Here is a 72,089-nt window from a genome sequence, read left to right as displayed (position 1 = left end):
CAGATTGTAAATTTGTAAATTCTCTCTTGTAAATTTGCAATTTTACCATTTTGGTAGCGATATTTATTGCCTGTGGATGTGCTGGAGAATTTAAATTGATTTCAATTAGAAGTTCTCAGTGCACGTGGCGAATTTCTTCGCATTATGTTAAAGAGCTGTTTTATATCTATCAACTGAGATATATCTGCCGACAGAAATTTATTATAGGATAAGACTAGCGTCTCAATCTCCCAAACGTATTTTAATTTTGAGCACGTGCTCTGGAGAACTTAAGTTTCGTAACCGTGTTTAATTAATTATGGATCCATATCATCCAAAGATTTCCCTAACTTAAATTCTGGCTGTAAATATATTCGCACGTTTATAGCCCTATGAAGGAAAACACGGCTTTCAATCATTCAATTTGAGTTTTCCTTTTTCCAAAAGATTGATTACCTTATTACGTAATAATGCAGATCGAATTGGAGCTACCGACTGTGATCCATTTAAGGGCACGTGTAACACGAGGAAAAAACAAGAGAAATCTGCGGCCGCTGGGCCGCTGTCATGAGTCCAGTAATGGTCTCGTGGCGAGTAGGACTTCGTTGATCACTTTGCGTGTCCATAAGAGGGGAGAGAGACGAGAAGAAATTGGACAAAGAGGAGTGAGAAGGAAGGACGAAGACACAGGGGAACAGAATTTGGGACGGCGGTATCCTCTTGACTCTTATTTAAGAATGGAGGTAGGTCATATTAACTATTGGATGTTTGTTCACCTCGTGCCAGCCTCGGTGGCAGTGGGTTAAAACCCTTGCCTGCTAAATCAGGGTTCGCGGCTTCGAATCCCGCCTGGGTGTATTTACACTTTCCGGGGAATGGATATATGGCTGTGTTCATTAACTTAATTGTAAAGTCCTAGATTTCGGGGGATAAATAAAGACGAAATTACTATCAATATTAATAATCCTAGCCATGCTCAGAGATTATTAAGCATATCCAATGATTAGAAAATATAAAACTACATATATGTGGAAAAATTGAGGAATATTTGAGATGGAGGCATCCAAAATGCACCACAATAGTTCATCATTCGCTAATAGCATGCATGTCACGTTACACAATACCACGCTACCATTGAGACGCTCGCGGCACGAGGGGACGGCTGCACGGATTGATGACAAAGTTTGTATAACATACATAGGTGCATCTCATGCACCCGAAACCCTAGTACTACTTACTTCTGGTTGCGTCCAATGCGTCCTTCGAGTCGTTTTCTCATTTCCATTTGTTACGCGACATCATACAACCTCTGCGACTGGACATCCTCCCCAGTAAGCACACCACTTGACCCGCTATAAGGGAAAACAGAACTCAAACTATACTAGACTCGCCTGTTAATCTTCAAATTGCAAACCTTTTTGCTGGGGTAAGCGTTCACTCAACTTTTTGGTTAACGAACGTACGCACAAATAACGATCAATGTTGTAGAGTGGGGTACAAGCTGATCCCGTGCGTGGTACATGGAAATCGTTTTATCCATTGTTTAATGTTCAGTGTCTTCCGCTCACCGTCTTACGTTAATTTTGAATCAATCGTGGGATACCTTGGGGGGGTCTAAGTTTCCTACTTCTATGGGTAACATCCTTCTCGAACATCGGCGGGTGGCCTGCTCGTTTATCAATGAATATCAATTACAGATGTTATGATATTTTCTTTTTTTCATTGAAATTAATTTTGGATTTTTGTCTCTTTTTTTAGAATACACTCAGGCACTCACTTCTAACGTTAAAGACACCAAAATTGTCTGTAAATGGCAGAAAATGATTCCTTCTCTGAATATGTTTCTTCCTCAATGTCACGTTTCCGCGCCGTAAATCGTCACGCTACAGATCAGACTTTTCACGAGCCTACCACTTATACTTTTATGCAACGATCCAGTTAACAGCTCTTCCCTTATTTAGAAACGCTTCGGGTGATATCACAGTTATTTTTTCTGAATACAGATGATGACGGAATAAGCGATGGAAACAGGGACGGTGGGAATGACCGTGCGATTCAGGCTTTATATTTACGGTGCACATGACCAGTGACGGATACAGAAAAAACTCAAAGGGTATTTTGAGCTACCTATACTTTTATCTTAATAAAAAATAATCAAGTTACATGCAAAGTTTAAGATAGTTTTATTTAAACTGATTCAACGAATATGAAAGACAATGCTATCTTACGATATAAAAAAGTTACAATTGTGGTTCTGCAATGTTCGGCAATGCGGGCAGCCCCGAAAGGAGGGGGGGGGGGCGCCCCCCATATGATTCCACCTTTCGGCGGAGACCGAACATGACGAGAAGCCACTGGCCCACTCAATTTGCAATCATCCGGCATTTGAGCGAATTCAACGAACTTACCTTTGAGAGAAAAGAAAAATCCTTAGCTCATCCATGAATGTTTTCCATCCGCCCTCACTTAGTTGGCATCTGTGAATGTCCTGGTGGCAAACGATGTAGAATATGGTGGCTATACCATCAAGAGGAGGAGGGGAATAGAAAACGGGATATTATTAGCAAAAAATAACACGTGAAGATGTCTTTTTCAACAACATTTTCAGCCACTTACAGACACTTTTGGTGTTTGTCACGTTTAGAGTGAGTGCCTGAGCGCCATAGCATTGTAAAAAGTGGGACAAAAATCCAACAGTTTTTTCAGTGAGTGAAGGAAATATATCATATCTTATGTAATTGGTATCGTTGCATATGTAGGTTGCCGACTTTCCATTAGGTTACTTATCCAAAGTCCTCAGGTCTGAAAAACTGAAGACATAAAATTATAAAAATATCTGTAAAATATATTATCACCCATGTAAATTTGTGGAAGCTAGATTGCGATAAAATTGCTACAAGTACAAATCTTTCTAAAACCCACAAAAACCGTGAGCTAATAATTTTTTTGCAGAAGTTACAGCTTTTAATTCAGTTTGATTCTGTTATAAGTTATGAGAACTATGGCTATCGTGCACTACAATGCCTTATAAGAATGAAAGCTAGAGTATATTTCTCCATTTACAGAAGTAACCTTGAATAAATAACTAAACTACGATAATTTAGATTCCTGGATTGAGTACCAGAGAATGATCTTGGAAGACTTGTGGGAGATCTCAGCTGACCACAAACACACGTTGACGAAAAGAGTGGTCCAGAATACTGAAGTGCACGGTAACTTATGGGAACCGAAGTAAATTATTTATAGCTTTTCGAGGTGGTCGATTTGGAATTCTACCTTGTAACTTTAAACAAGTCAATATTTTCAGGAACACTAAAATTGTATAATTGAATTTTTATGTTCTTGAAATCTTCATTTTTGTGCGAAATGTCTAAGTTACTGATGTCTAAATTGTCTAAGTTACTAAAAATAATAATATATGTACGCATGATGCAGCTTAAGCAGGTGTTCGGTTTGAAGTTAACGTCTTATTTCGAACTTAACTTTCGCAGCTGCCAACTTCTGCTCGGTATCAAACATGCATTTGAAAGCTTAAGCGTAAGAAAATAGTGTATTACAGCTGTATTTGCGAAGCAATACGCCATTAAAATCGTGGGGCACTATTTTATAACTACCTACGTTTCACTTTCGGGTATGAAACTTTCTCTTTTTCATTAAAAAAATTAATTAATATGCGTCAGAAATGTGTTGGTGATAGTGCTGATGATATAGTCTCTTGAGGAGGAGGTTCTTTTCGTTGTTCTGTCACCCTGTCTGCTATCTGTTATGCGCTCACTTTCAGAGTGACGCGTACAAAATTTTTGTATTCCCACGCACCTGTGACTGTTACAATCAACCTTAATGGGGAATTTGCCAGAGTCTGTTCCTAGTTAAATTTTTGTGAACGGAATAGCCCGGTCAAATTAGCCCAAAAAAAGGGGGTACCCTTGCATAAATTGCCAACAAGCTGAAAATTTCCAGGAGCGTTAGGAATACCACTCTAATGAAATCCTGAAAAGTCCCCATCGATCCCGTGTGTGCAAAAATGTTTATTCAAGGTCAAAGGTCACAAAAATGGGTTTTTAGGATTTTTCGGCCAAACGGTTAGTTTTACTATAAAAATTGCTCTGTTCAAAATTGTAGAGCAGTTAATTTTCTACAAAATTGTCACCATACTTTTTTCTCTAAGATTTATAATTTCTGAGATAGAGCCATTCGAAATTACCCGTAACTGTATTCTCAGTAATATGCATAACTATATCATTGCGCTCTCTGAAGATTATTCGACACGTAACACGCGCATTGATCGAATGGCTTTATCTCAGAAATGATAAATCTTAGAGAAAAAAGTATGATGACAATTTTGTAGAAAATTGACTGCTCTACAATTTTGAACTGAGCAAATTTTATCGTAAAACCAACTGTTTGGCCGAAAAATCCAAAAAACCCATTTTTGTGACCTTTGACCTTGAATAAAACTTTTTGCACACACGGGATCGATGGGGACTTTTCAGGATTTCATTAGAGTGATATCCCTAACGCTCCTGGAAATTTTCAGCTGGTTGGCAATTTATGCAAGGGTCAATGTCTATTTTGACCGGGCTAGAAGTCAATGTTGGATCGATGCCTTATATTCGTGTTCCCTGTACCACAGTGAAACGTTCAAACGTGAATGATTTTCAATTATTTGGTGATGCGAACTTGCTATGTGTGGAGAGATTGTGCGAGAACATTGTGTGTGTCGATTGTCGAGCGGGAAGTTTGGGTTTTTGTCGGCGGAATGGAAATGGAAGTGAAGGTAATTGAGCGTGATTGCGAATGGGCCGCAGACGAGGAAGAGCGAATGGTGCGGTGTGTGTGTAATGCTTCTGTCGTGTACATTACATGACCGTGTGTGCGGCTCTTCATTACGCTTCCTTCATGTCAGGTTTTTTACCGGAACCACGAGGTCTTCTTTTGACTTTGATTTGCTCGAATTATATTTACCCGGCTATCGGATTATTGATGCTAATTAATAATTCCCGGTTTTGTTACGCAGTCAGTACTTTATCCCAATGCGGGGCTAAGTGTATGCGTTTGCAGGAATTTGAATTATTACACGGTACATGTATCAGTGGGAGCTTAATATTCTAATGGCTAGAGAGCTTGGAGCTGACAGTGGTCTTTGGAGGAGGCGACCGACAGCTGAGGTCAATAGGGTGGTTTCCTATTATTTTTTTATTGCTTGAATCGTAAGATTATTACTCCTGGAATACGTATTTCACGCTTTTAGATTTTTAAATGACGAAACCTATGTTTCGCGATTAAATAAAAAGTGAAAATTTTCAAGCACGCGAAAACGCGACGGCTAAGTATGAATGCCGGGAAAACTCCGTGTGACGTCGTTCTGGTCCTCGCTGCCGCAAGTGAGGTGACCTCGGGGCGAGGCTTTGAGCGCTGATACGACGCAGGATGCTAGCAGGTAGCAGAGTACCCTGCTAGCTGGTAGCGCTTGGCTTAAATAAGGATTATTAATACCTTATCAAACGAAGGAAACTTTCCAACCATAGGCAGTTTTAATAGGTGAATGTTAAAACATGTTTCCCTGAGCTCTTTGCGTCAAGCATGCATTGGTAATCTCAGACGATGTAAAACTCCTATCCAATCGTACAGAAACGAGGTCCCTGTGACGTTACGTGGAGTGGCATCGCATGGGCGCCAAACTGGCCTTTTTCAAATGCGGTTAAAATTGACCATTGCCATTCGTCTAAACTGGGATTTTTAAAACCAAATAATTTGTATATTATGAATACACTAATGGTGGGTAACGAATCGCAATCAATGTATTTCGTTTTCTTTGATGAAGGAAACCAGCCTATTGAGCAATGAGCGAATAGTATGGAAAGAAGGGTATAGAGAAACCCAGCGTCGGCATTAGCCTGCTGTAAACGAAAGGCGCAAAGGGGACCCCGGCTTAACGCTCAATCCTACGGACGACGTGTTGCGCTGGAAATGTCCTCCGCACAACATTAAAGCAGTGATATCTGAAAATTCTCAGCCACCACCGGGATTTGAGATCATAGCATCAGACCAGAGGGTCCCAATTTCCAATCCTGAGTGAAGTCTTTTCTCAAGTCCACATAAAAGCCTTCGATGTGCGAGGTGACGCAGCGAAAGAACTGGACCCCTTACCCTAAATGTTTGAAAAATCCTTCGCTTAGAGCGTTTGAGATGAACTCCCATCTAATTTATTCTAAAATAATTCCTTGTTGAATCCCTGAATGAGTGACATGTATCTAAAATACCTTAAATTGCGACCCGATATGTTTTTCTACCCAATATGTACTCTTACGATAGTTTTGTGATTCAATACATTCATGGGCAATTACTAAAATAAATGGCAGACATATTATAATCTAAAACTCTAATCTCGTTGTCACTGTATTTTAAATCTCGGGTTCACTTCATTTCCGGTAAAAATATTTATTTAAGGATTCATCCAAGTCCAACTATTTACTTCCTACAGTCTCCGATAAATGTTTCTGCGTCATTTAAAGTTGGAAGTCAACTTCCTCAGAATGAGGTGTTTTATTTATTTTTTCATTATGAGTATTGAAACTGATAGGCACTCTGAGCGCGCCTAATCACTCTCGATCGCATGTCACAGCATTTTTAGATTTAATCACCTTAATTATCTTATTTAGAAATGATTTATTTTATTTGTTACTATATTTATTATTTTTTAATTATTATTATGTATTTTTTTTAGCATCCAGATTTTATTTTCAGAAATTATTTAATTAATTTAATTTCCACCCACACGCAGAAATATGTGTTTTTTTACATTTGTGCCATTCCATGGAACAGAACAGTCGGTTTACATGTATTAATATTGGGTTTTTAATGGGTTAACGGAAAACGATTGCCGATTTATCATTAAATGTTTAGTTCTCGTATTTTATTGTTAAAGTCGGTCTGTGAATTTTAATATCATGTTAAGTGCAGTGAGAAGTGACGGGAGAAGGAAAGAACGAAAAGCTAATTCCAACCTTGACAGAAGTTAAAGGAGATATAAATAATGAGAAAATATGTGTATTGTTTTTCATACTATGGTGCATTACTTATAGTTTGAAAAACTTAAAGTACACGGACTCTGCGCAGAATTATACTATTAGGTACTTTGAGATTACTTAAATTACAGTATAATTTATGTCATGTTCCTATCTTGTCCGTATAAAAATATGACTATGTCCTATACTTATCTGCGTTTCTCTCTTATTTATCGTATCTTTCATGCTCGGAAATCAAAATTTCCCCTTTAAAATTCCTCGTTCCGAATAATATTTTTATTTCCTTCTGGTCCTAGATTGATCTGCGACCTGATATGAGGATTCCTTGCGTCCAGGAATGTCGCTGCCTGCTTTGAAGAAAATTTATTATTTGCTGGCGCTGTTGTGTTTTTCTCATCAGTGACTCATATCATTCCCTTGGGTGATTGTTATTGCTCAATTGCATTTATTTTAAAGAAATTACTGCAACGAGTTTGTTTTTGAAAGTGAGAGAAGTTTCCAGTACAATTTAAAATCTCCCGGTTGTGTACTTCCCGGTGATTCTTAAGGCGTGAATCTTTTTGCTCTCACATTTATTTTCGTATCACGGAACTCCTCACGGTTGTGAATGCATTTTTCTAGTATAATTCTGGAATAATTTGCACCAGAATTTATGTCTGTGGGAAAGTTTGTTGCGCAATAGCTCCACCTATAGGGGATTTTTAAATTTTCACCATTGATCGTAAAATGGTGGCTCTACCCATTAGGATGGCAGTTTCGACTAGTTTGATTCCATTGTTAACGTTGAGCCGGTTTTCAATAAAATTGAAGGTACCAATAGATCAAAGACATCCGGATGAAATTAGCTTACAATAGAAGTGCATGAATTGAATGGGAATATTTATACTTGAGTACCCTCGGCAGTACTGGAAAATTACTGTCTAATTATTCATTTCTGTAGCTCAAATTAAATGGTACTTGGTATAAGATTATATAGGCCCCAATACCTATATAAAATTACTGTGGACTTAGTTGAACAATTGAAAAGAGGGCTATTCATGTTTTGACTCACTGCATTTGAGCCGGGGTTGGAGCTACAACGCAAAGGTTGTTACATTAATATTGGAGGATTACTTTGGCCACATTTAGATAAATTTTTGCAAAAAAAATTATGATTATTTTTCATCGAATAAGGGGAAGGGTGAGACAAATTTGAGTCTGAATGGGCTCTGAATTGAGCACTATTTTTAGTGTTTTCCTGTCTTGCAGGTGGGGAATCGACCACCGTTGGACTGCGTCCGACGCCAGTTGACAACTTGGGAGACGCAGCCGCAGAAAAGGTAGGGAGGCGACGAACCCAACGCTGTCAACCACGAAGTCCATTGGAAAATTATCCCCCCTCACTTTATTACGGCCGAATTCAAACGCCCTCGCACCTGAATTCTTCCTAAATCTCCCCAAGTCAAGGCATTTTGACCTCAATCCTTGCATTTTTAAATTTATTCGTTGTTGACCTGCGGTTTTTTTTTACATATAAGGCCCAATTATTTTCCTTCAGGTTCACCGTAGTGTCTATCCTTTAAGCGTGAGCACACATCATTCGTTCGGCAGGCGTGCATAAGGTGGTAGGGGCGCGAATTAAGGGTTACAACTTTGCGACGCAATGGCCTGCCAACGCCGCGACTTATTGTTAGTCATTTGCTGACGATCTTTATGGTTATTTTTTTTCTCTCCACAGGTGCACTTAGAGGAAAAATGCCTAAGACTTGTTCAAGGGCATTGTGACCCGCGATTAATGACCCCAAACAAATCCTGACCTTCACATATTATCGTAGAGCTAAGGGTTACAATTACTTTATAATATTATCTTTAATATGAGGTTTATGTAATCTTTATTTGCATAACTCTGCAGCCACCATTGTGAGCTGCCTTCCCTCTCAGATCACTTCCAGATATCACGAGTTTTGGAGCATGAGTATTTTCCTTCTGTTTTGACTCCCGCATAGGCTTATTGAGAACCACAGAGGTGTACGCTTCCTGCTGACAGCCATTTTGCCAGGTAAGATCAACAGTCTCTCGTTAACGACTTCTTGGGTATACACCAAATAATGAGTTTGTTCATTTTGTGAGTGAATTAAAATTAGTATGACATAAAAGTAACAGTCAATGTTAAGTTATGATAATGTCTCCATGTTCCTGGGCTTCACCGCGTGGATTTTTCTTTATGACGACAGTTTCTCCGGTATTCCAACCGGCGTCTTCAGGTCGATGTCGGGATTCAATTTCTGCTGACTTATATAGTTCATTTTTGGCGCCAATTTTTCATGCTGGATGCTGATTGGTCCACCTTCTTTTCTCTCGTATGACCCTCTTCCACGAACTGTGGAGAGGGTAGCCGTCTTCTCTATTCATGTTTTCCGGTGTCTTGAATATTTCGATAGCCTCCTTTATTAGCCTGGGATAATATTTATTTTCTTTTGCAACAACTGTTGCTTCGTCAAACAGTATCTGGTGTCCGGGTTCGCTCCATGCATGCTCCGCAATGGCAGAGAGCTGAAATTGCTTATTTTTTGTGGCCCTTCTGTGTTCCTGGATGCGCACTTTCATTGATCTACACGTCTCTCCTATGAAGTCTTTGCCGCATGAACATGGCACCTTATAGACACCTTCTTGAATGTCGTGCGGCAAAACGTCTTTTGGACCCGGTAGCACATCGCCAGTCTTGGTGACACAAGTGAATCTTGTTACGACGTTGTGCTGTCGTAGAATCCTAGAAATCTTCTCTGAGGTGCCAGATACAAACGGAATTACTGCGTGTGTCAGACGGAAGCAAATTGAATCCCGACATCGACCTGAAGACGCCGGTTGGAATACCGGAGAAACTGTCGTCATAAAGAAAAATCCACGCGGTGAAGCCCAGGAACATGGAGACATCATCTAGACAACGCCGCGGAAAACTACGCATCAACTAAGTTATGATAAGGTGAATCTTTAGGTTTAATGATTGGTAGCCAATTTTCCGTTCTGCTGCATTCCACGTTTCAAAATCAGACTATTTCGATTGTATTTTAGCTCACCCTCTATTTAGGTGAGAAGCTTATAAAATTAATCAGTAATTTATTTTTTCATTCGAAGTAGTCCCTTAGCGATTTCTCAGTGGTATTGTTTTAATTGTTCGCTGCGATCTACTCAGTGGTCTCCTTACATTTTTAACTTACATGTGGAAGAAAAAAGATATACCTGGTGCTATTTAGGTTCTAATACTCAGTGAAAAAGGGAGAAAAACTTGGTAGGAAAGCTCTCTATTGTATGAATAACCGATAGGTACTTAAGGCCGTTTTACACGGGGCACGTACTTGCACAATCTGACGTGTGTAAGAAGGCTGAGACAAAATGGCGTCGTGTAAAGCAGTGAATTGCTAGAACACATGCGAGAATGCGTGGACGTGAGATGGCAAAATAGCCCGTTCTAATTTCCTTCAAGTATTTGCGCAATTCCTCGCCATTTTAGAAATAAATGCTGTGCTAACCTGCGAAATCACGTGCCCCTTGTAAAACGGCCTTTAGAATTTTGATCGGTGCATGAAAGTATGAGTTCTTATCTTAAATCACAGTTATTATAACTTTATAGTATTGTACTATACCTCTTTCTTTTCCGGCGATATACACTTATGTAGTTAATATTATTTCTCTATTAAAGGAACTTCATCTTATTTTCGTGCCTATGTCGGATGCTTCGGCTGTTTGCTAATTGCTAGCTTGTGAAAGGTAAACCAGTATATGTTGTCGAAAACACAACCATGTGGTGAAGAGGGGAACATGATTTCTTCTGAGTAAGTAGAATTTTGGTTTTAATCTTATTTTTGCTATTATGTTACCATTTTAAAGTGTTCAATGAGGGTTTGACTGTTTAAGGAATTGTTGGGTGCAGGATAAGAAAAAAATCAAATGGTGTTTAAATATTTGATTACTTATGAGCGCATTACTTATTGAAATTACGCCCACATTTGTGCACATTATCATAAATGTTTTTAGTGTAAAAGAGGATACCACTGCTAGTGCTTAAGTGATATGGATAGAAGTTACTCCATAAGTAAAACAGCTACTGGTGTCAAATAGGCATTTGAACGGCTTAGGACACACAAGTAGTTAGTGTACTTTTATTATGGAAAAATACGTGGACAGATAAGGGAGAGTAGGGTAACAGCGTACACTTAGGAATTTGTATTTTATATCTTTCAATTGAAGACTTCAACGAAAGAGGCAGTCATATTATTTTGAAGGAAATTCGATTTCCCTCCAATCATTTGCTATTTATTTGGAAAATTTAACTTACATTGAGTGTTATAACTATTTTACAAAATCCTTACACTGCTCGGTATTGCCTCCAGTGCCGGGGCAATACCGCTCTGAGCGATATGCCCCAACTGATGATGATGAACGATCTTGAAAAGACTATGGGGGGAAAACAAAGATGGAGAACGTCATTTAAAGGTTTATTCCATCATCGAAATAGGTAAAATATAGCATAATAGCTTGAATTGAAATAAAAATAATACCAACCGACTATCTTAGTTGCTATAAAAGTGAGCTAATATAAAACTAAAATTAAATAAAATCCTTTTCTAGTCCCGATTAAATGTTCTATTGTAGCGTTTAAGTATGAAAATCCATAATTAGTACACACAAAATGACGACACGACGGATGAAGGTCGTTTGGATTATTGAGGTGTTCTGACTATCGTGTGTTCGGACTATCGAGGTTCGCTTGTACTTTGGAGGATTGGCAACTCACACGTTCAAAGGTCCTTGATAATTCAAATGAACATTTTAATGTTCAAATTATTCAGAAAAGTTATGATTATGTATGGGGCATTATAGTTCAACACGGGGCAATACGCACCTTGCGCCTTGAACGGTATTTCCCCATGCAATGTGTACGTAATTGCCCCAAAACGACATAACGCAGCATTTTCAACCCTAACCTAAAATAAGAACAATACAGGACTTGTTTTTGGCATTAAAAATAGCCCATCATATGGACTATTAAAAACCACTAATTTGAATGCAGCCACTAATAGCATGTTTCCTTATCTCAGTTCGAGTTTGTATTTAAAATTATAAAAAAAGTTGACAAAACAGAAGAACTTTCGTCACATGCACGTGAGTAAAGGCAGAAGCTCCCAGATTGTCTCTACCGGTTTCACTTTCCTGCCGCTGTGCAGCAGTACTTCCCAGCGCTCACTACATACTCTATTGGATCTAAAATTATGGTGCACGGTATTGCCCCGCTCTCCCCTACGTCTGTGATATGGACCTACTTTTAAAAAATGATAGGCACTGCCATATTTAGAGCGTAGATTAGGAAAATCCTGAAGTCCTTTACTATACGGATTTTTTCGGGATTAGGATTTCATGGAAATCCTTAGAGGTCAAGCCGCATTGGAAAGCATACGGCATTTAGTGCGTCGGTGGAACTGGTTTTCTCAATCTCTATAAAACCTGAATTTTACGCGGAATTATTTTTATTTGAGCCTCCTTCAACTGTCAACCAGACATTTTATACGTAAATGAAATATTTTCAGGCTAATATAAATGTCGTTTCAGTGAGTAGGTATATCTCAGAATATATTGGCACGCTTCCCCATCATACCATATTTGATAAGGCTTGATGACTTCATCACTACTATTCTGGTTCAATGCTGAATGATATATCGCCATGAAGCCATTGAGGTATTCAGATAGCAACTGATGGTAGGTGAAAAGGACCCAACGACGAAAATTCACGAATTCTAAATCATACAAACATATTTTCAGTACAAGAAATAATAAAGATAATTTTTCATTTAAGCCAGAAAAATGATGATCAGAAAAAATTGAACGCCTCAGGCGTAAAGATATCTCTCAGTCGTCCCATCACTTTCCTTCAAACGAAAGTTGGTTATCATAGTTTTGTCAAATAGGGTGAGCGAAGTTGCATTTTATCCTGACGCGTTACGACGCTTTCAGATGTCATAAGCCATCGTTATCCGTGTAAATTTATATCTCCTAAAAGTAGGAAAAAATATAATTTTTGTCAAAATAGCAAAGGTATTTGATAAGGCTTGATGACTTCATCACTACTATTCTGGTTCAATGCTGAATGATATATCGCCATGAAGCCATTGAGGTATTCAGAATAGCAATTCATCTTTCATTCTCTTCATATTTTATGTGCTTGGTTGATGAGCAAAAGTATTACAAAAATCAGTATAATCCAGCGAATTGAGGAATTATATTTTATTTCCTCAGTTTCCAACGTATTATACAATCTTGAATACTTGAGTGCGTTAGGAACGAAATACTTGTCGATATCTTGCCGCAGGGGCGGATTTTAAGAGGGGCGCTAGGGTAATGCCCCTCCAATTTTATCAACATTTTAAAATTATTATTGGTCTAATAGTCTTTGTATCCTTGGAAGAGAAAAGTATATGCTAATGCATGCTAACAAGCCCCAAACGTGAGAGAAGTTTCAGTTGTATTTATCGTAGAGCAAAACACACCCTACTGTAAAAATACCCCTCACAACCCGGTATTATATAATCCCCGAGCCCAGGTCATCACCCTCACCCCCCAAATTTGATCCTGAGTCCGCCCCTGATCTCGCGATGCAAATCTATTGTATATTTTACAAAATCACAATATATATATAGAAGAAGCCTCATTTCTAATTTTGAAAGTAGAACGGTATTTTTGGCCTAAATAATTATTAATTATATACCTTCTCCCACTATTTAACGTTTATATAGTGAAATACTGGGTTTCTTAGCTGAAGGGAATGAGACGTTATTTTGTCGAAGTATTAGCTTATTAATAATTCCAGGTACTATATCATGTACCTTTATCATTCTGATAGCAGTAAATTCATACCTGTGGGAGGAGTGTCCATATTTGCTCTACTGGCGCGTTTTTTAAGAATGTATCTCATGTATCTCAGTATTTTGTAACGCCAATTTGGCAAAATACCACCTTGGCGATTTATGCTGGAGTAAATATCACTTATATTTTTATTTCACTTGTGTCCCACGCTCTACAGGAAATATTAGCTCAAGGGATATTTTTTGGTATCCACTGTTGCTGACATGAATATGCTAACTTCCGACCTTGCCGTCAATTGTTCTTGACCCTCTGTGACCATGCTCCACGAATCGAGCCGGGTGCCTGTAACAGATTAGCTTCCATAATATCTCCTTTCCGGGCTCGGAAATTATTCCGCCCAGCCTCTTTTTTAATCCCTTCTACTCGATTCCTTCTGTCTGCGGTGTAGTTCTTACGAAAAAAATGAAGCGCGTGGGCCGCATGGCGAGTGTCAGCGCCTTTAAGTATATACTCCCTCCACTTTCTCTCCCCGCTCGCGAACGTAACTCTTTCCATCCTCGGCCTAACCCACATTACCTGCTTCCACCGATGCTGGCCCCTCTTACCACGTTTTGCCGCCCCAATACCCTTCGCTCTCCCTTCCAAAAACCTTCCCATAATTCCCCCCTCCCTCTTCCCTCACCACCTCAAACTAGGACTCCCTCGAAATATTCCCGAGCTCTCTCACTCTCCGCTAAAAACAACAACGCTCAGTCCCGACAATACTTTCAAAGCGTTAAGTCTACGACGGGCGACTTGTTCGGTTCGTCTCATGTCTCCGTATCGCCCCTAATTTAAAAAAAAAAGAAACGCGATCTTCAGAAGGTGGTGGAGTGAGGGCACACGCTTTGCTCGCCTCATAAGTGAAAGAGCAACCGGCTGTCTGCTGTGGATGTACGCATTTAGGATCCTTTAAGGAAACAAGTCTTCGATGTGATATGTCGCGTGCCCATGTTTACGAAGTTGGTCGGTCATTAAGTGTGTCTCGCGGGAGATCCCGCATTGAATTTTGGCGACTTCGTGTGGGTTTTTCGGTGAATATTCACGTTATGCCGCATTATGCAGTCTTGAATTTTCACTTAAATCACGTACCATGTCGGATTTATGTGGTATGAAAGTTATTACGCAAAACTTGAAGTGTTTATCAGCTGGGAATCTGAGAAATTGAGGAGTGAATCATCAGTATGTGCTCATCATAGTGAAAAGAGTGTTTTCTTCGACTGTAGGTACTTGGGCAAATAATCTAGTGTCGTTGAAATTTAAAGGATCTCTCTAGTGTAAGGCTGGTGTTTCAACCGTCCACATGAACGTATTGCTGCACTGCGTGGAGGAGTACTAAAGGCTTCAATGTGGGTGTTGGTTTCACTTTTTCTTCGTTCATTTAAATGTAAGTATTCTTTTCTGTGCAATATGTTCAAGTCCCGACAGAGATTATTATTTAGAAAAGCCTTGACTATGCATCTTTTGTCGATGCGTGTTATTATCTCTAATATCGCCAAACCACCCTATTTTTAATATCCTCCCGACGATTAGGATGACCTGTCTTTTTGTCCGGTGGATAAGTCCGGTAAATATGTCTCTCAATATGAATATGCTGCGGGACTTAATGTGCGCTTACTTTTTATTTTATTTTTGGAAGTGAGAAAAGTGTCAATATTAATAGTGTACTGATTGCAGTATGCTTAACTTGGTGGAATTTTCTATACAATTTAAATGAATGAAAGCGTAAAATTTGTTATTTCACATGAAATGTAATTGTGGCTTATTATGTCAACCTCAGGCATACAAGTAATGCACAACTCAAGAAGAACCCTCCCAAATATATAGGCCCAAAAAAATTGTGAGAATTCTTCCCAGAAACTGGTCGCAAATACATTTAATGTGGAATAACGAAGTTTTCGCTTCCATATAAAAAAGGTATTGTTCTTGAATATGGCAATCATAATTTCTGTATTCATAAATTATGTACCAAATGATCGTGGTATTTGACAAAAGATTTTCTATTAAGCCCAATAATTATTTTTTCCTGCTTGCTTCCTGGCTTCCCCGGCGATGACTTTCCCTTCACTAATCTTCATCCCTCTCCCCAATGCCCTTCGCGCTCTATTTCCCACTGCCCACCCATTATCACGCGTATCTTCATGCTGTTGCTTTTCGGGGTTATTCTTGGACGCCTCTTCTCACTTAACATTCAGTCAGTCTGGACTCTTGTATGTTGCTCTTTTCGTAGCATTTTATTATTATTTATTTAATGCAATCCAAAAACAGCACGAGTACAACGGAGTCATCATAAAAAAGAAAACAATAGTGTATAGTAAGTAAACAAAAGTACACAATAGCAAATAGTCTGTAAAGCGTAAACAACAATGAGCAAAATAATATTCAATAGTATTATCAAATCAAAAACAAGTTATGGTACTATTCATGGGGTGGTGCGATTAGTAGGAGGAAAATTCCGATGGAAACGGTGCAATAGTAAATGAGGGATGAAAATGTATTCCTCGCGATATGGAGGGTTTCTCGGAACAAAATAAAATTTGTCGTTTTCCTTTGATATCGCTCGATTTAGGCTATCATGCGTTGCTGTAACATGGATTCTACGTGGTGTATTCACAGTCAAAGGCCTCCTATATTTTTCTTCAGACTGCAAAACAAATAGAAACATGTGTATTATTTCAAAATGAGCGCGCACTCATAGTCATTACGTGACAGAGATGTCTGAACTGTAGGATAGATAGAACTCTTTCGGCTGCGTCTAGAATTATGCATCTATGGATGCGATACTTTATTGAAGGCAGAAAATCGAATGATAACAAACCAAAACTATCTATCTAGCGTTATTCCAGTGGTAAAAACGGACTCCTAAAGAAGCCGTCGCCGCAGCAATGGAATCACGGCGTCGACTTTATGAAAAATGTACCTATACGTCAGCATGGAGATTACGTCGAAAAGTAACACCAGTTTCATAGTTTTCGGGTGAGTTACTGTTTAGAAAAAAAACCGGAGCCTGCGAACTTGAATGCACCTCGTATATTTTGGCAGTGCTTCGTGGTATCTTTGCCTGCGTGCCTGCGGAGGATGTTTCATTTCTTTCCCGTGGTAGGTGAAAGTGAGGGCGGGCAATTTTAAGTCACCACTTATGAATATTGGAAATTAAATCTCTGCGATGTCAGTCATCAAGGGAAATATCACTTCAAAGGCCTAGGGAAAGTAATTCGTGGCTCACCGTTTCGCTGACCTCGTAATAACGAAAATGAAGGTTTTTCGAGAGTGAAATCGTAAATGAAAGCTTTAGAAAATTTTATCCGAACCGAGAGTTGTTTCCATAATTAACGGAGTTACATCCTTTGTCTGTGGAGAAAATGATTTGATGCACCGTGCATCCTGTGATTTCGTGAGAGATCAGTAAATTGGAATAAATCGAGTGGTATGAGAACATGTATCGATCTACGAGGTGCATTCAAGTTCTGAGGTCTTCGATTTTTCTTTCTAACTGGTTACTCAACCAAAAACTATGAAACTAGTGTTACTTCTCGACGTAATCTCTCTGCAGACGTGCACATTTGTCACAATGTCGACACCATGATTCCAGGGCCGCGACGAAAGCTTCTTTAGGCGTTTGTTTTGACCACTGGAAAATCTCCTGGATAGTTTTGGTTTGTTATCATTCGATGTTCTGCCTTCAATAATCTGTCACACCCATAGACGCACTTTCGACACATCAATAGCTCCATCACCACGTCTCCTTTTAGTGCCGATCATTTTAAAATTGTTTCACACTATGAAAATGCAGAAAACGAATGGTTGCACGCTGTTTGTGCAGAGAAACGTCGTCATTTCATGTATCTGAAACAGTTATCATTCTAGACGCTGCCGAAAAAGTTCTGTCTGACATGGAGTTCACTCATCTTCTTCTTCCCTCCAGGATTAGGCTACTAAGCCTGTTCCGGCTCCACATTACCATCTTTTCCTTGGCCTTCCTATACTTCTCTTGCCAAATGGTTGATATTCCATTGCTTGTTTTGGAATTCTTTCATTTGGCATTCGAAGTAAATGTTCTTTCCATCTGTGTTTGTAGTCTTGTAGTTTGTCAGTGACTGCCTCGACACCCAGTTCATCTCTTATTTGGGTGTTTCTTATTTTATCCAATCTTGTGCAGCCTTTTACAGATCTTAAAAATTTCATTTCTGACGATTCTATCTGCTTTAATTCATTCTTTTTTGGTACCCAACATTCTGATCCGTAGACTCACCTCTGTCTCATATTCACGAAGAGTGCGCGCTCATTTTAAAATAATACACGTTTCTATTTTTCTTCAGTCAGGAGAAAAAAAATTTAGGCCTTAGAACTTGAATGCACCTCGTACATCACGATTGGTGGGACAATGGTAGGGAAAAATAATATTTTTTTAAACTGCTAAGAAAATATGCAGTTGTGAAAACAAATGAGAAAGGTAACTTGTTTTAAGAATCAAAAGAAATTAAATTATCGGTGGTTGAATATTTTGTGAATAAACCGTGATTTACAGTGAAATTGAAGTCTTTCAACTTCAAAGGGTTGCACTTCAGAGGCAGGGTCTTCAAGCCAACGGTCTTTTCGTTTCCTATAGTTAATAATGTGAGTAATAATATTTCTTCCTAGGCAATGTATTATAAAGTAAAAATTTCTGCGTTACAGAGAGTCGTGTGGTCATAATGCAATTTTGTGAAAGGGTTTTGAACGAATTCGTGCTCAAGTTTCTTCGGCCAGTATTATTATTGTTTTGTACGCTTTTCCCGAGATTTTTAAATAAATCGTTTTTAAATTCCATTGCTATTGTCCGTAATTACTATTTTATGTTGAATAAGTTTGAGGAGAATTCCATTATTACTACTAACATTTGCATCTGTCTCTTAACCTGACCACTACCACGAAATTTTATATATCTGAGGAGATATGTGTCGTGCAGGTTGCGTTTACAAATGGAGGCCTAAATTCAGTGTTTTATGATACGATTTTTATGAAGGAAGTGAGCTTAATGATGGTAGTACTTCACGAAATTGATTTTGAAACTCACATTCAAGGCTTAATATGTATTTGTAAGTGACCCAATCTTTAATTCTTGCGCCAGCCGATAAACAGAATTTATGCCGGCGATTCCGGAAAAATATTCGTAATAAACTGTTTGGAAACCTATCACATTTTTTCCATGAAATTCTAATTGGTATTTTTGGTAAAGGATGAGGTCACCAGGTAAAACCTTTTTAAACGTCAGATCTATGTGGCAAATTACCTTTTAGTTCTTTGAAATGGCGGCCTAAATATTTGCTTAACATCGACTTAGCCAAATAAATGTTATTGTTATTGGCATTTATTACAATTGATGTAATTTGACTTTAAAGTGTTTTTAGGATTTTACTCGCAATACCGGCTCTGCCTTTAGTTAAGTTTCACAGGTAGTTAAACATTTAGGGGTGGAATTCATTTACTGGAATTTTCCTCAGTTGTATTTGTTGGCATTACAAACTATTAGGGAACTCATTAGAGAGAAACTGCGTAGTTTACGTTTTTGAAATGTTTTTTTTATTCCTTCAAACTAAGGGGGACCATTTATCTTGAGCCATCTGCTCTATCACTATTTGTTTCAACCATGACACGCCCACCTTGCAATAGCAATTGCGTAGCGATTTTGAGGTCTAACATCAGTTTGTAGCTGCCAATATAGTCCTACTTCCTTGTCATCAAGATAATTACTTTGACTTACTTTACTTTTTCAAATACTTCCCCTTCCCTTTTTTCTCAATTTGCGTGCCTACTTTTTGCTCACTCTCGTGTTTTCATTTTTACCCTTTAATAATGGTTTTATATTGATGTTATATCCGGATATAAACTCATGATTTTACTCTCTTCCTTCCTAAATTAAAAAAATATGTTTCTCCTCACTCGTAATCGTTTTCAGTCGTAAGTTGCAATTGATGTCATTCTCCTTTGTTCATAATTTTCCTTCATCCTGCATTCCATCACTCCGAAAAAGATTATTCTTTAGTAAATCTCAAAGATGGGTCTTAGATTTGTGTTTTCTCACTTCCTAGTTTTTGCTAAGATCTCGCAAAGAACTCTTGATATTTGGAACGTGCATTGCTTTTCGCGCTGCCGTGGTCTCTTCCGTTTAATTAATAATCGATAATTCACCCTACTATTTACGTGGAAAATCATGCCAAATTTCCATTTTGATTTTTAGAAAGCCTCTTTCTTCTTAATTACTTCTACTTGCGGTATTTGTGGATTTGTTTTAATCGTATAGGACAAAATATTGTCTTATTTTAGGCATTCCCAGAGGAAACGAAACTAAATCATTCAAATCCAAACGAGGACTTTGACAGATTGGCATCATATTGAAACATATGTAAGTTTTAGTCGAGGTGTAATTGATAGTGCCCCATTGTAAATGAGAAGTAATTCAGTTTATTCCACGCAATGACATCGTTTACAATGTCTTCATTTTGTTACGGCAGCCAAAAAAATGGTTGATGTCTTTTTTTTACGGCAATGGTCCAGCGGGGGAGCTTTTTTATGGCAAGCATTCGGAGACAAGAGCTGGAGCTTAGGTATTATATTCTACCTCCTCCTTCCATACGTTTAGGCGTCACTCCTCTCTTTAGCGGGTATCGTGGGCGTGATCGAGCAAATAACATTTTTACGGCGGGGCACGGCACTTGACTAGAGGGAGACGGCGCGGCTCCACAATTAGTTCGTGACTTTGTCGTAAACACTGAGACCATTAAACATATTTAAATTCACACTCGTGTACCGGCTACCGCCCGAGGCTGATGAGGCAAGAATTATCGTGCCTCTGTCATTTGTCATAATTTTCAACTTTCATCATTTGATTACTGAGTACGTAAATTTTAATCTCTGAGATTGCCTTTGACATCTTGAGCATAGTAATATACGATGTTGAACTCAATAAAATTAAAAGTACGACTGAGTACGTTTCTTTAATTTATCACTAAAAGATTTCAATTTTTTTTTTCATTTAGTGTAGAGTTCAGAAAGTATTCTTGAGTAAGAGTTCTTCTTATGGGCGGTGTTGGCTAAAATTGGAGATATAAGGATTCAACGTTGTCGGAAATCTGCTCTGAATCTGTGTTATGATTTCTGCTGTGAATTTGCTTTTCCAGTCACCATAAATTACAATAACATGCATGGATATAGTTTTGAATTGGATAAAATAGTTACGGAGTAAATTTAAGAGTTTGAATCCAACCCTCAAGCAAATTTTATTCGTGCTTGTTATTTTTTCGATTTTATTTATTCAGGAACCTACTTAATGCCGTTCTTTACATTATTATTTAATAATTAAAATTACTTGAATACTAGTGTAGATAAATTGCATTGACATTTTCTTGTAAACAGATTTTAAGAACGCCGTTAAATTTCTTTGGAGGAATGCGATATCATGGTTAATTTGTGTGTAACTATGGACTAAAAATTCTTATTTTCACGGGCGGTTACATAGGGTGGTTAAATCCTAATTATAGACGATAAATTTTCACTAAATAAACAGTAAATTTCTTTGACAGAGAAAAAATTATAGAAATCACGAGATGCATAAAAAGATATGGCGCTACCTCCCTTTGTAACTAGTTTTCAGTACAATTTTGGTTGCAAGTGGCATTAACTGCATGCATTTTAGTCTTAATCAAGAATAGAGTATAATAACGCGTTATTCTGGAGTAAAATGTATTCATTGTGTCTATCATCATTCATTCATTGATTCATTCTCTCTTGATAGCGACGCATTTCCTGATGTTTTTGGTAAAGAATGCATCTTGATTTAATTGTATGCATTGAGAATTGTGGAATGGAAAAGGATGCATTTGAGCAGGTCTTTTCTAGCTATAAATCGAAGATTACATACTTTCCAATCCTTCTCCGCAAACTCATGACTGGCGAATACGATGCTTGAGATGATGTCATCAAACAGAACGAAATATGGAGTAAGGGTTCGAAAGTAGGTCACGGCATCGAAACCTTTGCACATATACAAAAGCGCGAATCAAGGATGGACGTCTTATAGGGCAGACAATAGTACACTTTTCCTGAAGGATTATTGATGTAATTGGTTATCCCTTTCTTAGGATTGTTGACTAATGTCGATGATGATGATCCCTTTCCTTAGGTTTGCACTTTAATTAAGATTTCTACCACATTGACCCAGTCTATATATCCCTTTCCTTTAGGATACTTTTGCGATAGTGGCTATCTTCTTCCTTCTGTGATAGAGGTTCTGAGTAGCAATGCAGCGAGGTTATAATGTAAATCTCGTATGGGAAAAATTTGCTGCAAATATTACTCGCTCATTTCAGCGTTGTTACTATCCTACAACAACAACACTTGACATGGTGAGAAGGCTTCAGTTGAAACTTGCCGCGGGGCTCGAAAAAACGCAAAATGAGTTTAGTAATATTTTGGTGTCTGAATAAAACCGTCGGAATTATGTTTTCACGTATTTAAATGCGTGAAAGATTTTAGTATTTTGGAAGTAAGTTTTGTAGTACTCAACAACTAGAGGAACTTAAAAGTGAAATTAGAATTCTCTGTATTGTTCAAAGGCTTGCTTACCTGCTCCGCACATATTGTGATGGAAATTTTAGATCGAATTTTATGATATGGAATGAACATTGTATTTTATCACACTTGAAAATTAATGTGTAATACGTACACTCAATCATTCAACCCGAAGCGTAGTTTGAATATTTAAAGGTTGATCTGATCCTCTACCAAGCCAAAAGGCTGTGAATATTATTTCTTTTTATGAATGAAGGAGACTAGTGCAAGTTACTAATTTTAGTCTCTTAAAATTTTTATTGAAATTATTTATTTCCCATGTATTTCATTATGGTTCGAATGAATTTCCTTTGAGTGCAGTTATGAGTCGTCTTCTTAGCAACACTACTGAAGCTATAGCTGTGATTCTTTGCCCAATTATCCTGATATTACGTCGTCGAGGCTAAAAAAGAGCAGAACATAAGACAATTTACAGGATTAGCATCTTTACAATCTGACTTAATATGAAACTGTTCTCCCGTAGTGAGTTTTCTCCTCAATTTCCGGGCACGATTCGTGTTTTAGTAGTCCTGAGCACTGCTTAATATTATATTTCGAGAAATTCGGAAGTGATGAAAATGTTTTGGCTCCAGTTATAATCTACATTCAGCGCTCTTTCACATTCTGGGAAATATGAGCCATGCGTGGCTCCATTAGTTACGGAAATGGAAGCGAAATTCAATAAATAACGTTTTTTTCATTACCTCAGTTTTTATTTATTTTTCCTGCAGAAATGGGCCCACGGGAGCTGACTATTGAAATAAACATTTTTTCTCTCAACATTCAATCCCCGAAGGATGACCGTATGAATTTACTTTCGCTTTTCGAAGGGTCAGTCAGTTAAGGGTCAGTCAAGGTTGTTACCGAGTTGATTTTCACAACAGAAACATGGTGGGTAAAAGTATTTCTTAATTTATGCTCCACGTTTTTCCACCTTATCTCGCCTGATGCAGTTGAAATTTTTGAAAAAGCCCATTGCGTGATTAAAGGATGCTAAAAAAAGCCAGCAAGAATCTTGGGGTAAAGCGCTAATTTCCTAATAGTGTTAAGATTTTGTGTTTTTGGAGTATTTATGTAAACCTACGCTTCCCGACCTTAAAATATATTGCCATGGAAACCTGATCCATAAGCGCAAGTGGAATATGCAGACGAGATTTAATAGGCGGAGAGTTGGTGAAATGAGAAAAAAAAGATCGGTAGTCAGAATTTTAATCTGATGCCTCGTGTAAAAAAAATTAACCAGTGGTGGTGTGGAAGAAGTAAACACAATCGCCAATTTTAAAACTATAAAATATTCCCTACATAGGTCGAAACCTTTGCGTATTTACCCTAGATCACTAAACCCTCGTAATTTTTACGACGCTCAAATAAAATACCTAAGTTTTGGAAGATGCATTATTTAATTAAAAAAATACGTATTTCATGGCATTTTAAATATTTTTTCCCAGCACCTTACGTAAAGAATTTTAGTTTAAAATCACAATGAAAAGATTATTAAAAATATTATCAATAAAAGACGTATGACTTAAAATTTAAAATATACATTAACCTTAATAAAATTTAAGTCATTTGGTTTAAAGTGCAAAAATTACCTCATTGGAAGGTAAAAAATTGCGTAGTCAAAATGACGAAGGTTTCGTGACCACGTGACTCTGAGTCAGGTTCGGTAATCTAGGATTTAATTATTATTTGTATCGTATAGTCCGAGGGATATTTTTTTATATTTTAGGAATAGTAGTTGTGAATATCCACGAGCAAGGGATATAGTCTCAAAAGGGAAGCTTTCCCTCTTTTCCAAAATTATTAGGTATATGTGTACGAAGCGAAGAGCAATTGTGAATACTGATGTTTCCAACAACCACTTCTAACTTCCTCGTAATCAGCACAATGTGACCTTTAAAATGGGGATTCCAACATTAATAATGCACAGCACCCATGTCCTGGATAGGAGCAAACTACTCAGACGGGACTCTAACCCACTACCTTAGATTGGGCAGGCTAGGATTTACCCCACTGAAACCGAGGCAGGCAATGATACGACTCATTTGTTGAAAAGTGTAGTTTCCACAAATTTAGCCTAAGATCACCCTCTCACCAACGGCGGTAAGGAAAACTGACTGTGTAAGGTAATACTCCCTCCAAATATTTAACACAAGACGTATTGCATCATTGAAGAGAGATTTCATATGTGCGAACCCAAGTGCGCGAAGGTTCGCACAAATGCAATTATGCACCAAATCGGTGAGTTACCGACTGGCCGCATCGAAAGTCAACGCACGGAATGATGATGCTCGCTCGAGGTCGTGAAATAGGGGTGGAAATGGAATTGCGTTCATTTAATTCCCTTAGGATAACCTCAATCCATTAAGTTTGATTCATGCAGTGACGGAAATATTGAATAGCACGAGCGCGTGTGTATTCCGAAGTTACCCAATGTCATATGAGGCTCATGTTGTGTCAACCCTCCATACAATCTCTGCTCCAACCCTGAAAACCATCTACCAGTAACGGCTTCCTGTTTTTATTCCCATCAACTCGATGATATTCCTCGTTTATCTCTCCCACGTATTTTGCAGCACGTGCGACGGGAATTTTTTTATCCGACATCCCAGCGGGACAAAGAATAACGCTGTCATCGATCGGAGTCGCCGACCCAAGAGTAATGGCTTGCGGCCATTTATTGCGTGCGTCATTTTTTCCGCATAATCGCATTTTTCCGTTCCTCGTAGAGAAAACATCTTCTATTCATTAAAATGATTCCAATGAAACACTAGCCATTCCTATAGCAATCAAATCGAATAAGGCGAAAGTCACCGTCATTGATTGTCAATAATTGGATAAAAAAGTGATGGAGAGTTGCAACATTTCACTCCTCATGCCGCACCTTGAGTACCCAGTGAATATATTGGATCCGATGCAGAATGAAAATCAGTGAAATTTATATAATACAAAGGAAAGCTGCACGAAACGTCAAAAAACTACTATGTGCGAGCAGAGAGCATTGCAAAGATTTTACACGAATTAGGTTGTGAGATGTTTGAGACTCGGAGGCTGCGTGCTTGGATTACATGGGCAGTTACGAACAGATTTATTTAAGAATGACACAGAGCATCGAATGAAATCCTTTTTGCAGCTTTCCTTTGTATTTCATAAAGTTCACTGATTGTCTCCTGCGCTTGATCTCACATGTTCACCGGGCATGCAAGGTGTAGGCTGACGAGTTCGAAGTAGTACCTCTCCTTAACTTTTTTATTCAAATTACTAACAATAAACGATGATAACATTCGCCTTATTCGATTTGAAACTAATGCGGCAGCACTGTTAAGTCTGTTTCTAGTCCCGATAGAAACGCTAAAATAAGAATGATACTTAGCAGAACGGATAGGTATAGACATTCGTTTTTGCCCCCGAACGATAAAGGACTTAAAGAAATGCAAGGTCCAACTCAGTTATCAGGTTCGGTATTTGGAAGAGGCGACAGGCAGCTGAGGTTATTTGCGTCATTAGAGTAAGGTATGAAAGGAAGGGTGGAGAGTAGTCCGGCGTTGGCGTTAGCCTGCTCCTAGCGAAAGGCGTCAAGGGGACGGCTTAACATGCCATGCGACGGACGGAGTCTGCTGAAACCAAATTCCCCATTGCACCTGCAAACAAAAACTACTACTTTATCACAGCTGCATCAAGCCAATACTTTCATGCGCCTCTCCTGCCTGGCTTCATGCGGCTGCGACTCATCCCAAGCGTCTGCGATCGACGGAGAATACCACAGTAAGAAGAATCCTTGGCGCGCCCTGGTACATGTCCAATAAAAATATCAGAAAGGACCTGAAATTAAACCCTCTCCTTTGCATCTTGAAATCCTTCCTTCCGCGTTTCGATAAATCCCTTTCCCCAACAAACAACGAACTACTAGCCTTCCTTGGGGCCTACACCCCATCACCCACCGCAAAGCATTAAGTCTCCGAAATTGCCCTTAACCCTTCCCACATTCCCAACTATGCCATTATCAAATCGTTATTTTCTTAACAAATTGAAACCTTCATACCAAGAAACACTCAGTAGACAGCTGAAAAGCTGGGAACTAGAGTGTCATAAAAGCCCGCGAAAACTCTGCCAATCGTAACGACGGACGGAGTGTTGCGTTTGAAATTTCCTCCACACAACATCCAACTAGGGATCGGGCAGTCCCTTAAAGTTCACTGCCACCGCCGGGATTTGAACCCTGCTTTTACACGAATTAGGCTGTGAGTTGTTTGGGACTCGGAGGCGGCGTGCTAAGATTGCATGGGCAGTTACGAACAGGTTTATTTAAGAATGACACTGAGAACATCGTATGAAAACCTTTGTTTCTATAATGATATAAAAGTTAAAATAAGAGAAATACATACTCAGCCGAACGAATAGATATAGGAATTCGTTTTTCCCCCGAAAAATAAAGGACTTAAAGAAATGCTGGGTCTAATTCAGTAGTCAGACATATCTCCTACGCAAACCTTGTCTTTCTGAACGGCTGGTGTCCCAAACCCCCCGTGGGCGATTTGAGCCGCCGATACCCACGTTTGGGAAAGATTACTTTTTGAGCAATTATTAACTGCAATTATGTATTGTGAACATAATAAATTTTATTTTAAGCTACTCCATAGTCACTTTGAGTATATATTGCTGCGTTAAAGTAATTTTTATTTAATTTTTAATGATAATTTGATATCATTGAGCTTTTGGTTTATTTTTCTGAAAAAATCTTTATCATTACGGTAGATATACTTATTTAATAAGTAGGCTCTACTCATTCCTTGATAATTGTTGCTTAATTAACTCCTTTCGCACCGAATCACTTCTTACTTATATTCTCCAACGCCTTTGCAATAATCATTTCCTTGTTGTTGAGAAAATATGCAAGGTTATTGATGAGGAGTAAAACTTACTATACTTTTCATGTTTCGTTCTAAAGTGGTGGATAATACTCTCTCTCCTATAGCATGATTAGGGGTGACCTTTACCTTAATTTTAACCTACCATTAGGTTTTGATCGTTGAGCGATGGTATGAATAATTGTTTTTGCGCGCTTCTTACGAAGCCGATTTTATTCGAGACAAGACATTTTGTCATATACCCATTAAATGGTATACTATATTACGAGTAACTTTATCCATTCTTGATTAATGGAATTCACGTCTTCGTAAAACCTCTCGTCAAATTATCTTTCTCCATTTTATCTACCTTTCTTGCCCGATAGAGGCACCATTAACGTACCCGCATGATTGATTTGACCATCTCTCGGAGATGCCGGTTATTTATTGGAATATTCTTATTCCTATTCTTCATCCGTCTGTTAGAGAAACACCTTTTAGGATCCAGGTCACAAGATCTAGGTGAAAATAAGAGCACGTTTCGAGTGATTAGTCTCCATAAATAGCTGTCGTCTGCTCTCCTTTATCGCCGATCACTTTTCCAGGATGTCTGCTCTGTCGGAATGAGGCATCTGAGTGACTTTTAATGTCCGTAATGCCCGAGTGAGGCCATTTCTTGTGCGAATTCATTATTGATCTTATCCTTAAGTCTTGTGTGAAAACTGCTCCTCGGTCTTGCACCATGTCAACTGTCTTCTCATGCATGAATGGCTTTAATATTTTTTCAGAGTAGTAATTAAGTTTGAATGACTTAATTATGATTATTAGCAGTACATTATACAACCTGAGAAACGTTTCAGCTACTGATGTATCTCATTCATGAATTTTATCTGGAGGAAATTAATTCATAGAATGGGGAAAATTTGCTGCATATCGTTAAACCAACACCTTCTTCATATATATACGACTCCGAAAGTACTTACCTGTAATAGTTTTTTCATTATGCACACAATTTTCTGTTACTATAAAATTTCCAGTAATACAAATTATGATTGATGAGAGATATTCCGCGGCTCTCCTAAGGTAAGTTACTTACCAACCTCTGCTCATAATAATGATGACGTTTTATCAGTTCAATTTTTTTTATCACATTGCGGAAGATTTTCAACCTATAACTCGTTCACCGGAAGGATTAGGTGAAGGAAAATTACTTGATAGCCATCGTCCACGAAAAAATTTCACGGAATCACCTGTAGTTCTCTGTCTTGAATTGCCCGTGAATTATTCTGGTATTATTAAAATAATAAAGTCTGCAAGTCCTGTCTCATGGTGTAATTTTAAATGAGTTAAATATGTACGATTCGTTAAAATTTTCCTTAAAACATTGTAATGTATTAAGGATCATTCCTCTCTTATCTTGCAACATGTAATCTTCCTAGGATATTACGGTTGAGTGCAGCGCACAGCAGCTTGAAAACGCTGTCATGGGCGGGTGATTAACCACTTAGTGAAGGCGAAAGGCCAAGATATAGTATTTGGAGCACTACGCAGCCCAATTGCCTTTTCAAAGAATGTTTTGCTTTTTTTATCTACCTCCTCTAGCCCTTCATCTGTATTGGGTACTCTTTCAGTAACATCCATTAATGTGTTGCAAAGTCTAACGCAGTACGTAGTGATATCGTAACGTGTAATCACAAAGAAAAATCAATCGGCCATATGAATCAACCATCCAGCCATAAAATTAATATGGATAAACCGTCGAAATTATCAGCTTTTTTGTTTTAAAATAAAAAACAATGCTTACATTGTCACGATATTATATTTGACAGGAGGTTTACTTTTAATTGCTCATGTTCGCTATTCACCCGTTTCAAGGCACACGTTTGAATTGCTGTGAATTTATTTTAATAGGGCTTCGTAGAAATGCATTAAGTACATTTAACCTCCCGGTTTAAAAAATAGCTATTGAAATACGCGGTCGTTGGAAAAGAAATGCATAGATCGAATCATAATTACTACATCAATAGGGTAGTTTCCTTTATCAAAGAAAACGAAAGGCATTCATTGCGATTTGTTACCCACCATTAGTGTATTCATAATATACAAATTATTTCGTTTTAGAAATACCGTTTTAGACGAATGGCAATGGTCAATTTTATCCTCATTTGAAAAAGGCTATATTGGCGCCCATGCGATGCCACTCCACGTGACGTCACAGGGACCTAGTTTCTACACGAGAGGATAGGAGTTATACATCGTCTGAGGTTACCAATGCATGCATGAGGCACTGAGCTCAGGGAAACATGTCTTAATAATCACCTATTAAAACTGGCTAAGGTCGGAAAGTTTTCTTCGTTTGATAAGGTATTAATAATCCTTATTTAAGCCAAGCGCTACCAGCTAGCAGGGTACTCTGCTACCTGCTAGCATCCTGCGTCATATCAGCGCTCAGAGCCTCGCCCTAAGGCCACCTCACTTGCGGCAGCGGGAACCAGAACGACATCACACGGGAGTTTTCCCGGCATTCATACTTACCCGTCGCGTTTTCGCGCGCTGGAAATTTTTCACTTTTTATTGAATCGTGAAAAATAGGTATCGTCATTTAAAAATCTAAAAGCGTGAATTCGTACTCCAGGAGTAATTATCTTTCGATTTAGGCAATAAAAAAATTATAGGGAACCACCCTACTTTCATCCCAAAATTTTCTCGACATCCCTCGTTCATTCCATAATTCTGTCTCTCGCAGTCTGTGGCACCCTTTTAATATTAAGGCGCCACTGTCGTCGCGGGCTGGAGACAGTGAGATAAGGGTGCGACGCGGGATCAAAAGGGAACAGTGCCCACTCCCAATACTCACCCTCAATACCCCCCTCCCACGCTACCTCCGCGAAACCACCCGTTTCCAATGGCAACCGTGAAATGAAGAGAGGGAGTCCTCATTTCTCCCCAATTTGGGATCGCCTTGAACTAAATATCTTTTCCTGCGGACGCATATACCTCCGTCCACTTTGAGTCTGGGGTGCGATTCTTTCGACCCTTAATTCACATCAGTGTTTGCCGATACGAATCCTTGCGGTGCCCTCTATTCTTCCTATTATTCATTTGGAATTATGTAGCGTATGTCTGGGACTGCTTTCCTTCTAGGTTTTCTTTCCTGTTGGCATATTTACCCTTTTACCCTCGTGCCTACGTTTTTATTGGTGTGCGACGGAAATTAAGTGAAATTAAGGCATATGAAGAGTTGAGGAGGACTGAATGGGAGGTGTTTCGCTTGAATTGGCGTATGACGACATTATTTGATATTATAATTATAGTGTACCTTTGATAAGCTCTTGTTGGCTTAAAAATATGGGATGGAATGCCAGCAAAATGGCTAAAAACGCTCAAATCATTCGCACGGAATTATATTAATTATTTATTATTTCTAAATGTAGGATAAAGGTTTATACTGTTCATAATTTTATCGTTTTCAACGAGTTTCATCGTTTATTGATATTTTTACCATTTTTTGCACAATGGGATTGGGTTAATTTTTGCAAAAATGTGCTCGAAAATTCATTTCAAATTATCGTGTTTTAATGGATAAATGTATGTAAATACAAAAATAAACAGTCTTCATCAATTAATCCTTTCCGGAAGGAGTATTAACGTTACGACTTTCATCCTGGTAGAATGAAAGAAAAATTGAAACAACTTGCAAACAAAATTAGTATTGGTTGGTTTCATTGGTACCCACGGAAGCAATTGGGTTTTTATTTATTTTTGTATTTCCAAATATTTTTTTGTTTTTTTAAATATTTCTTATGTAAGGCATTTTTAATTAATAAAAGTATGGAATATCGGTCCAAGTTTAGTCTAGTCTTCTTCATGCTACTTTTACTATAGGTAAAAAAATATGATCAAGTTGATAATGAAATTCGAATTTTAAAGATTGCCAAGATACTGTTTCATTTTTTCCAAATAGATAGACATCACCCCGTACTTGACATTATTTCTTGCATGATATTTAATAATATTAGGGGCATGGGTAAGCGTTTTACTCATATCACTGAGATATATCTGGAGAATTTAGATTATTAATTAAAATTATGACCAAATTCATATGTTGCATTTTTAAAGAATGCAAAGATGCTGTTACATTATTAGAGGTGTGGGTAAACGTTATACCTATAGTAGTGAGATATAGATGGAGAATTAAGATAAGCCACGCATTTAGGAATAGAAATTATCAAGCTTCATCCATCAAATCATTACGGATAAATGTTTCGACAGGCATTGATTGAGGTATTTTTTTCAAGAAGGCGAAATAAAGTTCCCTCGTTCACTTTCCTCCCACATTCTACGACATTTCCGTGTCCCGTAATTCCGAATACGTGTCGTTCACACCCGGAGGAAAAAAACGTTGATCCTTATCTGAGGGGGAAAAACGTGGATGAAGAACGGAAAAAAAATATATGAAGAGAGCTGGCGAAGAATGAATGACCGGTGGGAGGGGATAAAAGAACGTGGCGAAAATATGACAAATTGCAGGGTGCGAGGAAAGGAAGAGGAGGAGGGTTTGCGATATCAGCCAAAGGGCCTTTTGAGATTCGAGATGCCTCCCTTTTCCCGCTGGGACGCACGCGCCGCCGATCCGGACCGAAGGGCGGCAATTATTCAGCAAACACAGCGAGCATCATCATCCTCGGCTTCTTATTTTCGGACCGGCCGCTCACAGCGGGGCGTTCCGTATTCCTGGAGGTCGACCATTTCGTCTCTCCCCTTATTTACGGATTAAGTGGGTGGACTAGGGAATAAAAAAGGGAGCGACCCCTTGTGATGATGATGATGAGGAGGAGGAGGGACGCACGCAAAGGAGAGCATGCGTGGGAATGTGTAATTTAGCCTCTCCGTATAGAGGAAACATGTCCTCTCTCCCCTTTGTAATTCGTCTCGAGATTTTTTTCCTGCGGTGACTGTCCGTTTGATTTGCTTACTCGATGCACGTGGATCGGCTTCGGGGCGAATGGAAGTAATATAGTAGAGGGAGTATCCTCATGATATGTGCAATCGAATAATCGTTTCCGGAAGTATTTGGCTGAATAATTGTTCTTTTATTTCCTCGTAAATCAACCCAAACTACTTAAACATGAAGCACGAGTAGGTGTGTTCATTCTCATCTTGAATATTTTCTATGAATATGCCCTTAGCCTGTGAGGTAGATTTTTTAAATTTATGTATCATGGAAGGCCTATCTGTTAAAATGAATTGAAGGCTTCGATCGGCAAACTGCTTTTCTCAAGCCTAATGTATCCTCTCGAACCCAACTTGATGGAGGTGGATTTAAGATATCGCTTTATTAGCCGAAGGGCGCGGGTTCGTATCCCGCCTGGTGGGAATATCCCTAGTCCCGAGTTAGGATGTGGTGGTTACGATTGTGGTATAATGTGAGAAAGGACGTTTTAGAGTAAAAAATGCGCTCAAATCCCTAATATCGACATTATCTACCATTTTAACCATCATTTGCTTCGTTATGAGCGTTACTATTACCCTGCTTCATAGGTTTACCGTCGTTGCTATCCTCTGCATTGCAATTTCAACTCGCTTTGCGATTAAACCTTAAGGTTAGTGTGTGTGTAGGAGAGCGTAGAGCTCACCCCGGTCTAGGTCACAGACGTGTATTTCTCACATTCAGGGTTGTGGAGCAAATTATTTTCCTGGTTCACCTCGCAGTTAGAGGATTTTAATTTGTGTTTTTAATTTCAGTGTGGTGAACTCCTTCCATACCAAGTATTAATATGTTGTTTTTTTATGATAATTGTGATTAGGTTATATTGTTCTGTCGTCATGGAAGTGAAAAAAATCATTGTGATAATGTTAACTAATCGAGCTTTTGCAATTTTCACGGTGTTTGTTTAAGGAAAATAAAATTTAAGTTTGCTTTAAAAGGGTGCAGGAAACACCTCCAGAAATGTTTTTTTGCTAGTATTGAGATAATCCTGAAGGAAGTTTAAATGATGCCAACGTGAAATTTTCTGCGAAATAATACTCACTTTGATTCGACTTTCAATGTGTATGAATCATTTTTAGGTAATTGTGTGAAAGTTGAAATCCGGTTCGCAGTAAATTTGATTTACATCGTAAAATTGCTCGTTAATGTTATTTAAATTCCCATTGAAATATTCCACATGATTATACTAGAATCCCTGTCTTTTTTTCCACAGAATGGAATTTAAACCAAGAATTTCTTTTCTTACGTGGAACTGCTAGAGTTACGATACTTATTTAATTAGTTCACTGGTATAACCGCCACCATTTTTGCATATAACCAAGCGGATTTTCCCTTCTAAACAGGCAAAAAAAGAATTTCACTTGATCAGTGAAGGCGAAATAGAGGAAATTAGTGCTATTCCTCACAATATGTATTTTTTCTGTATCAATGAAAATCTGTCAAATGAATTTATAAAACAATATAAATGAAACCATTGGACATTTAACACCATGGATTACACTTCCTTGTTCAGACTTGCGCTCAATATTTTAGTATAAAATTGCGCGCCTGTGAGAAAGAGATGCTTTTGACCTTGTTGAATCATCTTTTCGGTGGTTATTGATGAGGTGTCCAGACGCGTCATCTCCGCTTGCCTTCATTAGCGAATGACAGAGATTCATCGTATGGGACGTTACTGGGGCATAAAATGTCTGCGGTAGTGACATACAAGCTCATGATTTTGAAACATTTTACTTAAACCCGCTCTCCCTAGGTTTTTCGAACATGCTTACGTTTCTTCAGAGATATATTTTCTTCATTAAATTACCCAGGCATTTGCCTCATTACCATCTGTATCTACGTCCTCGTCAAATTTTTTCCCTCACGAAAATGGGAATAAGAAGAGCATTTACTCTAAATTGACGATATTAGTCTCCTTAACTGGAATGGCCCTTAAACTTATATTGATACATTCCAGCAATGGATGAATTAAAATTTGTAAAAAATTGGAACAGTGTATGTAACAGTATGTATCTCTTGAAGTTTTATGTCGTCTAACATTAGCTTTTTCAAGTATTTAAGCTAATATAATTTATTCATTTTTACCGTCTGCGAATTACATTATGCCGGATATTTTTCGGAGATCTTTCATGTGCTGAATTGCTGTGTTGTGCCGATTCCACAAAAACCGCATGAATAATTCCAATTTCTCTCATTGTGTGAAGTATCCAGTCGTATAAATATTAAATTATCTGGAGTGTGGCCCCAATTGATTCAGATAGTTGAAGGGGCGTAGTAACAGGGGGAAGATTAACAACAGAGACAGAATTACTTAGAAATGTGTACTGTGGAAATGGATAAGCTGGGGTAAGAGCATTGGGTGTCCTATTTATACCGTGGAAGCGATGGTAATAAGAATCATTTCAGAAGCACAGAACTGGCTTAAAGAGAAAACGGGGTGGATGCTAGAGGAAAATAAATTATTTCTGTGGGATAATTAAAGTTGAGACACTGGGGTAATGAGAGATACCAGGTTCATAAATTCTTATGACATGATTATCAGCTGGACGTGAGGTTGAGGAATTCAAGTTGAGAATTAGGTACACATTTGAGGCGAATTGCCTTCAGCATATGCCTATAGATTCCAATAACCGTTCTCCCAACTGTATGTCATTTGAAATCATGAAGTAGTAGTGGGCAGTGGGAGGTAATAAAGAGCTTCCACCAATTGTGTCCACTCTTATACATTTAAAAATTTTGGTATGCTTTAATGAAATTATCAAAAGGCTTATCCTTATCTTACCCCTACAAAAGTTATTGTTAAAATAGAAGTGGAGGTGTCACTAAAGGTGTTTTACGATCAGTTTCATTAGTAAGGCCCCTTGCCCTCTTCAATGGTGGTTATTAAGTTTTGCTGCGCTTTTAGCCATCCATGAGAAATATACCTCTTATAGTGACATTGTACCATCAGGTAGCAGTCCTGGTATCTAAGCCATAAAAATAATGCGATACTCCATTAGGGCTACTATAAGTTGATTTGAGGGATGCGCCACCACACGGCCAACAAATTGTCTTCAAGGAAGACCTAATGCTAATCTCGTAAATGTATCTGTGTTTAGGGCGTGAGCAATTTGAACACGAAGTGAAGTGTGAAAATCTTCCTGTATTTGGACGGGCTTCGGGCAGTGGGATCAGATACGGAACTTATCTGTGCGCGCCACTTAAAATACAGCGTATCAATATAACTACATATTTCACAGCGGACCAATACAATTTACGCACAAGGCCTATACTATTTATGAAAGCAGTGATTGAAAGTTATCCAATTTAAAACTCGCCAAATCGATAGGCTAGCCATTTAAATGGTATCCGTGAGTTCATGATAGTTCTCAGTGGCGGATCCAGGATAGGGAAAAGGGGGTGGGGATGTCTGGGGGGGTCACCTCCCAGCAGTCGTGGGGATCCTAACAAAATTGTCATTTTATCCAGTGTAAATTGGATACTCCAGGGGGAGCTATAGCCCTCCTAGCACCTCTCTGGATACGCCCCTGATAGTTATTATCAGTCTTCTTGAAGTACATGCAGTCGAATGATGGAAAGGATAAACAGTCGTTCTTGGGCCATTTATCCGCAGCAGAAGCGAATGAACCATATAGGAATGTCGACGTTACACTCATGCAAATGGGCATAATCTAAGAGCTCACCTATTGACTGGATGTGATTAGATTTCATTTCCAGTAATCCTAAATTTTGGCCAATGTTGTGGCTTAATAAGCTAGTCAACATCTATCATTACAAGTTTAAAAAAAATCAAATGATGCAGCATTTATGTGACTCAATCTTCTTAGGTATTTAACAATCTCATAACAAGTCTCATGGTAAAACTTTTCTTATGGAATTCCGCTGCTACTTTAACGGACATTTAAATTTTGTCATAATGCGTGACGTAACTGCCGAGTGCCCAGTGTGCCAAGATATGGAGTGTACAATTGCTTATAATTTTGACGAGGCAATGACATCATCCTATTAATATGTAAGGTTGTTTTATATCCCTAACACTATATAACCGTTTCTGAATTTGGTTTGCCCTACATTTTTAAAAGCCTTTTTCTCTCCGACCTTAATAATAATGCTACTACCGATCTATTTTTATTGGTGTAAATGCACTTCTTTCGGTCTTTACCATACTTTAAAGATTGAAGCAAGAGGATATGATACAGCGGGTACGGTTGAGAATGATGTAATAGTTGGTAGATGGGGAAATCGTCGAGGAGCTCAGCAGTATTCGAGTGACTGCCGAACATTTGTATTCTATCTCTCACCCGCTCACAGGAGCCCATGAATTGGAAAAAAATAAACTCACTCGTTCGCGAGGCTTTCAAGGATGTGATGCATCTTCGAGATGTTATTTCTTGCTTCTGTGGAGACACCCAAACAGGAAGTAATTTTTTTTCTTTTTCGGAGATAGTAGAATTTGGAAAAAAATATTCAACATGCCACGATATGACTGGCTTTTGCGTCCATTTTAGTCTTATGATTCTCTGCTCCGGTGGAAAAGCGCATTGCGTTTGGTCTCGTTCTCTCATGTAGACCGTCATTATCCTCCATTTCGCTGAAGTCTTTTTCACTGCCCGCGCTAGTTTATTCCTTATCTGTTTTATTTTCTTCAGCATTCTTCACTTAGATCCATCTTGAATACATTTTTAACTCTGCCTCTCGTTCTTTTCGCTGTATATGTGTAAAATTGAATGGTCTTGGGTGGATAAGATTTATATGCAAAATAGAAAAGATCAAGGACCTATCCCATGGTCATTCATGTCCCACTCGTTCATCATTTCTATACCCCTCTGTTGCACCCACAATACTATTTCCTAAAAAGATATAATGTGCGTACTATACTCTATCGTGTGCTCACATGTGTGCAATCTGAATCTTCCTTTCACGTAATCCTCTCGTCTCTCATAAGTATTCGTTCTTATACTTTTCCAAAGTCTTCAATCCGATTTTATAAGGCCATTATTAATTACAGTCCCCATGAATATTAGCAATTCATTATCAATTTTTGTAACATAGCCTAGGTTTAACCTTTCTTCTTCAAGGACCATCTCACTTAATCCCTCCCTATATGGTCGAAAACAATTCGCTTAAACTCAAAACCATAGATCATATCAGGGGCGCAGCTAGGAATTAAGGCTAGGGGGGTATTAGGCACAACTATTACTGGGGTGTCTGGGGGTGTGGAATACCTGCCAGGTTAAGCGGGAGGTGCGGGGGCACTCCTTTAGAAAAAAATCAATATAAATGGTTCAAAATGGTGAGTGTTACAGCTTTCGGAGGGATGTTTAATTAATATTTACACTATTCTGTAAGTAATACTAATCCAATTAAGGAAAATTGATTAAACTTAAAAATATTTCTGAGCTCTGGGGGGGGGGGGGGGGGGTTATCCCCCAGAACCCCCTTGCTGCGCCACTGGCTAATATCTGAACTATCAAGGTTTTATTACGGAAAGAAAAAGGAAGTACAGGGTTATTATGAAGGAATGGTGCGGTTAAATAAAACAGAATTACCTACATTTTATACGTAGGTAATTCTGTATTTAATATATTTCTCGTATTTAATATTTTTAAAATTTGTCTCCTTAATCAGTTTCTTTATATTGTTACAAAATATTTTTACAGTATACTTTGTATACAAGTGAGCAATTTTATGTCTCAACTGAACTATTGAAAATTTAATTGTTTCAGGCATTACCTGGTGGAATTCGAACATACTACTAAATTAAAAGTTGGTGGAAAATTTTCATAAATGATTTTCTAGGCATTCGCGGAAAAATTACATTAAATTGCAATTCACTTATATAAAAAAATGGTCACATTTCTAGAACACTAAGAGCCTTGAAACTGGTATTGCGAGGAATAGTGACCCTCTGTTTCATTTACTTACATACTATACGGAAAAATGATAAAAATAAATATTTGTTTCAATTTGGCAGGAGAAATATGGTATTTTATTTTATTGTGCCTCTAAATAGTTGTTAATAAGTGTAAAAGTATGGAAAAATGAATTTCTCGAATCATTATCCGCTTTGGTTGCGTTGCTTTTCCCAAACTCTACATTTCAATTGTAGTTTATAAGTTGTTTCAATAGTGTACATTGCTACCAAGCTTTCATTACAGGTTAACTCATATTAACTTTTTAGAATACTCTTTACCATGCAATGTGGTTACTTTTCATGGAATGCTAAGATGTCCTCATACATTGCACAAAGCACATATATAGGGTGTCCCATTTATCTTGACCACCCGAAATAACTTTTTGTTCAGATGCAAACTCAAAAATGTTGCAAGCAAATGTTCATAAGCCGTCAGGGGGATATTAATCAGCATGATTGCCTTCCTTGTAGCTTTGTTATATACAAAGATATGAATAAGGGTATGCCTTTTTTAAAGGGCACCCTATATTTTTTATTCGGCAATTCACTTCCTCTCCTAAAGACGCATTCAAAAATGTAGCACAGTGGACCATTAACATAAAGAAAACGTTATGAAAACATAAGAAACTCGTCCACTTGCTGTGGACGAGTTTCTTATGACTGGTGTGCATTTTACTATGTTTTCATTTATTCACCGTCAACGTCAGCAAGTGGAGTAGTTCCAATACCCGCGTACCTGCACTAAGCGCTAGAGAGTCAGTCATTTTTAATAACACAGTGTTTATGTTAATGGTCCACTGTGCAACATTTTTGAATAAGTCTTTAGGAGAGGAAATAAATTGCCGAATAAAAAATATAGGGTGCCCTTTAAAAAAGATAGACCGCTGTTCTTATCTTTGTAAATAACAAAGCTACAAGGAAGGCAATCATGCTGATTAATGTCCCCCTGACGGCTAATGAACATTTGCTCGACACATTTTTGAATTTGCATACGGAGAAAAAAGTTATTTCGGGTGGTCAAGATAAATGGGACACCCTGTATGTGAAATACATATCAACATAAATCCAGGGAAGGCTCGATCTCAGCATCTTGTTGGCTTTTATCTCGCACTCAAGTGAATTATTCAGAATATACTCTGCCGTTTTATAAAATATTTCTGCCGTAAAAATTCCCGGATGCTCCTCTTTCTGTTTTTCTCGCGAGTGACTCCGTGGGAGCTTGAGCTGTATCTCCCGCATTCTCTTTCCTCTCCGGACGTCCTATCTTCCTTGCCGCTCTCGCCCGGTTTCCTTGCCTCTCGACAAAGCTGCAGTCTGGGTCCCATCGACCCTTGTTTATCTCGTATTGGGTTCCAAATTTCCATTATTTAGCGTCACAAACGCTTTCCCTAAGGCTCGTCGTCTCTCTTGCTTCGTGCAGAGATAACGGAGTGCCTACGGTGGAGTTATCTTTCGTCTGCTTCATCAATGATGCTTTTATCCGGGTGTGAGGTAATTCTCATCCAAAACCGTCTTGTTTGGTTTTCTGTAAGGTTTAATCGCCTCAAAGCCAATTTTAAAAATGAGAAAATTAAGCGAGGATGGCGAGTGAAACGAAATCAAAATATTTTTTTCGACTCGGGGGAAACGAAAATACGAGGTCTAGGTTTAGTTTCGTTCCCGCACGAAATTAAAATCACCAAGGAGTTTGGTTTCGACCCAGGACGTAACTTTACTCCCGGGAACGAAACTAAATTAATCGAAACTCCGCTGTAGGGGCTTTCTCTAACTCGATAGCAAGTCTTATCGACGTTGCTACGTCGTTAGCTTATCGAAAATCTTCACTAACGACAATTGGTTTTCTCTACGCTCGCTTAACGATATTTTCTCGATAGCACTAACGAAAAATACCGATAGCTTATCCGGGGACTCGGGAGCCCGTCTTAAGCTTATCGACGCCCGCTATAATGTTTTTCGGTATCGGTTTTAAAGTTTTAATTCCGCTACAACAAAGCGATAAAGGCATATTCACTTGAAAAATTGTAGGAACACTTTTGCGAAGGTGATGGAAAGCTTTAAAACGTTTAGCTGTAATCAATTAGTATAAATAGTGGCTACAGAGACATTAGTTTTTGCGGGGGAGTAAACGTGCTGTTTGAAGTAGATTTGAGAAAGTTGTTAACCTTGTAAAAATTGGTGTGAAAATAATATTTACACATCCCAATTTTGGTGCTTAGATTATTTTTAGTCGGTAGTTTCTTTCGGCTCGATTGATGGGACTTCACTTTTTAGGTAGGGAGCTAATCACTCTTGAGGATAGAGCAAATATAATCAAGCATCTAGTGCAGAGAGAACGACTTAGGAATGTTCAGAATCCTAATTTTCGAAGGACTTTTAATTCGGAACAACCGTTTGAATAACCCCCGATATGGCCCTAACACTGACAGATCTTTGATACCTTTTTTGGCTGGCTAAAGCCACCGTTCGCGAAAAAAATAACGGTTTCCCTCTTTTACTCAGAACTCATTAGTCGTCACTTTTAACTTTTGCAATGCTGTTAAACTAAGTCCCAACGAATAATATGCCTGTGTTTTGATGGGTACATGCATACACTTATTTTAAAATCATTTGCAGTTGTTGATTGCAGTGATTTTCTATGCCTAATTGTGGCTACCAACGATTAACCTATGCTACGTTTTGCTTTTGTGTGAGTTTAATCAGTAATTCGATGCCTCAACATGGTGAGTGACTATGAAAATATTATATTACTTCCTTAAATGCGCATTTTTTTCTATGTTTACTTTATTGTGTTTATCTTCGCATTGCGTGGAATAAAATTATAAGTAACAACAACACCAACAACATTAACACTTCCGTAATCTTTACTCAAGAAATTGACACTAAAAAACGTTAAGATTGTGACACGAGTTCACAATCACATCACTCGCGATGATTCCTTCCATGACATCCGCGTAATCTCGTTATTTTTTATCAACGAATTGATTTCAAACATCCCAAAATATGATGAAAGCTTCAATAAGTTTTTCTAATTGAATAACTACCACTGTGGAAGTTGTGGACTTATAGCGGAAATAAGGCAAACGATGTAAACAAGCCGTGGCTGAAGATGCACTCCGAAATTTACATCGTTATAATACTAATAAAAATAATTTTGTCACTACTATAACCACGAGAGTAAAATTATTATAGGCGTAGGTGAACGAGTAAGTAGCAGACAAAGTCCTCTTCAAGATAATTATACTTGAAAATTACGATACATAATGCACCAAAAGTTGCCGATATTCTTCCATCGACGACTATTGAATCCTTGAATGTACACGCTTACTTACACTAATTTCCCCCTTATTTTATTTTGTTCTTCATGGAAATATATTACGACACATTATAAAAACAGTAAATGAATCCACTACTAAAATGATACTCATCAGTTTTCTCCATCATTTATTATTCTTTTCCAAATCGACCGGTGCGATCTTTAGCAGCTTCTTGTTTACTTATGGTGACTATTTATCGTTTATTAGTTACCGTAGTTAGGCACTGCTTCTGCTACCGAACGAATAAATCTAGGCATGTGATTGGTTGAAAATTCTAGCCTCACTCGCAGGCGCCGACGGTGTATTGTTTGCTATCGACGAGCCGTGGTCTTGTTTTGCAACGACGAGCTGTCGTTAAGGTGAGATACAGAAACACACTTTCGATAAGAGGGTGTCGTTGCAAGAGAGGACTTTCTTTAACAACCCGTTAACAACAAAACGTTAACGAGTTAGAGAAAGCCCCTACTGGTCATTGTTAAGTTTCGATCACAGAAGCTGAGTGGAGGGGGAAATGAGGGAATAGTTTCGACCCGTTTCATGACAGAATCCAGAGAGGTTAATGCATTGAGCTTAAAAATCGATTTTTCTTCGTCGTATTGCGATTGAATACTGTGTTTCGCTTCCAGTCATGTCCTTTGTGTACCTGTTTACCATTTTGTATTGACAGGAGCATAACAACGGCTTGGTACCCGAGGAGCGTCGTTTATTAGCACGAGGAAAAAGAGCGTTGGGTTGTATTTTTCTCAAATAAATTTCACCGCTGGTTGAATTGGCGAACAAGTTTTCGTAAATCTACATTATTTTAGGCTCGGAACTACTAGTGAAACCTACTTTGAATTCAACCACAGGTTGTGGGCGAAGGAAATAACGATATTTTTATTGTTGAAATGTAATGACATAACTTACCTAAATAATTTACATACTTGTATAAATGTCTTAACCTTACCTCGACACGGGATAAGAATAAATGAAAATTTCCTTGAGTTGCCTCTTATTGCTACTCATATCAGAAATCTGGATATTGTAACGTTTATTACATTACACTGAAAAATGATGCGTTTACAGCGAATATAGGAAAAGGATGTTTTCTTTCATCAAAGAAAACGAAAGGCATTGATTGCGATTTGTTGCCCACCATTAATGTATTCACAATATTCAAATTATTTGGTTTTAGAAATCCCAGTTTATACGAATGTTAATGGTCAATTTTAATAGGAAACACAATAAAGATGCACTATTGTATGTTCCACTGAAGTTTTAATAACCGACCCAGGTTTCGACAATGCACTATGTCATTTTCAAAGGTGAATACATTTTGCGAGCTTATATATACCAGGGAGGGGGGTTAAGGCACGGAGGAGGTGGTGATGGTGGGAGGGGGAAGAGCTAACGAGGAAATGGATTTCTCAAGGTCAGTGGTCTTAAGTGCTGGGTACAAGAGAACTGGTAATAAAGGAGAGGATTGGGAGGGGTACAAAAGGTCGTTTACTACACGTACATTTTTGTTGCGACATGCTCTTAACATTTCTAAATGTTCAAGAAATTCCAACTTTTCTCCCTTACAAAGATTGTGAAGAACCTTGACATTGAAATCACTGCTATGGCTGCAGTCTGACAAATGTTTAGCAAAATTAAAAGGTGAATCGCCTCTTACCCAACACTTCATGTGTTCATTTGCCCTAAAATTTATGGTACGTCTAGTCCGACCAATATATACAGAATTACAATCAGGCATATTGCAATACAATGTATATACCCCGCTTTGGTCCTTGTCAATAAATGTTGGCTTTGAATTAAATAAAAAATTGTCAATTGTTGTCATATTATGAAACGATAATATTACTTTATCTTTCGAGAACATTCCTATCGCCCGATAAGATTGATCTAATTCACGATTAGAACCTTCACTTAGTATTCCATCTAATTAAGATAAATGGTTGGCTTCATACGAACTTACATACAACTGAACGAAGAGAAAACGTGATTTAGGAATAATAAAAAATAACCTACTTAAATATTAAGTTTTTAGAATTTATATTGCTTCTGCAAACAACAAATTTATTGACTAAATTCGACTTTAAACCTAAATTTAGCACTTAATCCCCTTCCCGTTCACCAAATGGATTCCCATGAACAGGAGCAATAAAAGTACCTTCATTTACAACATTTCTACAATAATACCAACGCAAATTCCGAGTTTAATGCACTCATAATTGGGTGAACATTACCACCATGAAAGCACATGATTCGGAGATGGGAATGTAAATTACGGTGAAAATAATGTTGAGGCCCCAAATTTATTCACATCAAGTCGTTAAATATTGCTCACTTTTTGCAAAATAATTAACTCACGTAAAGCGGCTTGTAATATATTCCTGTAAGCCATAAAACAACGAGCCAACCTTCACAGTATGAGAGTAATAGCACCTGGCACAGAAGACGCAATTCAAAAATAGTATCTTCATTTATTATTTGTGCAACAAATAAGATATATTAGAAAAAAATTTAAATTGCTCAACAGGATTAACTTGTTAAGATGACACGAATGTACACACCATTGCCATTACGCCAAGCATCACGGAACGGATGTTTGTCCGAATATTGCAATTTATTCCTTATAATTATGATAAAAACTTCCGTAAATTGGATTAAACAATATTCGCTTAAACAGGTGTGGATAATTTTAGGTGTTTAAAACATTCTGCCGGCGTGGTTATCACCGATCCTTCCGTCGCGTCCACCGCCGAAGGGCACGTTGCTACCTTTCTCGTACTCTTCACTCCTCACGCCCTTCAAACCCTTGCACTAAGCGTATTGGGACGACCCTTCCCTGACGTCACTTCCTGAACGTGACGTCAGCAAGGGCACGAAGGGTGCATAACTGTGGATTGGGACACGGCCTTAACCGTCGCGTTTTTTGCGCGTTTGAAAATTTTCACTTTTCATTAAATCGCGAAAAATAGATATTGCCATTTAAAAATCTAAAAGCGTGAAAAATGTACTCCAGGAGTAATAATCTTTCGATTTAGGCAATAAAAAAATAGGAAACGACTGCATTGTCGTTACGTTATTAGCATGGCCCATGGTTATTAGCTAACCTTTTTCACGATGAGGTTTGTGGTCGCACATGTTAGTAGTGGCTTCATTTTTTTTAAATTTAACGTTTCTTAAACTTATATTATAGTTGTTATAAATTTATATTGAATTTTTTTAAGGAAAGGTTTCACACAGTGTTTGTGCTGCAAAAACTCAAAACCAGAGTTGATTGATTGGGTTCTCATTGTACTATTGTGGCCTAATCAGACACGTATTTTGTCGTGCAGTGTACTAAGCAACGATATCCACGAATGACGACCCGTCGCGGCGCCTGCGCATCTATGATTCCCACACCGAAAACCTGAACCTAAACTAAGACGTGATTCCTCAACGCCATAGTCTACCGGTTGGTTACCATAATCCGAATTATAATCCACTTATGATTACGCAAACAACCAATTACAACAATCAGCGCAAACCGATAAAAAATTCAGGTTCTAACTTGTATTAGTAGTACTACGACCCTTGCATGCGATTGGCCGGTTTGCGTTCACCGTTCTCCCGTTTGTGGTCAAAATATGAGTGCCCCAATGCCCCATGAATCTAGTGGCGTAGGCCGAAACTCTACTTCAGTCAACCATGTTTCGTACTCACTATGTTAGTCGAAACTAAACAGTTCGAAACTGAAGCACGTGGTTCCTCTGGTGCGAAAATTATCTGCGTTCCGTTTCGTCCCAGAGGTTTAGTTTAGTTTCGACCCGAAGTAGTTTTGATTCCGATTTCGTTTCGACCCTTAGTTTAGCTCCTTGGGTTTAAATCCATTTCGTTTCCACATTTCGCTCCCAGCAACAAAATTAATTGAAATTTTATTGTTTTTGACTCTCTTTTAGTTTCGCTTGCCATCCTTGTATTTAAGCATTTTTTCTCGTTTCAGAGTGGTATTGCCTAAACTGTGTTAGCCATTCATCCATTTACTAATTCGTCTGTTAAAAATGTAAAGAATAATCAGAGGTGGCAGCATATTTGATTAAACATGTTCAGGAACATTTCTCATGATTGAATGTGACACGATATTCTTTTATTCATTTTCATTCAATTCTTTCATTATTAGGGCCTGGAAATAATTTTCCATCGAATTGTGGTGAAAAATAGTGAAATTTTCCTCCATTTAAAAAGTAAAGTTTTCGGTCGTTTAACGCAAAAGAGAATAATTCCTGACTTTGAAATCCAGCGTGCTATCGTGTAATGGATTGCGTATCACCTTTTATGGTGAAATACAGTATGCAGAATTTTCATTATCGATTTTCATGATTTTCACTGGAGATTTTTATTTATTTTTTGCGGTTACATATTTGTTTAATTCTCAGCGTCGATAATTGTATCAAGTGTAGAGATTCATTTTGCGAGTGCTTTCGCCTTTACAGACACGAAAGATACGAAGAAGATAGCGAAGCCTTGTCAATCGAGTTGGTATCTTTTGTTGCCCCTGAACAATAGTGATTCGAACTTCCAGGTAGGTGTTTTCAAAGACAACCTTTAAACAGCAGTCTCAAATATCAATCGTTAGCTTATTGTGTTTGACGCCTTTAGGCCTTTTATTTTCCTTTTCTTCTACCATATTCTCTTTTTATTTGCACACCAATCCATTCGCTTTTTACACAAGGTTTTTTTGACACCTTGAGGGAACGGAAATGTCGTTGGCTCTTTCAAGGTTACTCATGTCTGAGTGCATTGATAAGACTTCCATTAAGGGTCGCTCTTCCCTGAAATTTGTTTGTGAAATTCAATGACGCGTTTACGGACGAAGGCCCGAGGGAAATGACTTCACCATGAGGTGTGAATCCGAATGAATAAATCTGTGAACCCGCCAGTGTTATTTGCGCTTTTTCTTCTGTTTGTTAGCATTTTAGTGTTTGGAGCCGCAATTGGGTGTGGTTTATTTTTATTCTCATATTATTGATTTCAGCCCATTAAATATGGGGTTTTAAATAAATTTGATAAAAATAATGTCGACTGTTAAACATTTAAGTGCCGCTCAAGGGAACTAAATGCAATAAAAATTCATTGATTAAAATAGAACAAGTAATATCATTTCTTGGGACAAAATGGAAACTTACATTTTTCATGAATTAATAGAAACTTTGTTTTAATTTAAGCTTAAACCTATGTTCGTGTTTTTATAAAAATTCTGTGGTAAGCAAAGTTTAAATTAATTCATCCAAAGTGTTCAGCAAATTCCACAAAGTTCGCCGGAAAGCACCAACTTTGGAAACTTACAGTTTTTTAGGACCAAAAGTCACTCTGTTTTTACATCCGAGGAATCGTTTTTAACGAATGAAATGTTTTAGCGTCCAACACGGCCACATGCGTTCCCACAAACGCCGAGCCGAGATCTCGCCGGCCACGCTCATGGTCAGCTGGTTAGTCCTACGTCTCCCATTGCCCTAGGTCCTCTTCACGACCTTCCTGACTGAGAGAAGGGCTGAGAAAACAATTTCTCGTTGACAAGAATATCAATTATTCGCCAAAAATTAGATACCCTAGTTGCTCTAATTTACTTATGTGCATAGTGACGTTATGCACTTTGATACATTTGCCATTATGATAAATGCTCCTGTTAAATAAGGGTTAAAATATGATATCCGAAGATTCCAGTGAGATGGATAGGATTTGTCCCTACTGAAATGATTAGTTACTATTTTTCACGAAATAATTTTTTCTAACCGGTTATCTATTGAACTATATAATATTCAACTTTTGTTACGTGTATGTTAAATTACGGCTGGCACTGAATTTCATGCCAATATTTTCGTACCGACTAGGCGACTGGTTAGGTGCTGCAAAGTTCAAATGCTCGCCGAGTATTTTTAGGAATCGATTCAAAAGTTGAGGAATGTTATTTAAAAAATATAATACTTGGAAAAATAAAGTGATTGAATCGTACTTTACTTTATGGACATAATTGGACATATGTAACGGATGATAGATTTTTACGTCATCCATATTAATTGTAATGCCGATGTTTGACTTGGGGAAAATCAGAAAAGTCAACGGGGTGCTCAGATCAAGCGTTCCCTGGATTATTTTCTGTAATGAGGTGGAACTGCTTCATATGCGTGTTGTACTTGGACTGTAATTTGCACAAATGTTAATGAGCGACGTATTACTATGACGATAATGAGTGAAAATGGAGACTCGATAGTGGAGTTTCTTGCCTATTTTTATGAAGAATGATGAATGTCAGAATATTTTGAGAATCCCGATTTGGATTCATACAGTGAACGATTACTATACGCCCACACTTTCTACAGTGAGTGTTTCAGAATAAAGTCGACAGCAACGTGGCCTCACTCTTAGTTTTTTATTTTTTTTTGAAGGTACTACAAACTCAAATATTTCCAAATATTTTTTTGTTCTATTACGCAGAAATGAAGTACGTAAATTGATATGTAAAAAATGTAAGAATTCACTAGGCCAATCACCAGTGAAGATGTTTTAAAGCAAAGTTGGAAATAATTTCACGTTTCAGTTTTTGCATAATCCAGGGAGTCCATGGCAAAAGATGCGAAGCTGCATGATTATAATGAGAATTTGATTTATTGATGCTGTGTGAATCCTTATCGAAGTTTATTGACAGTACACCTTGGAATTTTCGCGATTAAATTTTGGGATTATTCTCTGCTTTCTCCATTTTTTGTTGCGATGCATGTTTAATTTATCAATTTTCCGTTATTAAGTAACTTTAGGATATTCTTTCACGAAATGCACATTCTTTTGCGAAATATCAGTTGATACCGGTGAAAAATATCGGCTGACAAAGTGGTTCTATTTGTAGTGGTCGCAATGAATATTACTCTTTTATTAATTTTAATTATCTTCTCGAAAGAAACCAAAGAATGATAATATTTGTAAGTTCGGACTTGGTTCGGACGAATTTCAAATTAATAAAATAAGTTTAAACTATTCTTTGGAACCAAAATGCCCCGTCACAGTTCAATTAAAAGAACCACAGAATATAAGTTAGTGAGGGAAGGAAAGATTTTGATTATAGCGAAATTTATTGATCCCCAGGAGTGAATTCGCTGCTAGACCAAGTTCAGTTCCCAAGTCACGGTTGCGCTAAAGAAACTACTGTACGACCCTCTGACATTACCGCTCCCATTTTAAGCGATATCTTTTGAAACTTGACCTCGACATGATGCCTTGCTTGCCAATATCAGTTTCGGGTGGACTCGCGCGGGGATATATTACGGCGGATTTATCAATGTGTCACATGTGGGACCGGCGAGATGCGGTGTACTGTATACATGCGGGACGGCGAAGTCATAAAGCTACACGTGGTCATGCGCTCATTTTTTAAAAATTCGTTGTTATTATTTTTATTTTCACGGAAGCTTTCGTATCGCATGGGGAAATGACGGTATGAGGAAGACGATACCGTATCCGGCCAACTTATAGCTCCCTTGCTCATCGTAGGGAGAGCGTGTGTGATCCCAGTCACGTAACACCGCGAGAAGCAATTATTTAAAGGGCCCCCGCGACGTGTCTCCCATGACGCGGGTACCGCACGGTATCAAGATGTTCTCTATCTGGGCATTTAATGCTGTTTTTATTGAATGCCATTGTACTGTAAAAAAAGGTTGAAGAAGAAGAGTTATAGGGCGGGGTCAGATTTTGCAGAATATTGCAAATAAAAATGCAAATGAGCGGAAGGGTGACATATTGAAGCAAAAGCTAATACTCGGATGTGAAATTTTCTTCCTGCATATTATGATTTATAATGACTAAGGCTCCTTGATTTTCGTGAACGCGAATTTTTACGATTTTATGCTTTGCCCGTAAAACGTATGTTTGTATCTCTATTCATACATAACCTCTGGACAGAGTGAAATATTACAGATAATAAATTCTCCGTTACGGAATTTCGCATTCACTTAATGAATGATTATTTTATAAGAGTTATGTATTTTTTCTAAATATAAATGATTACCTAGTATTGATATATCGTACATTTAATTATAACGGATTCAAATTGAGTTTTTGCCTTTTATTAATAACACCTCATAGCGGATCGGATTGTAAAAGTAACGTTAGTAATCGGTTGAGCATCTGGCGTCGAAGGCAGCACTAGACTGCTAATTTGTCTCCGAATGCAAATTTTGCTTTACGTCATCACGAGCAGAGTGGCAGAAGATACTTCATAGGTCGTTCGCGGCTGATTCCACACTAGACCTCTGCAGCACTGGTGGTTCTTGACGGCTGTGAATCAAATGGACGGGAGAGCATCACTTGTGAAACCCATGGGACATGCAATGGGCGGCGGCACAGGACAAGAATGTGATGATGGTCTAGGCTTGTGGTGGACCAGGTGACGACAGAGGTACAGACGTGTGAGGACGCAACAACACGCCCTAATTTCGGGTATCATTAACCGATATCTCCCCCTCTCTCTTTTTGCCAGTATCTCCGTCTTTCTCTTTAATTTTGCTGCGAAGCATTATTTTTCATTCGCTATTCGAAGCATGATGTTAAGGTGCCCAAGAAAATATCACGCTCCGTAAAGTTTTGTTTGGTTTCCGGTTTGCACAAAGGTTAAGATCCGATTCGAGTCGGTAAAATCGGCTCCCATCCGATGAGGATTATTTTCGTCTTCATTCTAATCATTTCTGTCTCTTTAAATTTAATGTCAATGAAACTTAACGGCTACTGTAAACGTCTTAGAGTGCGCTCAGTTTGTGCTCAACGTTTTGCATAGCTTATTGTGTACATATTACTAATCGCCATTTTATGACACGATTCCAAGTTTTATCGCAATCGCCATTTAATGCGACGATTTCAAGTGTTATCAATTGCGTAAAAGCTTGAGTTAAGCGGCTGCATGCGTAAGTGAAATGCAGAAGAACATAGAAAGGCCCATCTCTCACCCGCTTCTGTAATAGAACTTTGAAAGGATATGATACTTGGCATTTAAAAAATAAAGGTATTGTGGAGGAAATTATGATCCAATTTTTATAAAAGTATTGCAATTTTTAGTCATGATAAATAAAAATTGATTTTGTATGGCATGTAACTTTTCATCAACATAACTTTTGCTGACCGCTTCCCCAAATTACTACATTGCTCTTCTTGTGTTAGCACAGGGCGAACGCATGATCAAGAACATAATAGAAAGCGCCTTCGATACGACCTTATGTAGTGTTTCGCCGTCGACGGCGAGATAAACCATCAGTCCAGGTAGTATTTGGTGCCCAGCTTATGTGTTCAGCAAAAAAGAGGTCGTTGGCTAACTCGCAGCCGTATATGGGTAGGTGCCATCAATTTAGCTCTGATATAAAAAAAATTGATAGAAAAATGATTTGTCAGGATCCAGTTATTAAAATTAATATCCAGGTTAGCGCCATATATAAAGCACACCTAAAATTTTGGCACCCACTTTAAAAATCGGTATTGAAAAACCAGTTTGATGCGATGAAATAATATGGTTCTGATTCATTCGTTTGCAAATTGAATATTAATGAAGGCACTATCCCTTAAAATGTGACATCTCGAATATCATTGATTGTGACAAGAATGAATTTCAGGAATTTGTCCGTTAGGGGAAGGGAGAGGAATACAGTGGAACTTGGTTAGTACGTTCCTCCTTAGTACGTTTTCCTCCTTAGTACGACGATTTCTCTCGGTCCCGGTACCATCGGAACAAAATACAGGCAAAAGTATTTGGTTAGTACGTTTGAAAAAATTGAGCTTTGTTGTTAGTACGCTCAATTGCTAGCCGTGACGCAACCCGGAATTCATTCTCCAGTATCTTCTTAAGGGTCGTGAAGCTCCGAATTCATGATTTAATTTATTATTACTAGCCATTAACATTCTTTCATTCATTCTACATATCTATCTTCGACCGTGATTTATCCAAATGCATTTCTCAATTCTTATGACGTGATGAATTTATCAGGAATGTCTGACTATGCAAAACTGCAGCCAATGAGAAGCCCCAATTTTCCCCACCCCCAGCTCCTCACCTTCTGTTGCCTCTGGAGTGCCCACTGTGCACAAATTTAATGAGTGGGCAATTGTTGCTATTACACGAGTTATCATGATGAAGAAATGAGTCTTATCCATTTCCCACTTTATCTAAAGCAGTACTGCACATACTTCATAAACTCTATGTCAATGCTACGGGGTACGTGCGTATTTGACTACTGCTGTGGGAGCAGACAATGCTCTGGATCTGCACGTGAAGCTTAGCTTAAAAATACTTGATCTCGGCACGAAAGCAGATGACATTAAACAAATTTTTAAAGTAAATTTCAACTGTATAATATAAAGTCTTCTTGTAATTACGTCATATTCTAATAATCTTGCGTGTTATTATTCGATATATCGATATATTTAAGATTAATATAATTTTGTCCAATTTCTATGATGTTTAAATACAACCCGTTGACATACTCAGGTTTGTTGTTATATTCTCCGAGTATGCTGTGACAAAAAAGAAATGACTTAGCTTTATTTGTCCTCTTTCTATAAATACATATAGGATAAATCACGGGAGAAAGATGCCGTTTTCATGTAATTGTCTTCGGGCAATCTATGAAACATTGTGATTTTTATTTACATAGTATTGTTTTTCAATGTAGCGCCTATTTTCTTTATTTTAAAGGTGAAAAGAGTTCAGGAAGGCGATCCTACGAGAACTACCGATAGTAATTGTAATTACGACGACTTTTCCACAGATTGCAATTACCTCGACTGCTATTTTTTACTTTCCTCGTTAGCACGTTTTCCTGGTTAGTACGTTCATTTTTTGTGGTCCCTTCAGAAACGTACTAAACAAGTTCCACTGTATATAATTTTTTATTTTATGTCAACGTCGGAACGCAATTACTGGAGATTAATATTCTTAGTGGTATAATTCTGTCTACTAGCAGTTGTTATCTTCTTGTATGAACTTTTGAAGGGTGACATGCCGTTTTTAGTTGAAACATACCGATTTAAAAAAAGCTAAAATCAGCGTTGGAATTCGTGGAGTCATAATTCTTAAATGTTTCATTACAAGGACCTATTTACAGCTCCAACTCCGAAGCATCTGTTGAAATTGTCACCAAATGCCTTTTTTGACTTTGAATTAAGTAATTTAGGGCTGTAATTGAATACTACTGTTAGTTTTTTTATAGCAATGAGCTCGTAGTTTAAATAATATTCAATAAAATATATTGCTGATTTTTCCAACGACGCGCAACGATTCGGAGTTGTGATTTTGGCTATCTCACAGGTTATTTTAAAGTCATGCATGGAATCAGTTCATTTATAGGTAGTTATTATTTAGTGTTTACCACACTTCATTTTCCTCTGTTGAGCCGAACTATGGCATAGTGGATAGTAAATTCGCTTCGTGGTGCGTTTATTTATATTATATGGTAATTTTAAGGAATGAAACATGTGGATATGGTAAAGAAGGATGCGAAAGACAAGAAATACATAGGCGTGAAAAGATTAGCTGATAGAAAACTAGAGCGGATAGCTGCGTCACACCGGTCTTAGAATTGTTGACCAGTCATGATCATGTTATGTTAATTTGCATTATCCGGCAATTCTCTCGTAGAATTTCCGTAGAATGTACATTCGAGGGAATTACTGTTGTTACGGATATGCTCAATTGCTCAGCCAGAAAATACGTTCCTTGGAGAAATTTGGAATCGGGTCCTGTTGTGGGGTAAAATACTTGCAACGGTTGCGATGACCAGTTTCGAAATACATCAAGCATCAATATCGTATCTGCCTACTGTGCATGGCGTATTGTCGTATTATTACTTTTTTATTCGGGAGAGAAAATTTTATTTCCATAGAAATGATTTTTTTCTCCAAAATGATACTTTTTCCTCTCACCCATTCATGAAGGGAACACTCAAATCATTTGATCACCAAAGACGTAATGTCTTTCAGAGTCATTAGAGAGAATGCTCTAAAATATGAATAGCTCGGTCTTTTGAATGAATATAATCGCTAAACTTCATTTCAATATTTGTAATGGAGAATTCGTGTTTATCCTAGGAAAATAAAGTTAAGCTATCCCTTAGATATGGCACATCCATTGGGTAGTTAATTCAATGAAATGAAAAGTGAACATTATCCGTAAATATGTGTGTGACGGGAGAAAATTTGATTAAAATTGATATAGATTCGTGCGTTACTGGTTTTTAGCGATATTTTATAAACTGCAATGACAAACGTGATCAGTGTTGAAGTAGCTTAGAGAAACCTGCTAATGTCATCATGTAATCGATTTGGAAAAATGTAATTATTGCATTTAAAGAGATAAGTTAAATGATATCCGCAATAATAAATAAATCTAATACGTGCCAGGAAAATTTAATTCAGGATTTAAAATTCTTAACGAATGGATGAATGAAAGTGCAAAGCAGTGAAAAATAAAGTACCAGTATGCCAATGGCTAATATTTCTGTTGGCTGTTTTTTTCTACCGTAGTCGTCGTTTTAGTAATTTCGTAGGACTTCGGCACGTCATTGAAAATTATGACCAGTAGTAATTTTGTGGAAGGAGGGAACATTTTCTCGTAAGCCACCTTTACGGTGTTTATTAAAATAATTTTTAAGATTGACTTTAGTTTTTGTGTTATCTGTTGCCAAGAATGCATGACTGTTTGAGGATAAACTGGCCTCTAGAAATTCAATAAAATGACTGTTGTAGCGCAAAGGGACCGAATTAAATTAGCATGTTTGCCATATCATCATGTATTGAGTAATTTTAGTTATATGTATTACATTGTTTATTATCCTATTCATTGACGCCGAATTCATATCATAGCTTGTAGTTCTTAACCCCGTCCGCATTTCTCCAAAATGTTTTGGAAACAGGAAATGTATGTGAGGTAATATACGTATTCTTGTTTCCATATGTGTAATAAAAACCTTAGGTGAACATAACAGTAAACATGCATACGTTCCTATATTCCTCGTATCAAATGCCTTATTTGTTCATGGCGTCACGGTATGAACTTAACCTCAAAACAAGGAATGATTGGGGTTTCATTTTTGCCAATTATGTATATAACTATGGCTTATCGTGAATGAAAGCTACGAATGGTAAAAGAAATGTCATGCATATATGCTAGAATCCATTTAGTTTATTTAATCGGAGCAAAGGGCGTATTGTTATGCCACTGGTCACTGTAAAATACACGGATGCAAATAAATTAAATACTCATGGCAGATTTTGAAAATGCGTTCGCGAAACGGAATATAACATTTTTGGTTAATCCGGTTTCTTTTTCTAACGATATGCCTGTGAAAGTCTTTCTAATGCATATTTAATGAATAATTATTGGCTTTATACGTGAATGAAGCTATTTTAAATGTCCATTAAATCGAAAAATTTATCTCACCGGTGACTAAGAATTTCCAGTTAAGGCCAGCGAGGTAAAGTCCATGCTTGCCACTCAAGAGGTCGCGGGTCCTAGTTTCACCTGGGTAGGTTCCCCCTATCCAGGGCATGGAAGCTCGTTTACGCGTAATTTAAAACCCCCCCCCCGATGTTAAAGGCCAATGACGCTGTTTTCGGTGGTATAAGAATAAATAAATCAAGCTGCGAGGTTGATAGTACTATTTTTATCATTAGCTAGACATTATTCTGATGTTTTATTGGAGTATCCTCGTAGATATCCGTCGACCGTCGTTTTCGTCCGACCGCTCCTTGAATATGCAGCGAGCGTATGGGATCCGGTGCAGAAAGGCTTAATCCGCGAACTGAATAAAATACAAAGGAAGGCTGCGCGTTTCGTCAAAAACTGCTACGGGCGTAGGTACAGATAGTGTTACCCAGATGTTAAGCGCATTAGGCTGGGAGCCGCTGGAAACTCGGAGGCTGCGCGCTAGGCTAAGATTGCTTGAACAATTGAGAATGGATATCTTTAAGAGCGACACAGAGAACATAATATTAGAGCCACACTATATTTCCAGGTCCGATAGAAGCGATAAACTAAGAGAGATGTTTTGCCGAACGGATAGATATGGGAATTCGTTTTTCCCCGAACCATAAAGGACTTCAATAAACGCTAGTCCCAACTTCGTTAGAGCACTTCATTTTTTTTTAGCTGTAAACGGCTGGTGTCCTAACACCCCCTGCCACACGCCTTTTAGGCGGCTTGCGGGGCATTATGTAGATGTAGATGTAGATATTGTGCTGTCATCCTCTTAATATCGTGTTAATTATATCTAGAATGTTACGGCGAAATAATTCGCCCCAAATCAAAAGTTATTGCGGTGTAAAATAGATGCTGTTTGCATTAAAGTACCCACTCAATGTTCCAATGAAAGGGGGAACTATAAAACAGCAGGGCTGTGCTTAGTACCTTCACCTTAACTCTCGTCAATTCTCTCCACTTGATCTCACTAACTCACCTATTCTTCGATTAACATTTTGCGGCATAAATTCAAATTTTTCGTATTCCTCTCATAAAATATCGTTTTGATGAATATTCATTTGGTGGAAGCAGGTGTATCTAATTACGACCTTCATCAGTTCAGTTTGGAACATCTGGCGTAAAGATTAACTAACACAATAGCTTGATTGAAGAGAATGCGTCGGCTAGTATTTGCGCAACAGGAAAGTAAACGGTACTAACTTTACGACCAGGTGTCTCCAATGAATGAATACCCACGTTACTGTGGTGAATGAAGTTAACGAAAAGGCGCGGCGATTCGATATATCGCTTTAAGACGGGTTCAAAGTTTCTTATTCCCTAAGCCACAAAGTAAGCTTACGCTTTCAAGGTAGTTAGAGCGGCACCCCATCGGCTGAAGTCAAGTGATGTTTTCGATGTTCCAATTATTTACGCAAAAGAGACACAAAAAACGTAAAATAAGAAAACATATATTAGGAATGAAACGTGAGTTCAATTTTACACCTCAGCATAATGCTATCGTTATAAGTTACCTTTTAAAACTGGTCAACTTCAAAAGTTTCAACACAGCTGCTGGACTGTTGACGACACATTTTGACTTAATATTGACAATCTCAATGGTAAATCCTTTACTAATATCTATAATTATCAACAAAAGATATGTAAAACCCCGAATGACGATTGTAAAAGCCGGAAAATTAAATATATATTTGCGTAATTTAGGCGAAGCCGGTGTAGTGGTTTTCGTTTTGCGATGCTGGGAGAAGAGACCCCAGTGGCTATCTTGCGAATTCCAGGTAGTTTTTGGCAAATTCCTTTCTTATTTCATCATGAGATTTTACTTTCCCGTACATATTTATATTCACCACAAATTTTTCTGATGAATGCCGTCTCAACAACGTCTAGTTACAAACAGCTTTTCTAGCTCGAAAAAACCGTATTTCTCCATAAGAGCCCGAGTAAAATTATTCTAATTTTATCGTCAAATGTCTTAAAAACGGCTCTTGGGAATCCCTTTCCCTTTGAATAACTGAAAGTTCGTCTTTCAAAGAATATGTGTCCAAAATTTCATCCAATTCTTGTTACTTTTACGGAGGTGCTCCAAATACGTTAAATTGTTGTAGGTAGTCGCTGGACGTTGAGTTCATTTTGAATTATCTCCTGGTGGCCTAGAGAATTTTTTTCGGTCACATAAATCGATGTTCGGGAAGTATAATTGCGGCACTTTGAGAAGAGTGACTAGAATAATTTTGAATCGGACAAAAATGTTAGCTCCTTATGTTCAAAATAAATTTTCACTGAAGTCAAGAGTGCCTACGACGCCAGAACCAAAATAACAGTCAACAACGCCACTTTTAATGAGCGCGAACTGCTGTAGATACTAATTCATTTCATCCGTGAAACTTTGGGCTCCATACTCCACCTCTTAAATAGCTGGAGAAAACTAGGTCACAGAACTATGGAAAATAACTCATTCCGTGAGCGAAATTGGGTAAAAGCATTTATAAAAATAGAAAAAGTGGTTTCAATCGTCCATAAAATTTCTCAATAACGGTTCCTTCCCAGTCAATGCATCCGGTGGAGGCGTTGGGCCATTGCCAATGCACTCAAAATATGTGATTTCATACGACACTTGGACATAATTGCCTCCTCCTATCATCACCCCCTGAGTTTCCCGCTTTTAAATAATATTAAAAAATATTTTCATCTCCCAGATTTGAGCCTGATTCCACAGCTGTTTCCCTCCTCATGTGTTAACGAAGCCCGCTAATCCTTAGCCTCAAATTCTATCTGAATTCCTCGAAGAACACATTCTTCGAGTAACGGAAGAAAAATTTGAAATAAATCTTAGTAATTGTCATTTTTGGACCTCTTGTGTTGACCCGATGAACTGTAAAAATATTGTCTTTCATTTATCAAATAATTAACTAAAATCTATAAAATATAGATATGATTTGATGAAATGCCGCATAATCATGATTGATAGTTTTTAATCCTGAATTAATTTCACTTTTGTGGTTTTTTAAGTATTACGAAACTTTCCCTCGAATATTTCCAAAGATCTAATAATAGTCACTAACCTCATCAAATCAATAAATAATATAATTATGTTCTTAGTGCGCTGTAAAATGCAGAATGCTAACAGCGGACTGGCCAGCTGTGTAACTATATGAAGTCACCCACAAATGCGAAATGAATATGGAAATCCGTCTCTGGATTGCGTGATCACGGTTCAAAATCGACCAATGAATGAGTAGTGATCTATCCTTAGAACCCATTACATCAATTTCCTGTTGATTCTCGAAGCCTATTATTATCAGGATTCTAAATCGAGGGTTCAAATTTTTTAGTCATTTTCTGAGAAAATAATAGGGACCATTTTTTGATCTATTTGTCGTTCTGACATGGTTGATGCGTGATGTGAAGGGTATGTTTAGCTACTTTTTTCATCGGCTACGTGCATAACATAATTTACTATCTCTTTTTCGTAATCAACCGAGAAATACGTTGCTAATTTATTTGCGTCGAGGAGATATAGTAGCAGTGGGCGTACCGTCGTAGGCTGGCCTTGATGGATGACTAATTGTTCGGAATTAGGTGAGAGTGGCGAATGGCATTGAAATGAAGAAACGGTGAATGAATTGCGAAGATTCTCAAGACACCTAGGAGTCGCCGGAAAGCTAAAAAGAGGGGCTTAGCGGAATGCTTGAGGAGATTAGAAGGAAAGCAGTACGCTGAGGCAGACTTTTGATCACCGATGTCAATGTCAAACAGGATTCGCAAATAAGATGTGCGTCTAATAAGCAAAAAGCTCAAAAGCTTTTGATGTAAATTGGCTGTAAACGTAGTATACATAGGCGTTCATAAATTCTGCAGCTGTTTGTGCTCTTTGACTTTACAGGCAGCACGCACAGATGTATGTTGCATACTACATGCTTCTTTAATTAGAATTAACCTCTCCTGCTACTAAGAGTGATACCTATTCATGGGAAGCAATCTATTTGATGAGTCATTACCGTCATGTTGGCACGAAAAGTTTTCAAAGATGGAATATCGTTTTTTGTATACCCTTCTATGTATGGAAAACAGTTTCGATTTGAAGTCACCGCTTATGTTGAACAGCCTCGCGAAATCATAATGATTTAGTCATGGACCGATAATAATTTTGATATATCAGTGATATCAGTGGATGACGATACTTAGAATTTTGCAGTTTGAGACAGAATGAAAGTGACATATATTACTGCTCTTAAACCAACCAGACCAACTATTAATCTCTGGCAATCGTAAACCACACAACTTATATATGATTTTACACTTTCCCGGCGAACAACTTTAGAAAAATCTTCTCGGGATACCGCGCGGGTTAGATTATTTAAGAGCGCCGACGTTTCGGGTACCGACTCGCTACCCCTTTAGCCGTGAGAATGGGTAGCGAGTCGGTACCCGAAACGTCGGCGCTCTTTCACACAACTTATGTTCTGTGGTGTCACTCCAACTTTACCCGTCGCAGTATGGTTATGTAGCTTAAGTTTTTATAATTGTTATATACTTATATTTTAGTTCATTGGGAAGGCCGGTAACTGTGAAGGTTTGAAAACATTTCTAAAATATAATAACTTCTCGTCCAACCTCCCACATCCTTGTGAGTAACGGGTCGGTGTGGTGGGTAGAATGTTGGTTTTCCACCCAGTGGATTTGAGTTCAAATACTGGTGAATAAGCAGGAGTAATTTCCAGCCAAGGTACCTGATGATGCTGTGAAGCGAAACCGGCAGTACCAGTAAATTTAAAATTGTGGAAATTGCTCCTGATTATTCATTATGTCACGTTTCCACTCCATCTCGCCTGAAACCTCAGATTATATTCAAATACTGGTGGCGGCAGGAAGTTATTAGAGAATGTCCCATCCCTGCTTAATTGTTTAAAGGAGGGATATTCGAGTCGTCCGTCAGATGGGACGTTAAGTCGTGATCACCTTGGCGCCTTTCTTTAAGAGCAGTCTGAACTTTCGCCGGGTTTCTCTCCATTTTTCCCTCATAGCACAAATAATATCAGCTGTCTGTAGCCTTCCTTCTCTCCGACCTACTCCGCTGATCATTCAGCGATACTCCCACCTTTTCCACTTACAAAATCTCCTTTCTTCAAATTTCCGAGGCGCAAATGGCTCGTAAAATTGCATTGCACGGCAATGCACAGAATTGAAAATAATACGGCTAGAACAGAATGAATATCTCCTGCAATCGTGCTAATAGCTTTCCTTAAAATCATATTTAAATTTCAATCTAAAAGAATTACGCTTGAATCTTTTCCTTCACTTTTATTTCTTACTCTAAGCCAAAATCCGGGAGAAATGTCTACTGGCGGTTGGCCCTCATTTCCACTGTTCTGCCCCATAAACATGTTTCGAACTTTACAGGGACACAGCTAGGGATGCGGAAGGAGCGAAAGGCACCCGTATGTACAGAAATATGCGGGTTTGACAAATATCGACGGTGAGGTGCGAGAAGAATCGTGCGTTAACACAGCCACTCGTTAAAGGAACTGCTTAGTTGGGAAACATTTGCACCGGTGTTTGGGCTGTTTGCAATACTTCAGATTTTTAATTATTTCCATTGCTTTATTTTATTTAATAAATATGCATGCTCTCCCACTCCTGAAGATGTTTGGGTCTTACAATCATGGAAGAACATACATATTATAGAAGTTTAATACAATTTTTATAAAGGATAAAATAAAAATTTCACAATGCTACTGTATAACGATGAGTGCAGTTTTCTGGGTACTCCCGCCACGTTTGTCTGTTACAAGTGACAACAGTTTTAAAAGTCATTCTGCTTTCGTCCCCATTGTGGGAAATGGTTATCTACTGCTTTCCGTCTTGTATCATGATATTAGCTTCTTATCTCGGAAATACCAGGAATGAAAACGGCAAAAAATTCGTTACGCAGTTCTGTTTATACCCTAGTTATGAACGCGTTAGCATTCGCATATCTTCTTCTTGGAAATTCAATTCAGCGTGTCTCTCTCAGGTAGCCGGAGCGTTTATTAATGAGATATTTACGTGAGAAAATATCTAAATGAGCTCTCCTACCATATAATTTTCGTCAAGGTCTGAAATAGGTGGTGGTCTCAAATGGAAGTAATGTAATAACGTCGGTTTGTATACTCCGCGAAATCATTGGAAATTGACGCTACTGAACTGGTCTTAATTTGTACGCGGTAATGCATCATGTAAGTTGAGTCCACGTTCTCATAGTATTTGTGGTAGTGCATCGCGAGGTATCAAAATAGATAAGAGGTAAATGAAAGATTATTTCCGGGAATTGCTGTAAAAGAATGCTATTGGGAAATATGTAAGAGGGTGTAAGACCGCTTAGTTGTTAAAAGTTGATAATTGTTGTTATAACAGTAAACGTGTCTACATTCGCATTCTTGTGTCAGATTGCGAAGTCGTTGATCAAAAAAAAATTTTCCGCTGCACCGTAAGAATGGTTGTAAAGCCTCTTCTTTTTATTTCTTCGCCTCCGCACTTTCCTTTCCTTCCTACATACTCTCTACTTGCGGATTAACCGTGCGTCCCGTCTGGCCGTCCCGGAGTGCGCGAGGCATTGACTTCCCCCGCGCGTGCCATTGAAACCGAAATGCAATGACGCAGTCGTGTACGTGTTTGTCATTTTATTGTTGTTGTTTTTTTTCCCCGCTCGGCGGCTATTCCGTTGCCTTGGTTGCCTCAAGGACGCCCGGAAACCCACGCCTCTTGCCTCCGTTCTCTTGCCCCAAGCAGAGGCGGTAGTGTGGATCGGGGAGAGAGAGCGTGAATGGAGGAGCGAATAGCGGAGTCCGTGAGCGAGCCGCCGATTATAGTTCGGGCGGATTCCGCCGGTGTCGCTACTTTCGCCAGCGAACGGGAAACGTATGCTATGAGTTCAATATTTTTGTTCTTGTATTTGGAGGGAGCCAGCCACGAATATTACGAAAGAGGATCCTCAAGTCGACGTCTAAATGTGTTGTCAAAAACCGTACATTTAAATGGGTTTGCAAAAGTCACAACTCGCGTCGCTGACGGACGAAAAGATCCGAGTTTCACGGGGAAATAAGGTATATTTAAGAGGTTTTACCGAAATATACATACATGGTTATGTGATATATGGTATACATAACTTTTCAAGCTTTTCCTCTTAATTAAAAACATTTTACTGCAAAATATTGAAATAAAAGTGGATCGCATTTCACTCTTCACCGCGCCGCGGAAATTTTTGAAAACCGATTAAAATGCGACCGAAGTGGCAACAGAAATAAGCCTTCTATGAAATAGAATTGGGCCTCCTATACATTGCAGTTCTCTTGGAGCCAACCATTCTTACATACAAATATTCGGTGCATAGGGGTTGTAGACTTACACTAGTTCATACTTTAGTGCCGCAAAAGTCCTATCCAACAAGTAGAGTGCCTGTGAATGTTTTTTTTTTAATTCAGCACAGATCTTAGAGCAGAACTTTAATGCGACAGGTTTCTTCGCTAAGGTGACATCATCCTCTAATTTAGAATTGAATATGTAAAATTGACGTAGCGTTGGTATTAAAGGCAATGTCGATATTCTGATTTTCTTGATTTTGACAGGAAACCACAAAATTCCCATACTTTTATGCCCATCATTTTTATGATTATATCATGGAATTTATTATTACTAATGTCTATTCCTTTTTTTTCAACTCCTAAGAATAACTTCACCTTTACCATTTTGAGAGAGCGATTCATTCCTTAAACTAATGCGTGGTTTGCTAAACGTCTATAAACTCGTTCTTTAAAATTAAACTCATTGGATTAGAAAATTAATGAATTTAACCATTCGTGTTCAATCCGTGCTAAGCTATTGAAATTCGTCGTTGAAAGTGTCTATTTTTTGGGGTTATATTAGGTGTTTCAGAGACTAATAAATGTGAGACCCAACATGAATTTTGCTTTCTTTTTAATTCTACAAAAAAGAGTATATGAGCATATGACCATTTATACATTTATGTACATAGTATATTTCCAACGGTCTCAGTTAATGTGAAAACAAACTGTACAAGGACATTAAATTTTTTGTTTCCAAAAGTTCTTCCTAATTTTCATTCGGAAATCCTTGGCGATGTTGAACTCGAGACGTTTGGAAGACCTCCAACTACCTTTGAAACTTCCCGATTGGGGTCGTGTTAATTAGCCCAAGTTGATATTATTATAAGATCCGTTATCTTATCTGTGAATCTCTAAAAGTATTCCTAACCTAATTAATATGTTCATACAGTCTGTTAAAAAATATATTTGCTGAAAACCCTAGGGAAAAATCAAGCGGAAGATAAATTTTGCAACTAGCCTACCCCGCTTTGTTGAATGATCCAGAAAATTTATTTTGAGCTAAAGGAATATTCACGCATAAGTTTAGCTGTCGGGATTTAGGCAATCGACCATTGAAGTCATGTTGTTTAAGCATAATTTAGTACTAATATTTTGTTTCTAAACCCAATTGTAATTAGCGATGAACATCTGACTGGTGGCATATTCGATAATCTTTCTTTGATGCTTTTGAAACGCTTTGTTTATCTCTGTAGCCAAAACGTTCCCGTATCTGTTCCCGTAAACGTTCCCCTCCCACTCAACCGTGAATAAGCCGTGAATTTCGTCGACCGTGAAAAACACCTGGAAAAAACCGCGGATTTTGTCATAAAACCTTCAAATCTCTCAAACTTGACTGTGGAACTACGATTAATAGATCAAACGAAAAATCGATACACCGATCATGTTTCAAGGTCAGTCACGCGTAGACACTGACCACGCATTTATATACGTACGTTGTAACACCTAATTTTGAGTGGTTTGTTTTGGTTTTGGTGTGACGTAATTCAAGCAATAATAAGCAGCAGAGGTGGAGTGAGGTAATTGTTGTGATTGTTGACGGCGCGGGAGGAAGTGAAAAGAGGGGATTCGGATTGTGATAGTTATGGCGGACGGGTGTTCCCTTGCTCCCGAGTTTGTATCATTTAAAGTTTAATAAAATATTTGTTAGTGACGTGAAAATAAGAGTAATTAATTGAAACGTTACAACGTATATTCGAAGCGGAATTATTGGCCCGTGTGCCATGACGGCACATGACCTTAAGCCTGGGAGACCGGTAATCAAAGTATCTATTAATCCTGGTGAAAAATCAGACACTTCTTTACTTCCCTACCACCCTGCTCCCTCCATTTTCCCCCTCACAACCTTTAACCGGCCCTGAATTTTGCTATCGATTGGTGACGTCAATTTCATTACTGTGTTTACGTTCCCGGTGTCTATCACGTTTTTTAAAATTTATTTGCGTGTTTTTAATTTTAATTTTATTACGTGTCGCTTATTATTACTTGATGAGTATTTCTGTCTAAAATGGCTTATCATTACTCCGTGAATTTGACATTTAGACCCTGAAAACCTGGAAAAAACCATGAGCATCATAATTTAGCGAGAGCGTTAAACCTGCGCGTGATTCCTCAGCTGATTCAATCGCACTCTCCGACTTGAGTGGTGAAAAAGGTTTGGCGATGTCAAGTGTTTGGATTTTTCTCGTCAGGATTTGGCGCCAGAGTAAACTGGTCACCATAAAGGACAACGATTTTCTAGCGGACCGATAGTGTTGGCGCACTTTTTTCGGTATAATTTTTCCCAAATGCTACCGCATTGCATTGTAAATATGGCTGGTAGAGCCCCTATAATTTTCAGAATATGCGCAGTTAAAATCTGGATAGCTTATTTGATTACGACAAAAAGTTTAATCAGAGAATTTTTCAGTAACTCCAGATGAATTCAGTGACGTTCATTTGAATAATTTTAAAACTATCTAAAAATTTTGGTTTTAATGGCTGAAATCAACTGCCGCTGTCAAATTTACCTCTGAACACTGATAGTATCATTAAGAGTTTTTTGTGATCCAAATTTTAATGCTTGTTTTAACTTTCGTGAAATTTTCATATGATTCCATATATTAAAACTGTTCAAAAAAGTCTCAGCGAAGATAAAACGAGAAGCTTTTATTCCAATAAATTAGATAATTATGATTAAGTATTTGAGGTAATCCTGTAATTGCATGTAATTAGCGATCGCTGTTAATAAAGCGGCGAATTTTAAGCAATTTATTTGAATTTGTACTTATCCAATGGTGTGGTGGTTTAAAACCGGTGCTTTAATTCTTTGGTATTTCTTTTCCCATGATTTTTCAGTATCCATTTTGCGGATGACTATAGGTGGATGATCCCTGCAGCATATATTTCGCGATATTAAGGCCATGATGTTCTGCCTCATTATACTATGAAATTCATTAAGGATGCATTAACTACTTGGATTTGGCCATAATTTGATGAATTCTGTCGTAGTTTGGCCAAGTTGCAGCAAAGGACTGTGACCCCACCATTGTTTAATGTTATGATAAAACACAGTATAGTCAATACATTGATCTCCACAGAGTTCAATTCCACGGAATATTTTTTTGGCCTTAAAATAGGCGTCATTGTGCCTCTTGGTCATATCCACCTCCAGAACTTTTGACCCCTCGAATTTCGCCCTCCTCCAACTCCGCAAGAAAAGGAAAGCTATTTTTTGGATGTATTTCTTCTATCAGGGAAATATTTTGGAGGAGAGTGCTTTTTCTCATGCAGGGCTTCTAAATAATTTTTTTGCTTTTGTAGAGGTCTTTTTGAGTGAAGATAGCATGAGCTACTTTCATTTTATTTCTCACCTAAAATTAATTATTCTCAAAAATAGGAATACTTTCCACGTTAATGAAATATGTCCCCGTTTTTTTTAGATATGACAGTGACAGATAATTTGTAGATTGTCTGCAGTCTGTGGTGAAGATTCGCAATGTGTTAGATGATTGCTTAAAAATATATGAAGACGTGGATGTAGTGCTCCACTATTTTTTACTCCGAAGAGAATTGCTATGAGTCAGTAGTTAAATCATTATAAAACTTACTTAGGAAGTTTCTAGGATTTTTAAGTTGTAGACTCAATCCTTTTTGCAGCTTAAACGTAAGTTAAAATTTCTAATGTGATAACATGAAAAAATGAATGTCTCATGTTAGTCGAACTATTCTTTCCCAGTGAATATTATAGAATATAACACCTTCGCTGTAGGCATTTGAAAATATGAAGTTAGTACCCTTTTCATGTTTAGTTTGATGCTTGCCTCTTATAGAGTAAATTTATCTATGAGACCAATGTGTGACCTACTAATCTAATTTTCCAGTCGACACGCAATATTTCGGTACATTTCGGAAAGTTTTACTTCCTAGCTAATTAGAAAGCCGTTAATAGGAAGTATTTTTGGCGATAGGTTATTTTCACCTCGCCACCTGGGGCCTGACAGAACGCTCTTGTTTCATTTTAGCCCTAAATTAAGCTGGAAAATGTAAATTATCTATTCAGGATATTTTCATTCTCAACTCCCATGCCCTTATTCCGTGTTTATATGATCAACTTAAAATAGGAATGAGTTGAAATTAGCATTCTGAGAATTGAATGCCTTGGTCCCAGGGGGTATAGATGTTGTGAATTAGCGGGCAAAATTTCGTGTCTCCTAGTTGCTCCGTCCTAGTTTTCGAATTTTCCCCCAGCTGCATTCGGCGTAAAAAGGAAACAGGTTTCTACTGTACCATTTTGATTCTCTCTTGTTTCCTCAAGCGCAATTCGTTTCTTTCAGATGAATCCCTGATATCCTGCATTTCTATTACGTCGAACGTCTTTGTTAGTTGTGAAATAGGTCATGCATTACTTAGCACCAACAGTGAATATATTTTCATAAACTTACATTTAGTCCGGATTGAGCTCTACCCTCACTTATCCAAATTTTCTTGTACATCATTGGGAGAGGGAACCTTTTTATACTATTCAATTTATTCATTAAATAATACAAAGAAAATGATAGTAAGAATTAGAGTAAAATATTAATGGTATTGCTATAATGTATGTCATAATTATGAGTCTGCTGAATGGTGTTGAGAGAAGGAGAAATACGACATTTTTCATCATAGAAATTGACTGCATTATAAGCTTAAATAAAGTACATTTGTTGAATGAATTTGTTTTCAATATTACATTCCGAAATTCCAATCATTTAATATTAAGGTAACTATCTGAATTTTACTATGGCTTGTAACGTTTCTCATAGTTCTACAAATTATATGCTGTATTATACGTCCCTGATATTTGATATTGGATATTCTTCATTTAATTATCATTTTCGGAAACGAAGGGTTTTTATTATGACAGAGCTAGGACCAATTTGATGACCTTTTGAATGAATGGCCTAAGGGTTTAAGACCGATTAAATGTCTCCCATTACACTTTCTGTCGCCGAACGTGGGTGTTTTTCCATGAAAACGGCAAATGCGATCTAATTCAGCGGTAATTGAATTATTTTTTATGAAAAGATATTTTTTTTGTGAACTGGAAACAGTGTGAACAGGAGAATATGTGTACTTATCGCTCGTACTGAATATGCATCGTTTGTCCAAAAGGAGAGGTCGATAAACGAACAGGAAAAGGTTAAGTAAACGGTATTGGAGAGAAGTAAAAAAACAGATCACCCTCGATGCTCCCATTCGACAATTGTAAACTCCTAATTAATGCAGGCTCTTTAATGTGCATGATATACCAGTTGGCTTTATGCAAGGAATATGCCACATTTTGCCTTGCGGAGCAATAACAAGGGCCTTTGCATAATGTTGAAGGCATTCATCGGTTCATTGAGAAAAAAGCTTGCAATTCAGAAAATTTAATCTTGTCATTCCTCCTCAATTCAACAAACTTTTTTCCCTCGGGGGGTCAGACTCCGAAGGTAATTTCTGTATGGATCTATATCCATCTACAAGTAAATACCTGGAGACCCTTTTACGAAAAATATTTTTTTCGTTTTATGCGTATTTGAATTTTTTCGCCTTTTTGCAAAAAAAAAAAACGTACTTTGAATCATACAATCCCCTTTATTTCAGATCGAATTGTCGTAGATACATGCTCATTTTAAATCTAAGACTTTTTGGTAACAATGAATGTCTGGAAATCATAAATGGCGTTTTTTCATTGTTATATTAAAATGCTTAAAACTTGTTAATTAAAATCAAATACTACTTCTCAGAATTGGTCCAAATTTTTATTTTGAAATATAGACACATCTGCCTTACTCTCCCGAAAATAAAAATTGTGACAAATCTTAAATGGAATACAATCAACTGATTTGGGCGTTACTTGGTGGAACGATAAAGGTTTGTGGAATAGTACTGGGTTTCCTTTCACCATGAATCTAAAAAGGAGTTACATAAAATATTGAAACATTTGTTCTCCGCGCGGCGTTCCCGTTCCTGTATTAGACACTCATACCATTCATAGGGTTATGAAACTAGTCTATGGCTATGATAAATCTTCCGGAAAAGTTTAATATTACCTACAGCTTCGATTTTAAACTATTGACACCGCCAATATATGTTATCTGTATTACTAACTATGCTTTTGAGAAGCCTTATGCGAGACCTGCACGAAGATTTGGATGAGACAAGCAGTTTGTATACCTTTCCATGTTTACACATGTCTAGTGGGTAAGTAAGATATTTTTTACTATTTTGGTACGATGAGATATTATTTTAAAAAATATTTGAACATCGTCATAATTTTTCTGTGCAGCTCTCGCATTAAGTTGGTCAGAAGCATATTATTATTAATAATGGAGAGAACAAATACTGGTCGCTTTGTTAGTTTAAAACTGAAGTTTTAGGTTTATTTGATGCATAATAAGTAGTATAAAATCTTCATAGTAGTTCATAATCTTATTATCCATCTTATTTTTTGGCGCCTGCTACGATGAGGCACGCAGCAGCGTTATCGTGCGAACAAGTGTACCGACACCCCTACTATGAAGGGGGCGCCGTGTTCGTAGGCAGTGTACAACACAAAAACTCACGGCGGGTGGCGGGAGCAACAGGATAAATGTATTTCTGGAGAAACGGACTGTGTGAGTGCCCTTGAGGGGCCATACCCTTAGGAGCCTCGTTCACTGACCTCCACGTGGATCTCGAGAGAAGAAAGAAATGTTCTCGGAAATCGTAAAAAGGAAGCTCCTCTCCACATTTCGTTGCATTTCCTTAATTATTTTAATTGTGATACTGAAGGCCTCGTGCTTCTTCTTCATGGTTTTGTTGAATTCTGGTTGATGGAGATGATGGATCCGGAAGCTTCAAACTTACCGTATGGAGGGCCATTAATGCACATTGAATCTTTGATTTCTTTGAATAAATACCATAGATATTCAATGATGGGTGTATAGTAAAAATAGTGAACTGGTATATTGAGAAAGTGGTGTTACATGATAGTTTTGTTGGCGGGAATTTAAATATAAGTTAATTCAATATTTTGTGAGGATGATTTATCCGTTACAAATATGAGAATATCTGTTATAGGAGAATATATTTTGTAAATAAGTCAAATGTATGTGTTACGCGTAAAATTGACTATAACGCTTATGCATACTCTCACTTCGATCCAATGGTTGTTTTAATTTCGTCTGTGTTTATTCGATATAAATTTGTTTTCTTATTAAAACTATGTTTTTGAAAAATTATTGTGAGTAAATTAATATTGCTCTCTATTCACATAATTACGATTTTTTGCTAGGTTCTGAGGTGGAGTAGACAGTTTTTTTTATATGTGCGTGGACATGCAGTGAACCGTTGTTTTATCTCATATGTCTTACCTGCAGGAAAAACGAGCTGTAACCCTTCTAACTTCCTACTTATCCCATAAATTTGGGATATTAAAGTCTTTAGTGAAACGGGTACGGGTTGCTGAATAAGTAATGATCTTGGCTGACTCTTGCGTGAGGAGTAGCATTTACAAGCGGAGTCAGAGGAAATTCGAAGGAGGAACTGCGTGTTATAGGGTGGAGGGCCGCTAAGTGGTAGAATGAATAGTAACATGCGTTTTACTATACGGCTGAGTCCATGATAATCTTATTATCCAAAGTGGTTTTTAAAGGGCAAAAAAGTAAGCATAGGAGAGAAATTTAGGATAAAAGAAATAAATTGAGAGAGCTGTGAAGAAATTGAGGCTTAAATACTTGATAAGACAAAATAATATCGTTTTGTAAACCCACCATGGGTATAGGGTGCTTTTGAATTTATTTTTTTTTTGCACAAAAAATAAGCATATTTTGTAATTAGTTCGTCTAATCAGGTTGAATCGATTTGAAATGGGTTATCACAGCAGATTTGTTCTGTAATTTATAGGACAGATAATAAAGCCATCGTTAAAATACATCTCCCGATAAATTTCCGCTTATTGGATGTCGATGAGAGATTCAGATTATGATTTGGCTCTTAATTTTTATCATCACTACACCCTTATCACGCCAATATGTTGGCCATCAGAGTAATATAATTCCCATGGATGATACTGTTCATGGTAGTCGTTGCATCATCCTTTAATGGTATGTGGTTTTCATGCACACTTCAATATCTGGACCTTTGTGACTTTTCAGGCAATTATATAATGGTCATATAATTGTGTTCTATCTAATTTTAGTTTATCTAGTCTTCGTTTCATTAAATAATAATTACTTGATTAGAAAAAAGTGGTCTATCAGCTATTATTAATTCATGAATTAATGCCAAACACTATATCACTACGAAATCAATATGCCCCTGATCTTCCTAGGGGTTGGCTTTTATATACTTACAGAAATTAGTCATCAATCGTATTTCTAATGATCTCATCGATCTTTTGCAAATCAATTTTTAATATTTTTTATTCCAGCTAACAAAATAAAGTTGAAAATAAAATAAATTAAGTATAAGTGACTTTGAATGCAAAATTTTTAATTTTTTGTTTTATTTTAATGATAGTAAGTACTCATTTTTCGAATTGAGATTTTAGAAAAATTATTTGTCTTTCATATCGTATACCATAGAGGGTGTTTTTGAGGTTATTCTTTCTTTATCTCAGTAGCGGTGATAGACGCTTAAATATTAGCCCCATGCTTGAGATTCTATTTTTCAGGGGATTTTTATCATCACCCGTAATAATTTTGTGCATATATATCCCACTCGACGGTAGTAATAAAATATTTTTCTCCATAGCATAATTGACGGAACCTTTCCTCTTTAAATGCTTCATCACGAATCCGATCTTTGTGAATTGTCCAAGTTGTACACATTTAGATGATATGGTAGAGAATTTGAGGGTGCAAATTACAAATTAAGTGAGCTAAATTACAAAATTGGTCCAATTTTTGATCAGATATTATTTTCAATGAGGTTTTCAGCCAATGTTCTCCGCGAGTATGGTAAGGTAAAGTACATAACATCAATGTACTGATGACCATGCGCTATTTTTGAGGTCAATTGTGGTATGTATTGTCATTTTCCTGAGTTTGCTATTCACTTATGTTCTGCTCACGTGGGCTGGTGACTTATCTTTAGTAATATCTCTCAAGACCATGAATGCGAAATATTGGTTCTACTGGCTTTAAGGACTGGCTTAATTTCACTGGCTCGTGGAAAAATCTTAATATTAAGCAAGACCGAATATTTTTAGACGCTAGCTTTGGTAGGGAGCCAGTCATTTTTAGACAAGAATACGAATTTGGAGCCGTAGAATCTCATAATCCGATATCACTTACTATAAATATATATTGCTCGTCGCGCTTTTTAATATCATCCGAAAGCAGGACTCTGTTCCGTTCTCCTTACAACAGGATTTTCACTCTGCGGATTGGTGAAAGCGAGGAAAAGGCACAAATAGTACGAGGGGAGATATAATTCCCTCACCTTCAAATAAAAAAAAACAATATTCCGAGGGATTATATTTTTTTTGGGACGAAATTAAATCTCCCGCACTACCTGGCTTTCCTTATTGAGGTTTTATTCCTTGCAACCTTCAAGGAAGGTGGATGGGAAAGGAGGGGTCGTGTAGTACGTGTTTATGCGCATATTTTCCTTTTCCCTCCCCCGATTTTGGTCCCAACACCGTGGCGCAATCAATTTAGCTCAATCATCGTCCCAATAATGCGTGCTCGTCCCACGTATTCGCGTCCTATC

This window comes from Ischnura elegans, chromosome 3 (genome assembly GCF_921293095.1).
Source record: "Ischnura elegans chromosome 3, ioIscEleg1.1, whole genome shotgun sequence".
NCBI classification, from domain to species: Eukaryota; Metazoa; Arthropoda; class Insecta; order Odonata; family Coenagrionidae; genus Ischnura; species Ischnura elegans.
The sequence above is the reverse complement of the archived record's forward strand: the minus strand, read 5'-3'. Positions refer to the sequence as shown.